General features: G+C 37.5%; 4 protein-coding genes and 1 long non-coding RNA gene across 6 annotated transcripts; 3 read left to right on the top strand and 2 right to left on the bottom strand.

The window, feature by feature from the left end:
* Positions 1 to 4088: 4088 nt before the first annotated feature.
* On the top strand, positions 4089 to 5319 carry LOC108702418 (hemoglobin subunit beta-2). The gene is made up of 3 exons (XM_018237873.2): positions 4089 to 4258; positions 4525 to 4747; positions 5123 to 5319. Exons 1-3 carry the CDS (start codon positions 4167 to 4169, stop codon positions 5249 to 5251), a joined length of 444 nt encoding a protein of 147 aa, XP_018093362.1. The 5' UTR covers positions 4089 to 4166; the 3' UTR covers positions 5252 to 5319.
* Positions 5320 to 8440: 3121 nt separating this feature from the next.
* Positions 8441 to 9771, bottom strand: LOC108702417 (hemoglobin subunit beta-2). The gene is made up of 3 exons (XM_018237871.2): positions 9592 to 9771; positions 9033 to 9255; positions 8441 to 8629 (listed from the first exon to the last, which is right to left on the bottom strand). The coding sequence occupies exons 1-3, from the start codon at positions 9681 to 9683 to the stop codon at positions 8501 to 8503; spliced, it is 444 nt and encodes a 147-aa protein (XP_018093360.1). The 5' UTR covers positions 9684 to 9771; the 3' UTR covers positions 8441 to 8500.
* Positions 9772 to 26583: 16812 nt separating this feature from the next.
* hbd.S (hemoglobin subunit delta S homeolog) lies at positions 26584 to 28711 on the top strand. Its single transcript, NM_001086273.2, has 3 exons — positions 26584 to 26735; positions 27300 to 27522; positions 28478 to 28711. Exons 1-3 carry the CDS (start codon positions 26644 to 26646, stop codon positions 28604 to 28606), a joined length of 444 nt encoding a protein of 147 aa, NP_001079742.1. The 5' UTR covers positions 26584 to 26643; the 3' UTR covers positions 28607 to 28711.
* A 2898-nt stretch (positions 28712 to 31609) lies between these two features.
* On the top strand, positions 31610 to 65661 carry LOC108703092. Its single transcript, XR_001933433.2, has 3 exons — positions 31610 to 31752; positions 45958 to 46074; positions 65540 to 65661. It is a non-coding gene; the product is annotated as an uncharacterized LOC108703092 (long non-coding RNA).
* Positions 34635 to 44405, bottom strand: LOC108703091 (cytoglobin). Of its 2 annotated transcripts, XM_018239058.2 has the most exons (4): positions 44201 to 44289; positions 43268 to 43335; positions 37086 to 37317; positions 34635 to 34900 (listed from the first exon to the last, which is right to left on the bottom strand). In XM_018239058.2, the coding sequence occupies exons 1-4, from the start codon at positions 44252 to 44254 to the stop codon at positions 34757 to 34759; spliced, it is 498 nt and encodes a 165-aa protein (XP_018094547.1). In that variant the 5' UTR covers positions 44255 to 44289; the 3' UTR covers positions 34635 to 34756. The 2 variants fall into 2 exon arrangements, with proteins under 2 accessions (XP_018094547.1, XP_018094548.1); XM_018239059.2 differs by lacking the exon at positions 43268 to 43335 and having other exon boundaries at positions 44201 to 44405.
* Positions 65662 to 69479: the final 3818 nt, after the last annotated feature.

Raw genomic sequence — 69479 nt, 5'->3', positions numbered from 1 at the left:
GCAACGCAGTGACATTATATAGACTATAAATAGTATAGAGAAGCAGTGACAGACTTCTAAGGGATGGTTCTAATTGGGGCTTGTTCAAAATGAACCAATAACTGCAGCCACAGCAGTTTCCAGACAACCTAAGTACTTGGAAGGAAAGCCAACTGTCAGTTTATTAATCTGTGCGTAAACTCCACTCCACTTCTCTGCTATCTAGAGCAGGAACCACCTATCTATTTCATCCCCATGCTAATGAAGCAGAGGTAGGAGTTAGCTTGAGACTACATTTTAGCCTTGTTATATGCCCAGGCTTTTACAAAATATTAAGTTTAAATAAGCATATATTTATATATATCTCTATCTCCTCTATATCCTCTATCTACTTGAACCTAAATGATCTGCAGAGTTGTTGTATATGAAAGGATCCAAAAAGTGGTTGCAAGGTGGTGTTATACCTGATACAATTAGGACTGATGCTTTAAACAGTTGCATTTCCACTTTGATGAGAATCAAATGCAGTCGAACTGACAATTGTAGGTGTTCTGATTTCATTACCTCTAGGGCTCAGCATCAAAATGATGTATGCTAGTGTTTTTTTACACAGGTGCCTCTAGGAAACATGGAAGTACCTCTCAAATTATTACCCAAATGCACCTAATGAGCATATGCCGCAATCAATCATTGGTTACACTAGACCACTTAATCTCAGTCTGGACCTTCCCATTTGAAATGGAAGTTACACACACACAAACACACACACCTACACACACACACACACACCTACACACACACACACACACACACACACCCCTACACACACACCCCCCCTTATCTGGCAACAAAAGTCCAGAACCAGTTACTAAGAATTTATTGAACTGGCTGAATACAGAAAAGTGTAGTGTATGTACCACACTCCATAAATATTTCAGAGCTCACACCCAAAGTGGTAATACCTTCACTCTAGGACTATCTAGGACTAGCCAAGCCCCTTTGAACATTTTCCGAGGAAGGCAGGTTTTCTTTAATTATGCCCCTGTCTCTGCCTCATTAAAATCCACAGGTGGAGAATAGTCTTTGAGTGCCCTTTCCCTAACCTGTTTTTCTAGACTAAGCCTGTATACAGGTGTAACGGTAATGGCAGGTTTTTTAAAAATGTATTTATTGGCAAAGCCCAAAATGTCACTCACAGGTTCCAAAATTGTTTAACTGGGAGGTTTTTAACTTGTGTAACACTACTAATTTATCAAAACAAAATCAATAGAAAAAAACTCAGACTGGGCTTTATAACTGCCGTACTGAATTGTATTACACATAAAAGACATAAGGTATGTTATTACACCCCGTTGGCTAGTAGGGAGATGCAAGTGATGACTATGGGTGATAAATTCTTAAATATAATGTGATTCTTTGTCCTCAAGATAGGTTACCAGGCATTGTGCTATCTCTGAGGCAGACAAAGCAGATGAACAACTCCAAAACACACTCAAGATAAAAAGTATACACTTACACTTCTTGCAAACTCAGTGTGTTCGCTTCAACTTTATTGTCACTCCCCAACAACAAACATCTGTTTCATGACCTCTGACATATATATATATACACACACAACATCTTCAGTGTTAAAGAGATACTGACACCAGAAATTAAACTTTTTTTACATCGATAATAATATTGTCTTGCATGCTATTTATAATTTTGCCATAAAAGTATTTACAGATGCTTTTACATCTGATCCCCCGTGTTCCTCTATAAGGGGGCTGCCATATTTGAGCTTCATTCATTTCTTAGCATTATAAGTTCTAACTGACATGTTCAGAAGGGACAGCCAGGTTGGCAAAGCAGTCAGGTTTAGGAACTTCAAGTGACAATTACTTACAAAAGCAGAACATATCAGTGAAAAACGATCAACATGAGCTGTAGGTAATTTTTGATGTACATTAATATTTTGAAGAATCATTTTTTAGTGTCAGTATCACTTTAAGAAAGATTGTACAGAAAATACATGTTATGTTGTTATACGTACTGCTAATCAATGTCTAAATACTATATTTTTTAAATAGATGTTTTTTTATTTGATTTGAACATAACAAAAAAGTACAAATACACATAAATACATTACAGTTACCAACAACCAATATTAAATTACATTAAATACAAATACATTTTAGTAGGGGATGCACCGAATCCCGGATTCAGTTCGGGATTCAGGCAGGATTCAGCCGTTTTCAGCAGGATTCGGATTCGCCCGAATCCATCTGCCCGGGCAAACCGAATCCTAATCCTAATTTACATATGCAAATTATAAGCATAGAGGGACTCTGTCACAAAAAGTAAAAAACATTTTCCCCTCACCAAATGCAAATTAGGATTCTGTTCGGTATTCGGCCAAATCTTTCACGAAGGATTCAGGGGTTTGGCCGAATCCAAAATAGTGGGTTCGGTGCATCCCTACATTTTAGTTACATTAAATTACAAATCATAAAATGGTGAAATGTTCAGTTTGAGAAACAGAATAGGAAATGATTGCAGCCACAGCTCACAATGGGTTAACATTTTTCTAAGTTTAATTAAGTCATCTTATCATTGACTCTCCAACGAATGGACCTCTAATGGCGTTCACAAAAACATAGTATCTGGCATCAAATGAGCAGAGTCAGTTTAGTTTTCTTTTCTAAAGTCTTTTTCTCTGTATTTTAGACTAGTATCTCCAAACTTTTTTTTCCAACTCTAGCATAAGGTCTCCATTTCATTTAGTAGAAATTTGCTTGCTACTGTGACAAAACTACATGTTTCCTTTAATATTTTGCAGATGCTTATTTTCAATACTAGAGTATATAACATTCCTAGAACATATGCTGCAGGATGTGATGTTACTAGATTCAGTTCAAAACTTATATAATGGTTTATCTTGTAAAAACTGAATTTAGAAAATCTAAAATAAAACCCCAGAATTTTAAAGACACATGTAGACAATCAAATTGAGTCTGATCATTTGTGTCCTTAACCCTCTCTGCTTTGTTTTAATTTCTTTCATTTTATTTATAAAAATAATATTTGTTACTGTGTCACATAACATTGCACTGTTCTTTTTTACATATACATCTTTAGGATGCTCCTATGAATAAAGTATACAACCACATTAGCTAGCCTATCTCGGCTTGTAGGGACCCCTGTTGTGGAAGCCCTGGTGGGCCTCTGATCAGCCATTTATAGCATGTATCACTTCTGCTCCCTCTTAAATTGTAAGCTCTTGCAAGCAAGGCTCTTCTCCTGTCATTTCCTAACAACTTGTAATTGTGCATCTGATCTGGTTAAATGTTTGGGAGGAATGAATAAAAGTAATAAAAACAAAAGTGCACAAAAAGGAACAAAAATTCACATTTTGCAATTTAATGTTTTTTCTTAAACAATTATTGCATTGCAAATTTTAATACTGCAGAGCACACTTTTCAGGTGTGCTTAAAGGTGGGGTTTTTGAGATTTTTTATTACATACACAGTAGTACACTGGTACAAACGATAACATTTGCAGTCTTTTTTTCAGATGCGGTCGCTAAAGAGTTTTTGGGTTTGTAAAAGCAACAATAAATTTGCTTAAAAGAAGAAATTGAGAATATTTTTCTTCTTAGGAATTTTATTGTCCATTGTCTGTATCTATGAACTGTTATGTCTGTTATTTACTCTGTAAAGTGCTGCAGGAGATGATGGCTTTGTATAAATAATAATAAACTACTAACTTTTAAAAGGAATGATTTAGGGAATAAACAATTTAACAAAATAAAACAACATAATCTAATTTAGAAATAGTGTAATAAGCATATAATACATAATTTAGAATTGTTTTATTTATTTAACTATAAAGGCTTTATAATATGTAAACCCTGTGTAATGTCCAAATTCTGGATCTGCGTCTTTTATTTCATATATGTACTGAATAGACATATGGTATATATTTTTTCATTTTTTTTGTATTAAACTAGTGAAAGGTAGTAGTTAATATCTTGGTAGGCATAATAATAGGCTGAAGGGAATTTAATGATTCTGCAAAAATTCAAAATGAGGGTGGAGTGAGAGAGGCTGAAGGATAAATAGGGATGGAGACTTGTAGTGTCCACTGATCACACACTGTGTAAAGCAGCTCAGTCAGTATCTGCAGATTCCCCCAGCACTACAGTCACTATGGTTCACTGGACAGCTGAAGAAAAGGCAGCCATTGCTTCTGTCTGGGCAAAAGTCAATATTGAACAGGATGGCCATGATGCTTTAACCAGGTACTGAAACAAGGACTCTGGTCCATATACTAGGTATTATTAAACTGGGATATAAAAAGCCTTTTCCTTTATTGTATTTATGCATTACATTTAACCCAAGATTTTAAGGCCAAAAATTTCATACCAATGTCACACTTTCTAGATTAAAATATAACAACCCACTTTGGCATTGCAGCAAACATGGGGAGAACATCTGAAATAAATAAATATGTGATGTAAATACTATAATGCTGTAACTAAAATCTCATTTTATGTTTATTCTGTAGGCTGCTGGTTGTTTATCCCTGGACCCAGAGGTACTTCAGCAGTTTTGGAAACCTCTCCAATGTGTCCGCTATCTCTGGAAATGTCAAGGTTAAGGCCCATGGAAATAAGGTCCTGTCAGCTGTCGGTACTTCAATTCAGCATCTGGATGATGTGAAGGGCCACCTGAAAGCTCTCAGCAAGACCCACTCTGAGGAACTTCATGTGGATCCCGAAAACTTTAAGGTAACCCTTTAATAACTGTACAATTACAAAGCCATTTAGTATTAAAAATGTGTTTCTTATTGGCATGAAGAAACATCATATTAATTGCAAATTTTAATCTGCTTTCTAGCCATTGACAAAAGACAGTAGATAGATTTTTTTTGTAGTGCCTGTATGTAGATACCATTGTTAAAGAGAAAATTATGTTAAAGCATATCCTTTTAGTGTTACTGCAGCTTAAGCATTAAATTACTTTAAGGTCATTTGGATATTCTTGCATTGCAAACAATAGTCCAAAAGTAATAATGTAGATATAAAAATATTACATGTGGGCAAATTATTGTTTTAAGGTAATATACATTAAGCCATAAAATAATCATATGTTTATGTTTTCAGCGCCTTGCTGACGTGCTGGTGATCGTTCTGGCTTCCAAACTTGGATCTGCCTTCACCCCCCAAGTCCAAGCTGTCTGGGAGAAGTTCAACGCTGTTCTGGTGGCTGCTCTTAGCCATGGCTACTTCTAAAACACTTGTTAATGTTCTGACAATTTTATTTTGCAATAAATGTAATAAAACAATATTTTGAAACAAAAGCAATGCGGTTATAATGTTGTATAAATAACAGGTTTAGTGAAACAAGCACACATACTTGGTCAAATAGAAAGAGCGACAAATGTGATAATTGTCCTTTATCAGTACATACACAACTAAAGAGCAGTGGGAGAAGGTTTAAAAACAAAATGTATATGCAGTAAAATCCCACTTAAACATATATAAAAGATCTTATTATAGATATGTTATGTCTTATGGATTTATTTATGCTATATGTATGTATATATGGGAAAAGCAGGCCATTCAAAAGTTTTATTTCCCAAAACAAGTTTGGAAAGTAAGAATTTTGAAAACCTTGCTTAAACTAAATACACACAATAGAAAGCACAAAGTATGTACAATATAACACTAACACATGTGCACCTAAATGTGAGAGGGATATTTCAAATCAAGATACAGTATGTGAATCCCTGACTCTGTAAATACCCTATACTATTCACATTATACTATTATCTTTGTAGAGAAACTGGTGGGGGGTGGGGGCTACAAAAACAATTTTTCCTTTTCTCCGGGGGCTCTTCTGCACCTAGTCAGGCAAAGCAAAATCTGAGCCCCAGAGTCACTTACAAACTGCACTGATCACAGAGGGCACAACCGTTCGTGGAAGTAGGAAAACTTTTTTTTGGTCTAATCAGCTCCCTATGATCTTAAGCTGTTGTTACTTTATTAGTTAAAGCACTGTATGTTCAAGTCTCATGCAGGGTAGCAAACACTGGGTTGACAATGGTTGTATAAAGTAATTTTCCAAGTTGTGTCCTGTTTTTCCAACACAATTACCCAAATTTTTATAATCGTGTTCATTCATTTTACTGTCACCGCAAAATCTGCTGCCTGCATTTCCACGGGTTACAGTCAGGAACCTCCCTGGGTAGAGTGTAATATTTCCCTTCTACATTTACTTGTAAGGGTCTCTTGAGATTTTAAAGGAAAACTATACCCACCAAACAATGTAGGTCTCTATTAAAAGATACTGAGTAAAACAGCTCATGTGTAAAACCCTGCTTCATGTAAATGAACCATTATCATAATAATATACTTTTTTAGTAGTATGTGCCATTGGGTAATCATAAATAGTTCTGCCTTTTGCTTCCTCACTTCTTCCTGTTACAGTTTAGTGTTGAAGTATTTCTGGTCAGGTGATCTCTGAGGCAGCACAGATAGAGTCACGAAATGGTGGTTCAAGGCAAGAGATGTAAAAGGGCAATATTTATGTAAATATATATTCCAGTTTGGTAAGATTCTTTAATATGTCACTGAATATGATATAAACTATCTGTTGCTTAAGTATTCATTTTGGGGGTATAGTTTTCCTTTAATATTGCTGCCCAACGCAAAACTACCTGGCCTGGCACCCCACTCGTTCCACAACCTCACCTCACCCTTATTATGTATTTGCATAAGTTGTGTTATGTTTTTAAAGTTAACCCACCCTCCCCCATAGCTAGGGCAAACCCCAATCCCCCAGTTGCTTCTTCCCAACATCACAAACCCACCAATGTTTGGCCAAACACTAATAAGTAGTAATGGACAGGGCCCCCACACAAACAAAAGTTTTGGGCCTGTTGCAAGCAGTTCTTCACACACTCTCCCCTACCCACTCACTCATTTTTTGCCAGCAACAAAAATTAAACTATCAAAGAGGGTTTGGGAGAGTAACTACCATGCAGCAGACACCACAATCCAGGCCCGATGTACCTGAGGTCTGCCTGATACAGAGCCCGCTCCCCGCATGCGTGCGCACACACATGTATGTGCACAGATGAGCGCGAGTCTGCAAGCAAAGAAGCACAAACAGGCACTGGAGAGCTTAATTTAAAATATATATATATTCATTTATATTCACTTTACATAAATTTAACTATAAGGAGCAGATTTATCATGGGTTGAATTTCGAGTTCATGGAAGTTATTTAAAACTCTAAAACTCCCATGAACTCAAAATTTGACCAATTGCAATTTATTAAAAAGAAAAATCTAATCTTTGAAATTCGAGTGAATAGGATCGACCCGCAAACTTTTTCGAAAAAAACTTGAATCTCAGGAAGGCTGCAAACAACTCCTAATTGATCCCAGGACGTCTTTGATAGGTTAAAACAGCAATTCGGCAGGTTTAAGGTGGCGAATAGTCGAATTCGAGTTCTTAAAGGGCCGGTGTATGATAAATCTCGTAAATCGAATTCGAGATTTTAAAAAAACTCAATTCGAATTTTAACATTTCCCTAGTCGAATTTCACAGTTTTGGCCATAAAAAAATCGAAAATTAGAATTTTTACTTCAACCCTTGATAAATCTGCCCCTTAATGTGGAACGATGGTTGGATGGGTTATTGCTGTTGGGTTAATAAACTAATATCATAGTGCTGTAAATGGCCAGCCCTGTGAATGGCAGATTGGAAGAGAGCATACACTGAAAGATATGTAATTAAATTGTATTAGCAATACAAATCTAACATTAGAATGAAGCTGATTTTTGAGGGCTGCAGACACTAACCACCAAACCCAGTGGTGTAACTACAGAGGAAGCAAGGGAGGCCCGGGGAAAAGGGGGACCCAGATCGTGGGGTCAGCTTCCTCTTTAGCCACTCACTGAAGATTCAGTACGAGTGCTCACTTGGGCAGGGAGAGCCTGGGTCATGGAAGTTGCTTTCTGCGCAGACATGCTTGCAGGGAGGTGAGAGCCAAGGAAGTTGCACTCTGTGCTGGCCGGGACCCTGTAAAGATTTTTCGTGGGGGGCCCAACCAGGTGTCAGCAGGAAAAAATAGAGAAAAGGAACCAGTTGTTCTTTTTTACCTTATATGAGCAACAAATTTGTGAATAAAGGGGCACACAATTATTCCCAAATATTGACAATGTTGTTGATTCACTTTACTCTGCTGCAAATTCTACTGTTCTGGAGTATTTATGTTATGTTAATGAAGTATTTTGTTCTGCCAACTCACGTCTGAGGTAAAGTGTTTGTGATATTTTAAAGATAATTGTGTATGTACTGTTGTGCATAGATCGATTTATGGACAATTATCCAATTTGTAGCTTTCTGGTTAAACCAAGTATGTGTGCTTGTTTCACTGAACCGGATATTTATATAACATGATAACCACATTGCTTTAATTTCAAAATTTTGTTTTATTACACTTATAGCAAGACAAAATAATTGGCAAGTGTTTTAGAAGTAGCCATGGCTAAGAGCAGCCACCAAAACGGCATTGAACTTCTCCCAGACAGCTTGGACTTGGGGAGTGAAGGCAGATCCAAGTTTGGAAGCCAGAACGATCACCAGCACATCCGAAAGGCGCTGAAAACAGAAACATAGCAACATTACAAAATGTATGCAATCTTGAAACATATATATACTGTATATAAAATGTTTTTATCAATGCATTATTCCTTGGGGCTACTGTTTGCAATGTAAGAATATCCAAATGACCTTAAATATTTAGTTCTGAATAGTTTTATGATTAAGCTGAACGAACACTAATTAATGGATATGCTTTTTTGCTTTTTTTGGATACCAAACTTTAAAATAATTTTCTCTTTAACCATGGAATTTGCTTATATGAACAGACCACTATTTTCACAAGTGTAGTCCTGCATAAATAAATAGAATGCATTCATCCGTTCTACAGTTGCAATCAGTATCATATTTCTTCATGGCAATAAAACACATTTTTGTAATTATTACGTTAAAGGCGGGTTACCTTAAAGTTTTCAGGATCCACATGAAGTTCCTCAGAGTGGGTCTTGCTGAGAGCTTTCAGGTGGCCCTTCACATCATCCAGATGCTGAATTGAAGTACCGACAGCTGACAGGACCTTATTTCCATGGGCCTTAACCTTGACATTTCCAGAGATAGCGGACACATTGGAGAGGTTTCCAAAACTGCTGAAGTACCTCTGGGTCCAGGGATAAACAACCAGCAGCCTACAGATAAAACACAGAAATGAAAGATTTTAGCTGCCTTTCTGTATACTGTTTTATTTATCATGATTTTTTTTACAGCAGTTGATTATTGACCCAGATTAGAGATCAGTGTGAAACATAAAAATCTACCATTCATGCCAAATTATTAACAGTGCCGGGAAATATTTTTCTAAATAGATCAGAGTGGTTCTCAGTACTTTTTTTAGCACTCCCAGATATTCTATTGACCTTAAAGTCAATAGAATATTATTAAATGGTTTACATGTAATGCATACATACAATTTTATCCCAGCTTAATAATACCTAGTAAATGAATCAGAGTTCTAGTTTCAGTACCTGGTTAAAGCATCATGGCCATCCTGTTCAATGTTGACTTTTGCCCAGACAGAAGCAATGGCTGCCTTTTCTTCAGCTGTCCAGTGAACCATAGTGACTGTAGTGCTGGGGGAATCTGCAGATACTGATGGAGCTGCTTTACACAGTGTCTGATCAGTGGACACTACAAGTCTCCATCCCTATTTATCCTTCAACCTTTCTAACGTCCACCCTCATTTTGAATTTTTGCAGCATCATTACAATTCCCTCCAACCTAGTGACCATAAGTGTAACACGCCCAGGCTGCTTCATGATACACAAACTGTTTAAAAAAATATATAAAAATGAGTAAAACATTTGCTTTAATTTATTTTCTTTTGTTTTACAGCAAAGGCCATTATGAAAAATGTAACTGTTTTACATTTTTCTAAAAGGGGAAGTTTTTCTCATCACTTTTTAGTAGTGAATTATGAATCCTAATAAGTATACTATTTTTGTTTAATTGAAAATCGCAAGCCTTTTGTCTTTATAAAGAGCATGTTTATATACTGTATCTGTGAACGTTTAATCTAGATTGAGAAATGTTTGCCCTTTTCTTATACAGTACCAACACATTTACACAAAGACCCCTTATTCAGAATAACCCAGGTCCCGAGCATTCTGGATAACAGGTTCTATACCTCTATATAAATACATACTGAATATACATTCACCAGATATATGCCTGGAAAAAATGTCATCCTTGTTATTGTGCATTATTTTAGTTATATTCTCTTTATTTTTTCACGGGCCAAAAAATCTGCCGTGAAATTTTGCGCATCAGAATAGTCGCTCGCATAAAAGTGTCGCACTTCAAAATTATTTGGATACCCATTGACTTTAATGCATTTGGACGCATATAAAAAAATGTCACTCTCGTTAAAATTATGTTAACGCCCTTTGCGAAACTGCACAGATTCGCCCATCACTAATCCCTATGTTTTTCTGTGCAAAAAGTTGGGTGTATTTAATCTTTCTCTGTATTTAAGATGCTTGCAATATGCTGTTTTTTTCTCGTAAACTCCCATGAACTGGAAATTCGAATAAAAAGCAACCAATTGAAATTTTTCAAAAATTTTACATTTTTCAAACTGGAATTCAAATCGAATTGCACTGCCTGGCACAGTAGTTACAGAGCCTTATAAGTTTACATTGTCTGCTTTAAGACATCAGTTCTGGGCTTGCTGATTAAGGCTTCCTATCAAAAGCTGGCCATAAACTTGTAGGTATATAAAAACATTGTAATTCAAAGTAGCAGCAAACACAAAATTTGCAGATTAAAGCAAAATAGGGAGGAACGCTCTAAATATGCAATTTTGCATCAATGTTTGTTGTGATAGGAATGGGGCACTATTGTTTTTAAGCACACTTTTTATTCTAATAACTGCATTTATTTATAGGGCTCTGCTGACATTATGAAAACAAAAATAAATATTGCATGATGGAAGAAAATATAATGCTAAACAATGTTCCAATATGTTACAATGATGCCAAAGTCATTTGTAAGTCTTATTAATTCACATCTGAATTTTTTGGGGGGTAGAATCTCCCTTTAACTTATACAGGAGATGAGGACAGCTCCTTGTTGCCAGGTCCATTCCATAGTGGCCTTTTAACCATTCCAAATCTGTCTTCCTCTACCAGAGCTGCAAACTGATATAGTCTACTAAAATTCAGAGTCTGCAAATCTATATATCCATAATGAATGTGTCAATCTGTTGAATTCAGTTGAATGTGTGTATGCAAAGATACAACTGCACATGGGAACTGCACAGAGGGACGTTTGGCAATGGATCCAGATAAAAGCTTGCCTGGTTGTTTTGCTGCCAGTGTATGTATTGTTTCCTTCAGTGGGCTATACTGGTGTAGGAAACATTTGGGTTGATAGTTGGCCTCTAACCTTAGTGAAGCAACTTATACACAAAACTCAAGGCTTTTTTAAAAACAAAAATTCTATCCAAATTCTGAATGTCTACCAATCATGGTCAGTAGAGTCCATAAACACCAAGGATATTTATCAGGAGGCATCATTTTGGGTAGCAGGCCCAGATCTGTGGACAGGCCACAAAGGATCTGGCTTAGGGCAAAAAATATTTGGATGGCCAAATCACCACTGGCGATTGGGTGGAAGATTTTGACAGATGTTTTAATCTCCCACCCACCCAGTCCCGAGTGGAAGCGATTTCGCAAGAGCAGAGGAAGCAGCGATGGAGGGGGAAGCTGTGGGGAGTGGGTGGGTAAAAAAGGGGTAAAAGTGGGGTGTAAGCAGTGAAGGGGTAAAAGCAGTGGTGTAGTGTGAGTAGCGGGGGTGTGAGCAAGTGTGGGCCTAGGGATGCAGAATCTTTAAATTCATCCCTGCAAAGGTTAACAAGGGTTAGCTTTAGTTAGCACAAGTTAGCATTAATGGGCACATATCAAATTCATTTTTGAAGCTTGAGCAGGAAAATAGTTGACGTTCTGTGATAGTAGCATAAATCAATAAATACAAATAAAATAAATAAAAATAAATAAAGGCACAAAGCCACAAGCCAAATTTCAGTTACCAAAGGTTAGGAGAATTCTTCTTCAGTATGTGCCTAAATATCCTTTGATGGCTGAAGAAAAAATTCTATCAATTCAGGGCACTGACTAAAATCTTTGTAATGTTTACTAGTGGATTATTTCAGGGATGCCTGAATAAGATTGAAATCTAAAGGCCAAAATACTTTTTTGGCCTAATTTGCATTGTCTAAAATAAATGTTTAGAGTTGGTGCATCCCTATTATTATTATTATTAATAATAATAATAATATCAAATATAAGTCAACAGCTTTTTGGTCCATGGTCCTTGGGAGGTCTGATTGATATCTGGTCAGATATTGATTGGGCTAGTTTGAAAATTCTCCCAGGTGAGGACCACATGTTGATGCAGTCTTCCCCAATGGGTCTCCATAGGCCCCCCTCCTCCAATCACTTTCCCACAGTGTTGGTGACCAAGGATCAGCAGTATATTATTCATAAACTTCAAAAAGCTGTTCTCTCTAGTTGTGGTATTTTATCACAGAAAAGACTACACACCCATTCCTTATAATACAAGACTAAAGCTAAACTGGTGTTGTTGAGAAGGCACAGAATATGTTGAGCATGCATTCCTACATTTCTACAGTCAGACAGCTGATTTTATCAAAAGATTTTTTTTTACAAAGGCAGTGTCCAAAAAGCTGTAGCCATAAGATTAAGCATTCCACAAAAAGTCAAAGGTTACCTAAAAAATATGTTAGCATTACCTCTAGAGCTACAGCAGTGTGCCCCAATATTACTTTTATGTGCATAAACAGCTTTGAAACATGATAAAACAGCCAACTGATTCATATTTTCTGCGTTTATCTGAACACAGTGATATTAAAACTTTTCAGTAAGCTAAAAAAAAATGCGGAAAAGCAATTGTAACTATGTCTTGCACACACCACTCTATAGGGGAAATTTACTAAAGGGCGAAGTGGCTAAAGCTGGTGAAAATTTGGCAGCGTGACGTCATTTTGGCACTTCGCCGATTTACTAACGGTCGCTGGCGTAATTTACCAAGGAGACAGACTCTGGCGCAACTTCGCACTCTAACGGCAGGCGAATTTTCACTCTGGCGAAAGAGTGTTACTACGCAAATCCAATAAGTTTTTGATTTTACTGACCCTTACCTCTATCTCCAGACTTGCCTTCGCCACCTCAGACCAGGCGAAGTGCAATAGAGTACATAGGAGTTCCTCAAAAAAAAAGTTTAAAATTTTTCTAAGTCCCAAGAAACGCTGGCGTCTTTTCCTTTTTACAGGGTGATAAGCTGAAAAAGATCGAATTTTTTTTGGGGTACCCTCCTTCCCCCCTACATTTGCTAACATATGGCACATAAACTATACACTGGGCACATGAGTAGGGCACTATAACACCTCTAGTTTATTTTATTAAGGTTCCCTGTCCTTGTGTAGTGTAATGTATTTGCTGCAGTATATACGGCCATTGTACTTTAACTGCACGTCATATGCAAATTAGCCAACGCTAGCTTAACTTTAAACTGCTGAGCGTATTTTCGATAGCGTAACTTCGCCAGCATTCGTTACCCTGTGCGCAACTTCGGATCTTCGCAAATAAGCGTTTTCATGGCGCATTTACATCTGGCAAAGTGTTGCGATGTGCGCGAAGCCAGCACTGGCGAATTTTCGCCGGTTAGTGAATTTGCCCCTATGGGTAGCAGGTGAAAAGTTCTTGCTTTTAAAATGTGCCCTACCTGGAAATTCTGGTCTTATGAATGATATGTGTTGAATATACTTACAATGTCAATCACTATTCACTAACTTCGAGTGAAGTATTCGAAGTTAAAAAACTTTTGGGGTACTTCGACCATCGAATGGGCTACTTTTACCTTCAACTACGACTATCGAAGGATTCGAAGTAAAAATCGTTCAACTATTCGACCATTCAATAGTCGAAGTACTGTCTCTTTAAAAAAAACTTCGACCCCCTAGTTCGCCATCTAAAAGCTACAGAAGTCGATGTTAGCCTATGGGGAAGACCCCCATAGGCTTGGCTAACTTTTTTTGATCGAAGGATATTCCTTCGATCGTTGGATTTAAATCCTTCGAATCGTTCGATTCGAAGGATTTAATCGTTTGATCGAAGGAATTATCCTTCGATCAAACTATCTGCGCTAAATCCTTCGACTTCGATATTCGAAGTCGAAAGATTTTAGTTCCTAGTCGAATATCGAGGGTTAATTAACCCTCGATATTCGACCCTTAGTGAATCGGCCCCCAAGATTCACACATATAAAATACAAGTATGGGATCCGTTATCCGGAAACCTTTTATCCAGAAAGTTCCAAATTACTGAATGAACATCTCCAGCAGACCCCATTATAATCAAATAATCCAAATTATTTTAAAGGATTTTCTTTTTTTCTCTGTAATAATAAAAATTACCTTATACTTGATCCAAGCTAAGATATAATTAATACTTATTAGTAGAAGAACCAGCCTATTGGGCTTATTTAATATTTACATGACTTTCTAGTAGACTTAAGGTATGAAGATCCAAATTACAGAAAGATCTGTTATCCAGAAACCCCCATGTCCCGAGCATTCTGCATAACAGGTCCTATACCTGTACTATAACAAGTGAAAAATGGCAAGGACAAATTCACAATGTGGAGGGGGTAATCAAAAGGACAATTTGGGGTCCGTTTACTAAAGTGCGTTAAAAATATTCGCACAATATATAGACAGAATTTTCAGCAAATATGTTATCGCCAGTTTACTAACCTGCGGTAAATATAAATTAGCGAATTTTCTTGCGCAAGAATAATTGTTCGCCAGTTATCGCATTTGCTGAAAATAACGCTATGTACACATTAACGCCTGGTTTAGCGAAATGTGCTAAAGACAAAATTAACGCCAGAATATTCGCAAACTTTTACCGCCACCTATGTAGTGGCGTAAAAGTATTTTTTTCGCCAGAAAATTCTCAAGGGGCAGGAAATAGCCCATAATACTGTTATTTTTTACCCATCATTCTTTGCTGACAGGAGAGAGATCTGTAGCTATTGCTGACAGGATGTTTTGGCTTCTGCTTCTATCTGTGTAACAGCAGCAGTTTTAGCTCAGAGGCGTATTATTGGCAGCGGGTATCACAGTCCAAGGATTCGTCAGCCTCTACGCTTTTTTGGTTTCATTGTGATTGGCTACATTAAACTGTGCATTTCTATGAAGCAAAGAGATTGACTGGAATGATTTCTTGTTCATATGATTCTATTGGTAGAAGGGTTTATATGATGCATAAATGTTTGATTGGTGTTACTATGGTGATGTTCTGTTGGATGGTATAATCATCAGTCAATAAAGTTTATGAGTTTTGAAGATGAATTTCTGGCCATAAATGTCACAGTAAAAATTGCCATAATAACCGCCATAAAACAAGACTATTTTATAGCATAAATATTCGCAAAAACTAAATTTTTCGCCAGAAAATTCGCAACTCGCTAAAATTACCGCTAACGTAAGCTGGTTCATTGATGTAGTTACCGCAAGTGATCGCAATGACTTCTGAGCGTATCGCTGTTTAGTAAACGTAATCGCTGCGAATATTCTGGCGTAAAAATATTCTCAGCGATAACATGCGGAAACTTAAAGTCAGATTTACCGCACTTTAGTAAACGGACCCCAAAGATTGTTACACGTTTCATAACCCATTGCTGCAAATCAACTGATCAGTTGTTTAAAAGCATTTGATTGGCTGCTATGGGTTACTAGACCTGGCTAAATGTTGTACTTTTTTTTAGATTACCCTAAATATATCTTAGTAGTAGCAGTAAAATACCTCAAATGACCCATCGAATGGGGAATCAAAATGAGAATGAAATGTACTTTCTCCAATGGTTTTCTCTTCTCAGAGGATTTAGCTGTGCAATCCCGACTATAACAGATTTCAATGAAATGTTCAGGTTTCTCCTCCATTGCGAAACGGCAAAAAAAGTCTGCCAACGCATTGAAGTCAATGGGCGTTCTTTTGGGTGATAATTTTTCAAACCGTGCAACATTTTTTTTACTATCTATTATAATCTAAGGGGGTTTCTTCTCTGCAAAACAAAGCAAAATATTTTGCTCATCCCTAGTTGCTATGTGTAAATACCCCAGAGCAGATTTCTTACTGTAACATAAAAGAGTACCAGGGTTGCCAGGGGGAACTGTTGTCCCAGGCCCAGTGCAATTTGCATCTGAATGAGGGCCCAAACGCATCTGTATGTGGTCATAGTAGAACCCCCAAGTTTTTCAGGGGAGCAGAAAAAAATTGTGAAATTGTGTTAAAATACAGGAAAATCAGGAAAATGTAATATGCATTAATGCATAAAATATATAGGCATGACCACAAAAAAACAAGGTAAAATGAGGAACAACTTGACGGAGAAGTAAATCCTTGCTACTAAAATCCCCTACTCCCCTAGACCCCCTCCCTGCTCCCCCCCCTTGCCTAGGTGGTACTTTTGCTGAATGCCCCTAAATCTTAACTTACCCCTCATGTAGATCCTGTCCAGTGGAGTTCATGGCAGCCATCTTCTTCTCTTCGGTAATCTTCGGGAAGTAAGTGCCGTATCAGCGCATGCGCAGTTGGAGCAACAACTGCGAATGCGCAGAAAGTCACGGAAATTGCTGAAGCGCTGGAAGAAGACATGAATATTACCAAAGCAGCTGCAGATGGCGCCCATGAACTCCACTGCACAGAATTTACATGAGGGGTAAGTAAAGAATTAATTAGAATTATATTAGAAGTATTAGTAAATACAAGCCCACATTTTCTAATATGGGTCTGTTAAATCTATAATCTGACTTGCTCTACATAATATATTGTATCTACAGTATATGTTTATGGTTTAGAAATGGATGCATTTCACAAGAAATTTATGGTTAATATAGGGTGGAGGGAATTACAATGATTAGAGTGCAAAAACATAAGGAGAGTGGGCCTTCAAACTACCCATATAAATAGGAATAAAGACTTGTAGTGTCCACTAATCACACACTGTGTAAAGTGTCAGTATCTGCAGATTCCCCCAGTAGTGATAGGCTAATAAATTCGCCAGACACAAATTTGTGGCGAATCTCCGCGTTTTGCCACAAGCTAATTCAATTGCGAAACATTTCCACAATTCGCTAGCGAAAAATCCGCCGCATAAAAATTGTCACGCTTCAAAATTATTCGGAAGCCCATTGGCTTTAATGCATTTGTACCAAATAGTTGTGCATATAAAAATTGTCAATCGCATCTTGAATACCTAGCCCAGGGGTAGACAACCTGCACAGCGGCGATACTGACTAAGGAGCCGCCTGATACGGCTCCTGCAATGCCGCCCCCCCTCACCAACTTACGCGTCGGGAGGGGAGGCAGAAACACTATTGTGGAGAGCGCAATTGCGCTCTCTCGCAATAGTACAACCGAATTTCCGGTTCAAAAACTGGAAATTCGGCTCTTAAAGGTGCAGGAGCGGCTTTTTGCCGCCCCTGGAATCCTTTCAGGCGCTGCCGCCTGAGGCGAGCGGCTCAGCTCGCCTCATTGGCGGCGCGCCCCTGAACCTGCAGCTTCCGGAGCCTCTAAGCCAGTGATCCCCAACCAGTAGCTCGTGAGCAACATGTTGCTCTCCAACCCTTTGGATGTTGCTCTCAGTGTCCTCAAAGCAGGGGCTATTTGTTTTAATTTCAGGCTTGAAGGCAAGTTTTAATTGCATAACAACTACGTACATTGCCAAGTAGAGCCTCCTGTAGGCTGCCAGTCCACATAGGGGCTACCAAATAGCCAATCACAGCCCTTATTTGGCACGCAAGGGACTTTTCATGCTTGTGTTGCTCTCCAACTCTTTTTACATTTGAATGTGGCTCATGGGTAAAAAAGGTTGGGGACCCCTACTCTAAGCTATCGTTTAGCTTACCGTGGTCGCACACTCAGGAAACCGCCAGCAGGTGTGAGGGCTGTATAGACGTCCCAGGAGTGACAGGCAAGACCAAGCCGCAGCAAGATGATTCATCATGGTCCTACCACGGTCACACACTCAAGACAAGAGTGAAGCCAGAGAGAGTCCAGCGGCAGCAGGTACTAGGTTTATAGACGTGGATGTGACATATATTTTGATGACGTCTATAGCCCTCGCCTTTAAACAGATGAGAACACCAGCATTTAATAGGGCTATTCAGCGTTTAATTTATTTCAAAGTAGGCTACACATGCACACTGCACTTTTATTTGTTGTATTTTGTTGTTGTAATAGTCGAAATTAAAAAAAGGTTAAAACTTTTAAAAGTTTATAAGTTGTGTTATGTTTGCCCAGAGGGGGGCAAAATGGCTCTTTTGATAGTAAAGTTTGCTGACCCCTGACCTAGCCACTTACTTTCACAGTTCGGAGTAATACAAATACACTATTCTGGTGGCTGCTCTTAGCCATGGCTTCTTCTAAAGCATTGATCAATATCCCTGTGTGTTATGCAATAAATTTTATAAAATAATACTGATGTAAAATACATTGTATAAAATAATACTGATGTAGGGGACTGGTAAACTAACCACTCCTTATTATATTATATTATAAAGCATTGCCCTAGTGTTATAGACTCCTAAGCTGGGTCCTAAAATACAGTAAGGAGGGGGAACCGTTTCCAGATCCTGCATTTAGCTATGCCCCCTGTAGTTCAATAAGTGTCCAGTACTAAAGTGTCCAGTCCTGTGCTAAAGTATTTAATGTGCTCAAGGCCATTTTGTACATCTTCTTACCTGAGCAGGCAGGAAGGAGAAAGTGGTACCTAGACAGATCAGGTCTTGCAAGGATAGGCTACTCATTGTAAAGGTCACTCTAGAAGTGACAGATAGTCAGGCTATTTAGCTGAGTAGCTTGAGGCTCTCATGAGGAGTGGCAACCAGGTACTAATTGCCCAGAGTAGGGATTCCCCTAGGTTCCACTTAGGGTAAAGGCTGAAAGCTGGGTGTACCTTCGTTGCTACTGTGGAGGTTCCCATCCCTGAGGGGACTAATACTGATCTTTGGTGTTCTGTGGTTCTATGTTCCTGCTCATCCTTGTGTGAGTCCTTTGGAGATCATTCTGTTTAATATATGTTCTCTGGTTAAGTTGCCATCTTGTCCTATTCCCTTCAGTAAATTGTGTGTTAAATCTAATTCATTTATGGTACTAGTGGCGAAACGCGCTCTTTGACCAGGCGGTAGCTTCAGGGTTCCCTTCACACAGCACACTTGCTTAAAGAATCAAGCGCAGACGACATCAGAAATTACACCAGGTGAACTGTGCACTTGTGTCTTATTTGTGAAGAAATGTTGAATCAGTTTCATTGTCGGCTTTAACTTTAATGCTGCTGGAATTCTAGGGAAAAATAGCTGCACTGTGGGGGAAAAAAACATGGTGATTGTATTCAAATTTAGCTAACTACACTTGCGGACATAAATGAGCTCTATACACATCTTATATTTCTATAAGGTATAATTGACTGGGCTGACTTGAAATCACTGACAACTTCACAATAGTGGTTAAAAAAATTTGTAAAGAAGCAGATAAATTAACGATTCATCCAGAGATTACATTACCAGTATTTTTGTATCATCATTAAAAAATATATTAAACATAACACTATTTAATTATTGTATGGTATTGTAAAGTAATGGAATAATGCATTGTTTGCTGACTTTCTGTTATCAGCAGTAACTATTTTAGCAGTTTGCTGGCTTTTTTTGATCTGACTGTTTTCAATCTATGACTTTTTTAGGGAGCATTTTAGTGACCCCTAGAGGATAGCAGTTATAATTGTCATAAACTTCTTCATGTACCAAAGCAAAGCAATATATACAATATTTATATATATATTTTTTTTTTATGCAGCAAATAATTATTAAATAAATAATAATTAATATTAATAAATAATTATTAAAGCAAATAATAAAAATATTGCCACAGACTTTCCGTGCAAGAAATGTTAAACATGCGTTTTGGATCCTATTCAGAATATGTAAATATATTACTTCCACTGGACTTTAATGTAATTATTATTATTGTTCTGTCAGATATCCGAGTCATTATTTGCGACGTTGCTGAATTCAAAGCTTTTTTTTTTATTAAACAGTTTTATTGTATTTTCAAACGAAAAACAAGCAGAGGTAAGACAGTCAACAGGTTAACATTAATGCTGCGTGAAGGGTACATTTTGTTTACATTACAACTTGCTGGACATTGATATGTCACTTCTGTGAATTTGAAGCTTTACATTTAACTAAAATTTGTGATGGAATGTCTAACCTGCATCCCAGTCCAAAGAAATTTCAAAGTAGAAGATGACATAATGTAGGTAGAGAATAGTGATGAGCGGATTTTTTTGCCAGGCATGGATTTGTGGCAAAATTCCGCGCTTCATCATCTGCAATTTTTTTTCCCAAAACTGCAGCAAAAATCCACCATAACCAAAAAGTCACAAAGACAAAATTGTCGCAGAGACAAGAAAGTCACAGTAAGACATTGATTGAATGCATGATGCTCCTGATCCACTTGCACTGCATACACCACTGTATTAAAGGGCAGAGAGGGGACTATAATGCAGCAGACCCCATGGTCCAGGCTCCTATGACCATGGGGTCTGCTGTATAGCTAGAAGCTAGTTACACCAGTAAGGCCAAAACAAAATGGACTTGCATGCTGGAATAATATGCAAAACTGCTGCAGTGCCTGTTTTTAATCTGCTGGGTAAAGTGTGCAATTACAAATGTTAGGATAATTGCTTATCGTACTCTGCTGCATACACTTAGGGGCCCATTTACTTAGCTCTAGTGAAGGAATAGAGGAATAAAACTTAGAATTTCGATTGGTTTTTTTTGGCTACTTCGACCATCGAATGGGCTACTTTGACTTCGACCTTCGAATTCGAATCGAACGATTCGAACTAAAAATCGTTCGACTATTCGACCATTCGATAGTCAAAGTACTGTCTCTTTAAGAAAAAACTTTGACACACTAGTTCACCACATAAAAGCTACCGAAGTCAATGTTAGCCTATGGGGAAGGTCCCCATATGCTTTGCTAGCTTTTTTTGGTCAAAAATAAACCATTCGATCGATGGATTAAAATCCTTCGAATCGATCGAACGAATAATGCTAAATCCTTTGACTTCGATATTCGAACTCGAAGGATTTAACTTCGACAGTCGAAAATCGAGGGTTAATTAACCCTCGATATTCGACCTTAAGTAAATTTGCACTTATTATTGCAAATATTTGGGTCCATGACAGAGTCATCTGTATATAATGTGAAATTACAAATACTGGTGCCTCCCCTGTTTTACTTTGCTCTATGTGAGAAAAATAATGGAGTCAGTGCCATACATATCCTTGTGTGTATGGTGGAAATTGTAGATGTCTTGGGGGCAAATTTACTAAAGGGCGAAGTGGCTAACGCTAGGGAAAATTCGCCAGCGTTACGTCAATTTGCCACTTCGACAATTTAGTTTACGGTTACCATGGCGAAAATTCGCTAGCAATGTAAATAGACTAGCGCAACTTCACACCCTAACGCTGGCGAAGTCAGGATGCCCACATTCCCCCTACATTTCCTAACATATGGCACCTGAATTATACTAGGGGCACATGTGTAGGGCTTTTTTTAAGTTTCCCTGGGCCTCTGTAGTGTTATGTATTTGCTGCAGCAATATACATGTATGCAAATTTCCAATCGGTAGCGTAACCTCGAACCGCTGATCGTAACATCACTAGCGCAACTTCGCAAATGATTGGTAACTTGTGTGCAACTTCGGATCTTCGTGAATTTGCGCAGCCACGGCGAAGCTATGCCTGGCAAAGTGCGGCGAATGCAAGTCTCGGGATCTCCGCAGGTAAGTAAATTTGCCCCATGGTCAGAGGCAAGGCCAGATTATGTACTAGGTGACCTAAGAATCCAGACTGTCCCTTCTAAAAGTGCAAGTTCATAAGTGCCCGCAACTACAGAAACAATAGGGGAGAACTAACAATCTGTTGTAAACAACATTACAAGGTTGGCTCCCTCATTGTTTATATTACAGCTGTATAACTGTAATGATGAGTACGATCTAAGATATAATGAATCCTTATTGCAGGCAAAACAATCCTGTTGATTAATTAATGCTTAAATTATCAGAAATTACAAAAACCTCAGGTCCTGTGCATTCTGGATAACAGGTCCCATACCTGTACTAAAACATGGGACCAGGGTGTCTGCATTGATCAATCACCTCTTTTATGATTGTTTTGGGCCCATCACTCTACTTCAAGAGCTGATGATATATTACCAATAAATGTTATATTATATACTTAAAAATCTTAATTGAATTAATATAGTCAAATACTTGATGGAGACAGACCTAGTAGTATCATGGATAATAAAACTAGCAACAGCAAGCATTGGCCCGACTTGCCATCTTGGAGTCTTGAAGGAATCTTCCACCTTTGAGGAAAATTGGAGACAGCTTGTCTATTTTTCAACCTCTTCTAATATCTAATTGAAGAAAATCCTTACATACTGTATGTGGTGGAAAATGCATGTTTCTTTAAAGATATTCTGATTGTTGCACCAATCTTTGCTCAAAGATCTTATAATAAATCTATAAGCATTGTCTGCAACTATGACTATTATAAAATCCTTTCCATGTAGAGCCCCAAAAGACACCTTTTTAGGTAAAGAAATAAATGGGGATTTCATTCTATAAGTAATTGAATTTGCACTAAATATTAGTAAGTCGGTTTCTTGCCCTACTCCAACCAAACTCAAGAACTTTCATTTATTAAAGCACAAGAAACTCTAACTCACATATTAACAAATAGTTATAGTTGGTCAAATTGTAGCTCAGTTAAGGGTATATTATATATTTCTGTTTGTTCGGGTGTGGTGGCCAGTTTTTGAAACACTCAACTGTTTTACTTACAGCAGATGTCCAGGTTGGCTTGCCATATCTTTGTCAAAAACAAATATATTGTCAGTATTGTTTTTTCAACATCTGCCTTAGTTAGATAAGAATTGACAATATAGAACCAAGGGTATCTAAAAATGCTGCTCTGCATTGCAATCTAATGGTGGGTGGGTCCAATGATTTGTGTATTTGCCTGAAAAAAAGGGAATATTGTTCTCTCCCTTACCTTTTTTCCCAAAGAAATTGTTTCTTTTAATGTGTCCAAAATACAACAACTTCAGTCTTGTGATTTGAGCTTCAAGTGAGATCAGAGACATGATTTGCTCAGGGATCCATTTGTTTCTTCTCCTTTCTTCCACAGTATTCTCAAAAGTCTTTACTAAAACCAAAATTTATTAGTACATTTCCTTGTACTGCCACATTTACATCTATTAATAGTGACATCAAATACTATAACTGGACAATTCCCAAAGTAACCTCAGTACATGTTAAAATATCGTTGACGTCTTCCATGTCTCATTCTAAGTGTCAATCTGCAACTTGATTATAAGATTTTTGTTGTTTATAAGTGACCCAGTAAGGCAAAAGCTTTACATAACTAGCTGCCCACAAACTGGCCAATATAAAGGGAGAAGGAAAATTGTTGTTACCACTGGAGTTGTTCCCCTGGTTGGGGGAAAAAATACTATTTTGTGAACAAAAATGCTGTTCTGGGTCACCAGGAGAGAGCTTCTGATGTTCAGGCCAGGTAGTGACATAAGCCTGAGAATAAGACTTAGGGGCACATTCAAACTCGGGTGAATGAATAGAGGGAAAAAAACTCGAATTTTGAGTAGTTTTTTGTGCTCCTCGACTATCGAATTGGCATAAATTCGCCTGAGTAGAATGATTCGAATAGATTGAGCGAAAAAACGCTGCGACTATTCGCCCATTCGATAGTCGAAGTACTGTCTCTTTTAAAAATCATTCGACTGCCTACTTCGCCAGATTAAACCTACCGAATTGCTTTAAAAGCCTATGGGAAAGTCCCATAGGCTTCTTTTCTACGTTTTTGATCGAATAAAAAGGCATTCGATCAATCATTCGATCGAATGAAAATCCTTCGATCGAATATTCGATCGTGCCCATTCGATTATTCGCCAGCGCGTAAATTCGCCCGAATTCCCTATTCGATTCCATTCTCCAGTCGAATTTCGAGGGATTTAACTCCTCGAAATTCGACCCTTGATACATCTGCCCCTTAGTGTGCCAACTTGCTCATTGTGTGCATGTGTGTGACATGCCATAAGGCTCTCTTATTAAGCGCATGTATGTGATGAAACATAACCATCCCCACTGGGAGCTCCTTCATGGTTTAGCAGGATAGCGCTCACTACCAGCTTTTTATTCAAAAACTGATATTGTTTCCCTCAACCAGAGTATAAGCTCTATTAGCTTGCACCATCAGTGGATTTTTTTTCCCCTATTAGGTTTCCTTTAAGCTGCAAACTTGACCTCTCCTTACCATCTGCAGTATATTAACCCATATAAGAGACCAACCCCACAGTAAGATATCTATTGTGTATGTTTCAAAATCCCATTAGGTAAGGACAGTACATTTATGTGGTCCCTATAGGCCCTCATTATGATCTAATTCTTGGTCAATCCGTGGTTTTTGGTACAGTGGTGCCAGCCTTGAACTAGAGTGGTAAAAAGAGGGCTTTGTTGGCTCTTTGAGCATATCATAGAGCCTTCAGCAAAAGTTCACTTTTTAAATGTACACCAATGAATGGAGATTTTTGAGGCCCCCAAAATGGTATTGCTGTAGATCCTGCAACAGCCAATGATCCCTTTATTTGCTCTGAAATCTTTTTTGTCGCTGCTGCTGCTACTGGTTAAATACAGTATAGTTGAAAAAATATAGGCTTTGAGAATAAAACCTGATGTTCATTTGCTTTTTAATTATTACTCTACATCTCCTTTAAAAATATATACACATCACTATTCCATGCATTACACTCATTTTTAATTAGACAAATCTATAAGAAATTCTGCGAGATGACACTTTTCATGATAAGCATTTTGTAAAATTGTAATATGTTCAGTTTTTTTTTTTAAAAGTTCAATGCCACACTTTATTTCAAAATGTATTAAGGTGCAGTAATTATATTAAATAAATGTATTGTAGGGTACATGAATATATGTAACATTTAAAATGTGTGTTTATGCACTTCTTTCAAGTACAGTACATTTGCACTGTGATCAAATATTAATTTGAACTTTAACAGTCCTATCTCTACACCTTTATCTTGTCCTGGGGATCAGTCTGTTTTTTAGTGATATCTTGTAACACAGAACTTTAAACAAAAGGGCTCCGTTTTGCACGTAGACCTGTTTGTGAATCCATGGCAATTCTGCCACCTAAAGCATACATAACATTTAGCATCTTTTTTTGGTGTTTTTTAGACAGATGATGGTATAGCCATTTGTGCAAATAAAATCAGATATTTTATCCCAAATTATTTGTGCTGTTAGTTGTATAGGGTTTCAACAAAATATCTTATTTATCATTTAGAGCAAATACTTATGTGTTACAGTATCTGCAAGTAGTCAAGTTTGAGCTTAAAATTCCCATAATTCATAATTAAGGGGATGGCTTAGTATAAAAAAACGTGGAAAAAAAAACGTGTACAGTTATGCTTTTATATTGCCTTGTAAGTTCTTTTTTATACTATTATTATTTTAATGACCACGTTTTGAATTATTGCATGGATTTATGAAAACCAGTTTAATTGCAAAGAGGCTCCTAAAAATATTAAGAAAATTATTTATTATAAGTTAAAATTTAGTATATGCGTGCATGTATATGTAACAATGCACTCTCATATCTAGTAAAAATCAAAGTTGAAGTAAAGTGTATAACTAAGTTTGACCTTTCTCAGGCATTAATGATCCCAGAGGAAGGCCACACTATGTGACCAAAACATTGGACTACATTTATTAAATACATTTACCTTGATTTCTTCAACACAATTTGAAAGTTCCTCCATGAGCTAATATAAATTTATAAAGAGAGAGAGTGAGTAAAACATTTTTATCAGAAAACAGTGGCAGAGTAAATTCTTTCATACTTACAAAAGAGTGCTACTATGCGCAACATTAACTTGACATTTTTGAATTGTACCTAATGCAATTCATGATATTTAAATTGAATACATTAATTTTAATTATTTAATTGTCCTGAAATCTCTACAGGTTCAAAAAAAATAATTCCATTTATTACATTTATTTTGTACACTTAATTATCTACTGTTAAGTGTCACAATTGCCCTCATTTGATGTGGGTTTAAGTTTCATGTTGTTATAAAGAATCAACTTTACAATTTAAGAACTATATGGCATTCCACATATACAAAAGATATATTAGCTTAAGGTTAAAAATTTATTTTGAAGGCAATAGGGTGGGGTGGAGGAAAAAAAATATGACACAGCAGAAATGCACAATGGGTGTGACTCAGCATGGCCATATAAAGCAAGGCCAACAACTCAAAGGAACAGCAGCCTCTTACTTCTGCCATTTGAAGTCTTAGCAGCTACTCCCATCTACAGCCACCATGGTGCACCTGTCAGCTGATGAGAAATCCGCCATTAACGCCGTATGGTCAAAGGTCAACATTGAAAATGATGGCCATGATGCCCTGACCAGGTAACTTGAAGCACATTGCTAATTACTTACAAATAGTTTTATTTTAGGGGTTTTGAGACTGTTTGTATATGTGTTTGTTTGTATATGTGTTGGTTACAAAAGCAGCAACATTAAACATAATCTCCTTATATGCTTGAAGTTAATTTGGCCACATCCGTTGCGCTTCCTCTGTACTTGTAAATTTAACTTTTTCCATATTGTGAATTTCAACATTAAATGTAGCATGGTAATATAATGAAGGATAATTTAAAACAAAATATTTACATTCTGGGACAATGATGCCCAGCCAGAGGACCTTTAGATGGTGCTGGACTATGAGAAGCACCATTTATATGTTGTAGAAACTAGTAGTTGCAGTCCAACAACACTCCTGTTGCCCCATGAGTGATGAAATACATTAAAGCCTATTTTCTATACACTGATATAAAGGGTTTTGCATGATATAGTAAATATTGAGAAAATATTAAGAATAAATACATTTATTTTTTGTTAGTGTAAATATTTCAGTACTCTTTAACATTGATAAGCTATTTATAACTCATCAAATTTAAATTATTTCTACAGGCTGCTGGTTGTGTTTCCCTGGACCCAGAGGTATTTCAGCAGCTTTGGAAACCTATCCAATGTGGCTGCCATCTCTGGAAATGCCAAGGTTCGTGCCCATGGCAAGAAGGTTTTGTCTGCCGTCGATGAATCCATCCACCATTTAGATGATATCAAGAACTTCCTCTCTGTACTGAGCACGAAGCACGCTGAGGAACTCCACGTGGACCCTGAAAACTTCAAGGTACGTGTTATCACCTTATAATGTTCTTAGGCACACTTTTTCTGTTCAGGGTTTTTATATTATTTGAATTACAATATATATAATTCAACACAATTCTGTATGAGAATAATAAAGAATCCCCCCAGTATTTATTTCATGATTACAGAATCTTTAATTAACAAAGTGCACCAGCAGAGCTAACCATATCAACCAATGAGCAATTTGTTTTGATCAGTGTACTTCAAATTAAAATATAAAGTCAAAGATCTGATTGGTTGCTATGGGTACCTTGTTGTGCTAGTAGATCAGTCTTTTAGTTTTTCATACTAATTTATTAAAATGGAATCATTAATATCGACTAAAATGTAATGGAGGATAATTTGTTTTTGACAAATAGGTTTGTTATTATTATTTTTTCTTTTAATTGTTGACACATTATGGTTTATTTATAGGGTTTGTCAAACAGATTCAGTTTACTATAGTTTCGATTACATTTATAATAACGGCCTCCCTTTAATGCACACATAGACACAGCTGTGCTTGAGAACTATAGTGAGATTTTGGTTTGCTTGCATCTAAAATGTACTCATGAGTTTTAAATTCATTTTAAGGTTTCGTTAATATAAATTTGTAATAAATATAAATTACTTTCTGTTTGTATAATACACTTCCTAATTTGCATAAGTGAGTAGAGTGTCTCATTTATAAACAGTGGGCACATTTGTACCTGGGCAGTAAACCATAGAAACTATTCACTGGCTGGCTTTTTTTTTTTGTCAGTTGCATTCAGTTGGTTTCATGGGTTACTGCCCAGGTGCACATTTGCCCAGTGTTTATAAATGAGCCCAATGCATTTTAAAATTAGCAGGCTAATAAGAAGAAAGGCGTTATTCTTTTATTATCAAAGGAAGGCTTTTCATATCTTAATGTTCTTTACCACTGCAATAAGTCTAACTCATGTTTGTCACTTTCACAGCGTCTTGCTGATGTGCTGGTGATTGTCTTGGCTGGCAAACTGGGAGCTGCCTTCACTCCTCAAGTCCAGGCTGCTTGGGAGAAATTCAGCGCTGGGCTGGTGGCTGCTCTTAGCCATGGCTACTTCTAAAGAATTTTTTTCCATGCAAAGCCCAACATCTGCTCGCCTGCAACAAAGACAACTCTCACAATAAGTGCATTGCTTGTTGTCAATAAAGATTTCTTGTCAAACTGCTAAAAAAAATTGTTTTTCAATTATTTCAAGAAGAATTAGAACATGTGTTTACCTAATACTGACAAGGTAAATTATTTCATACCAAAATACAATCTATTTTTATGATATTGGTAATAAGATATTAAATTGTTATCAGATATTTAAACTTTAAGGAACCGTATATTAATGTGAATGTGAATGATAAAAAAAACATCCCATCCCTAATGTCATCATTACTGAAATATTATATAACACAGTGTAGATTTAATTACATTTTATTCAGTATGTCACAAAATACCAACATTACTCTAACTTTAGCATTCCACAGCAATCTTGATATTATTGTTGCAATACCAGTTAAATACATACACAAATTATTTTTGCTATTCTAGTTAGATATATCTATGGTTTACGGCTAAATTCTATACTATATATTCCCTTAGCACCTAACTATCTTTCTTTGGTATTTAGTTGCATTGTTTGCATCCCTTGTATCCCTTCAGAGTGAAACACAAGTAGCACCTTTTGGGGGACACGGATCAAACCTACCATGTGGTGCAGCATATAAATGTTTCTCCATTTACCAATTCTAACAAAAACTGATTTGCATGGAATTCAAATCAACCAATGAGGCACATTTAGTTTAATATATTCAGATTTAATGGAACAGATCCACATTTCACCTTCTTTAAACCTTTCATCACCTTTAAACCTGTCCCTACTGTCCCTATGTCTTGAAACCCTCCTACTCTGGGGGAGATATTATTCCCATTGGATTAGAGAGCCTATGCCCACTTCCTGTTAACCTTTAATATAGTGATTGTTAAACCCTAGTTGGGGCATCCATATTTTGACCTAGGTAGATGTCTTACTGGTGTCAACAAAGCCCATTAAAGCGTCAATGTGATAAAAGGACAACCTTTTTAGTTGTAAACAGGGAACCCGTGAACAAGGATTAGACAGATACAGGATTGGCTTTGTCATAGTATGTTCTATCCACTGGCCTTATATTGAGAGACTTATCTGAAGTACATCTATCCAATGCTTTACGCTCCTTTAAAAATGTAACTAATAAGTTGTTAGCATTCTAGACACTCTTAATAAATCTTCCACAGCAGAATATTAGGTAGGTGGACAAAAGGTGCACTTGACATGCAAAGTAAAGTGCAAAACTAACAGGTCAGGTCCATATTTATATATAGGCACCAAGGGCCTGTGCCTAGGGCAGCAGCTTTTGGGAGCTTATATAACTGAATACATTTTTCAAAATAAAATAACACCCCCCCCCCAACTCTAAAGAGAATGATGTTTAACTGTGTAAAGTAGACAAACTGATGCATTCATCTATGGCAGGGTATTTTTTTTTTTTGGCATTTTGTAGCCAAAACAAGCAGCTGCTACTAGTATCTCCTGCGTCTTTAACATAAGAGTGGCTTGGATGATTTCTTAAAATGGAATGAAAGTTATTTTCCTCTAGTCTAAAGGGGTGCCATATGGGACATAAAAAACCTAGGGGCTACCTCTTGCTACAGTAAGTGGCTACAATAAATAAAGCATGCCTAAAGTGGCAAAAGATCCTTATAGAAACAAAGGTGCTTTTTTATCTGACTGGCACTGGATTACTATGGAACTAAAGTTCTATTCACTCTCAGGTCCAGTGGTCCCATTCTATTCCAGATTCTGTCTGTAGTAGTAGACAAGCTGCAAGGACGCACACAAAAGAATATTATAGTGCAGTATATTCGTGTGTTAGTGGAATAATTAAAGTGACAGTGCCAAAAGTGCCTTGTGCAATTTAATCTGCCTCCACCAGTAAAACGGTAAACCAACCTACTCACAGGACTGAAAGGGATATCATGGCTAAATCAATGATTTCCAATAGGCAGGGACATACTCAAATTTGTTAATGATATGCCAAATCCATCATATAAGAGAAAAATAGAGTAATAAATTCATTTAAAGCTTATAAGAATCATACAATCCAGGCTACTTATGAACATCCATTTGATACAGTGCATAAAATTTGTAGTTCTATACATTTTGTCAGGGGCGATCCTGGCCCCTCCACCACCTGAGGGAGCAGCAGTTGCTGCTGCCCCCCCAACCCCCCGGAAATTCGCTCTTAAAGTACCAGGAGCAGCATTTTTGCTGCCTCTGGTACCTAGTGGGGTGCTGCCGCCTGAGGCGACAGCCTCAACTTGCCTCATTGGCGAAGCACCCCTGCATTTTGTGTGGTAAATGCCAGGCTTCCCAAGGAACAAATGCATCCTACATGTGGATGTTTGTAAGTAGCCTGGATGCTATATTTCTTATACCTTTTAAAAATGTATCACACTATTTTTATTGGCACGGTCACTTTAAATATTTTAATGCATCACTAGCACACTCAGTGCCACTAACACACTAATATACGGCGCTATAATTTTCTTTTGTGTTCTAACTTGCTAGTACAGTCAGAATCTGGAATAGAACGGGACCTGAGAGTGAATTGAACCTCAGTTTATAGTGACCCAGTGCCAGTCAGCCTAAAAAGCACCTTATTCATTGTTTGGATTCTGAACAGAGGGGAAAACAAAAAGAAGCTGCAGATACTCAATGTACATAAAATTGTACATAAAATTGTACATAACAGAGGACTACTTTAATGGCTGAGTTCACTTTTTCATTTATGCCAGATTCTGCCTTGGCCTATGGAGGTCATTCCTGAATGAGCTTTTTGATGGTTTACTGGTTCAGTATCTCTTGCTTTAAAGAGCCATCAGTATGATCTACTAATTTCATATATTTCCAGTTGGGAAGCCATGAAATGATATGTTCCCTTAGCTCTAATTTGTATCCTGTATGCCCTTCCAGAATGTTGGGCTGGTATTAACATTGATTACTATTGACCCGTGGTGGGGCTGTCTGTGTGTTGCTTTATTGGATTCACCTGCAGCCTGGAGGGCTTGAACTCCCAAATACCTCTGCTGCGTGCAAGCTACTGACTGTCATTCACCTTTTGCCTTATGGCCAAAGCTCTGTTTGCTGTATTTCCATAAGTGTATCTGCTATGTAGTGGGAAGGTGAGTTGCTTTCAGTTATTATTATACTATACTATTATATATTACTGTGATTTAATTACAATATATAGTTACTGCCTTTTAGAATATAAATGCTCTTGGCATCTCTGAAGTTCACCATCATTACTATGTTGCAGTTACTCAGTATATAAATACTGTGTGCATCTCTGCACTTCATCAATGTTATTTTGTTACAGTTACTCAGTATAGTAATACTGTGAGCATTTCTGCAGTTTATTATCATTACAATGTTAAAGGGCAACTCCGGCTTCCAAACCAAAATTTGATAAAGAGGCCCACATAACAAAGAAACCCCTAATATACCCATCACCATTACCTGTATGAATAAATGCCATTTTCTATGCTGAAATCCAGCTGGTTAACCGTGCTCTTTCTGCATCATTTGAAATCCTGGCAGGGAAGGAGGGACTAAACAAGACAAAAAGCTTAAGTTATGTTCCCCTTTAAGCTATTCAGTGTATTTATCTCTACATTGCTATGTGAGATATAAAACTATATGTAACTCTGCCTTTCTTGGTGTGATTTTGCTGTTATGTAGTATATTAATACTGTGTATACCTGCAGTATGTTTACTGTAAGGCTACCTTGCTGCTATTCAGTATAATAAAGGGGTGGGTCACATTAAAGTTAACTTTTAGTATGTTATCGAATGGTCAATTCTAAGCAACTTTTCAACTGGTCTTCTTCATTTATTTTTTATAGCTTTTTAAATAGATTCCTTCTTCTAACTCTTTCCAGCTTTCAAATATGGGTCACTGGCCCCATCTAAAAAACTAATACTCTTCAAGGCTACACATTTATTGTGATTTCTTCTTTTTATTACTCCTCTTTCTATTCAGGCCTCTCCTATTCCAGTCTCTTATTCAAATCAGTGCATGGTTGCTAGGGTTGAATCTTAGCAACCAGATTGCTGAAAATGCAAACTGGAGAACTGTTGAATAAAAAAGCTAAATCACTCAAAAACCACAAATACTAAAAAATGAAAACCGATTGCAAATTGTTTTGTAACTGTGGCCCTTGTTATGGCATATTGTGGGTGTGGCATACAGTAGCTCCTGTTGCAATGAATTACTGTTGCAGTATGGCTTTTGTTGCAGTGTACTGCTGTTGCGATATTGCTCCCATTGCACCATACAGCTGTTGCAGTATGGATCTTGCTTTGGTCAACTTTTAAGGCATTTTCTGTAAACCTGCATTAGCTGTTTATGATTTGCCCATATCTTTGCACTAACATGTATAGCAGCTTGTGGTGGTCTTGGAATTATTACATTCTACTCTGGCTTTTGCAGTCAGTATTGTTTATACTTTGTGCATCTTGGCTATGGTCTGGCTCTCTAAATGCAGATATGTTCTTGTGTTGAGTATGAGGCTGTGTTCTGAAGTTGGATATAGCTCATGAGTGAATGCTGAAATGGGATAGCCAGGGAAAAGGGAAGATGTAATTCCTCAGGGGCATAACTACAGAGTAAGCAGACCCTGGTTGCATGGGGGCAGTAGGTATAGGGGACCCCATGATGCTCTAATTAATGAGTCATTTCAATATATATAGGTAAAACAGGACAGCCTTTGGATATATATTGGGGGCTCTAAAATTTGCTGTGGGGCCAAGTAACATCTAGTTAAACCACTGAAATTCCTAAATACTGTACTTAGTTTTTCCTGGCTATCAATGCTAGCTTTCATGCCTTTCTCTGCCTTTAGATTTATGAACTAAATACAATAACAGTCCTCTGGGAAGGATAGAAAGTAGTAATCGCATTATCCCTTGAAATTTTTATGATCTAGCATAGAGTCCTGCAACGGGTCGGGTACCCGCGGGTGACCCGCAAAAAAAATGGGCACCCTGCGGAATGAGGGGAGGATTTTCAGGTGCGGGTATAGCTGTGGGTTAGGGTCTCATCTAAATTTCTTATCTGATGTAATATTGTCTATATACTCCTTTTAAAGTTTTACAAAACGTGTTTCTGTCCCTGCGCACTTTTGATGACATCACTTCCAGTTTGCAGCACCATCACTTTCTGTTTGATGGTGGTCGGTGGGTTGCGGATAAGGCAGTTGCGGGTCCGGTAGTGGATCAAAGTGGCTAAATATGCGGGTTGCGGTTCGGGTCGCGGGTTCTGGTCTGGTCCAGGTCTTAGAAATTGGTTCCGTGAAGGACTCTAGTGTAGCACACCTCTGTTTGGAAATTGTCCCTGCCCAAATTATTTTCTTAAAGACTGATCATCTTCCATTGTAGTTTATAGATCTATGTAACACATGACATTATCTCCTGTCAGTGGGGTGGATTGCAGCCTAAAAATGAACGTTTTAGGGCTGAAATCCACCCTGTGTGTTGGATTGTAATTTGTAACTCTAATGCCTTTTTGCGATATTACAATTGAGCACTGTCAATCGGTCACTAGCCTCTTTTTCTCCTGCCCAGCTCCCAGTAAGCCGCCTATTAAATACAGTCTTCATTTATGCATGTCACCTACTCTGTGATGTGAAATTAGCAACTGAGACTATTGCTCTCCTAACACCCTGAACCCCATTAATGACAAATTCGTGGGTACAACTGGTGGATCTAGAATAGCGAAACATCATGAATGTATGTTGTAGACCGAAAAACAAAGTAAAGGTTTTTATCCTCACTACAAAGGGATTAATTCACTTATGTGACCAAATGCAATTATTTTCTCCATTAGGCTTCATTGTTATTCTAATAGCAAAAAATAGCATCTCACAAGAGCCTAAAAGAAAGAGGTTTTTAAAAATGGAGGCTTTCAGGTTAAACTGTGCCTGGAACAGAGAAGCTAATAAAGCTGTCCGAATGCTGAAGAGTTTAAACTATGTTTTCATATTCACCAGGAATGAACAAAAAGCCATTTATTTTATGTTGTTTTTAATAAGTCAATGGAAAAAAAATAAGATCATGCATTTAGCATTGCTGTGTAAAATATGTGTTTTTGTTACATGTTCATGTTAAAGATATTTTTTTCCGCAAAGTTTATTTGGAATCTGATTTTGTGTATTGGCTGTCTAAGAAGTTGTAGGTTATAGAGAAAAGTTTCTCCCAGGATTTACGGTGCCCTGGAGTAAATTGGGCTCCAAGGGCTTCTTTGAAGACGCTCAATATGACCAGAAACAGCAACTGTTGAAAAATTGAAAAAGACGTATAGTAACATTACAGAGATACAAAGAATGTGTTTTTAACAAATATACTTTTAACCATAAATCATGCAAATGTGTAGAGTGATACTGACATGTTACTGAAACTACAATAGACTTATCAGTGTTTCTTATGAGGCAACACTATGAGGTTGTGTTCAAAAGTTGCTTGAAGCCACTCCAAGCCTACCTACAATTACCCTTCTCCAATGCGTGTCAGCTATGTGGAGAGTGAGGGACTTTGTGAAGTAAATGTACTCCAGACTGAAATGCTTTATGTTCTGAGGCAACAAAATTCTGGTCTGAGTGTGGGAAGGGGGTCAGGGCAGCTGGGTGGCTTAATCGAACTTTTAAACAAAACAAATGGTGCAAAGCTGCATTATTAGTAATACTGACACACTTCTCTTAGTTATAGGAATGTGTCACTAACAGTTTAATCCTAAAGGGGAACTCCGGCTTCCAAACCAAAATTCAATAAAGAGGCCCACATAACACAAACCACTAATATACCCATCATGATAACCTGTTTATTCAAAAAGTATGAATAAATGCAGCTGAAATCCAGCTGTTTAACAGTTCTTCTCTTTCTGCATCATTTGAAATCCTGGCAGGGAAGGAGGGACTAAACACTGATGTTACAAATTGTAACAACTTCTCCACAGTTTACAGACAGCATGCAGGAATTACATAACCCACAATGCATTGCACTGTGATGTTCTGTTTCTTATTGAAATCACATGTGCAGGGAATTGTGGGGTTTGGAGGATGCAGGTTGAGGACAGATGGCTGTTGATACAAAGTAACAGTAGTCAGCCAGCTCAGCAAAGTAGTCAGACAGATCAGCAGGAGAGCAGGGGGCTAGGCTTAAGGAACTGTCAGAAACCATTTAAAATCATAAAAAGTCAGCATATTTTTTAATTGATGTATATTGCAAAGTTGCTTGAAATTATGTTTACTTTTCAAAAAGCTTAAGTTATGTTTGTGTGGAATTCGCCTTTAAGAAAGATATATGTACAAAGAAAGTAAAAGAAAACAGGGCTAATAATTATTTGGCATAAGTGACATTAAATAACAACTGAAATAAAGCAACATATGAAGGCAAGTAACAATAAGACAATGGTATGTGTGGTTATAGATGCTTCTCTTCCGTTCTATACTTTTCAAATAAACCTGTATCAGGTTTATGGATGAACAAAGGCTATAAATGTCTTGAGGTACGTTCCTCCATTGGGTTTTACTGTATACTGTATTCACAAAATGGAATTGGATCAGGTCATTTATAATTTCTATAACTGTAATCCTATAAAACCTGTTGGTGTTTCCAGAAAAGTTATTAACCTATTGCCTTCCATTCGTTCTTTTGGCTGGTCTGTAATAACAAATTATTTGGGCTCAAACAATACATAGGAAAACACAACCAAATGACCCCTTAGCCTTCAGCCCTTGGCCCTCAGCCTTCAGCCCAGAAGGCTGAGGGCTGAAGGCCAAGGGCGGAGTTAGCATGAGTGACGGCTGAGAAGGGAAGGTAGAGGATGGTGGTGTGACTGCAGGTTTGGACGATGAGTGACAATAAAAGGACCCGTTGCACCATTCAGAAGGCATAGGACATCGCAAGAAGGCAGAGTATTTCGCTGCAGGATGTCCTAAAATGTGTTCCGCACAATCATTCCTAAAATACCTGCAGGATTCTAAGACTGCACAATTGTGTCAGCTGTGTGATTTAAAAAGGATCAAATGTATTGATGTGCTCATACAGAGAATGTGAGCACTATTTATAAAAAGTTTTACTATTTACTTTCATAACTGGGGAGCTGCAGAATAAAAAAACGAAATAACGCAAAAAATTAAAAGCAATCGCAAATTATCTCAGAATATTACTCTCTAAATCATACTAATAGTTAATTCAAAGGTGAACAACCTGTTTAATTATCCCTGATCTTTTCTTTGCATTGTATAAAGGGGAAAATGCCTGGTGTCTGGGTGCACTTTTTTTTTTTTTACAGTAACTCTTTCAGAATACATTGGGCTCTATGGAGATTTTGTCACCGCACTAACATACAGTAAGTACACATTAGGAACTCCTAATGACTGAAACTTTAACTGTAAAGAATAAAATACTATAATATGTAATTTAATGTATACAAAAGCTAAATTTACAAATCATATACCTGAAAGTTGTTGACTTCCACCTCGTGCACATCTTGGTGCCTTTTTGCTAAATCAGTTAAAGCACTGCTCACGACATCCCAGTTATTCAAATTCTCAATGACATGGTTTAAGGCTCCCATAACTCTCTTTCCATGCATCTGAATTCCGGGATGCACCTGCATCTCTTCCAGTGTGTCCATGTTTTTGAAATTCTTGAAATAGACTTTTGTCTGGGGATACGTCGTAAATAGGCTAAAATAGTGACAAATGCAAAATCATTAATTATAATTATCTCAAAAAATGTAATTCCTAAAGGATAGTTTTAATTTGGAAAATAACTCACTGTAACATGCTTTTATAGGAAAGGTCACAAAAATCTATTTTAATAAATAATGGAATCGACCGCCCAACAGCCACATGTAATGTTATCCATTTACACAATACAATTAGTTAGGTGATCTCAGAGACTTTAATAACTTACGTCAAAGTTATGCCTGGGTAAAAGACTAGTGAATATAGAGTCGGACTAGGCCAATGGGTCACCGGGAAAAAAACCCGGTGAGCCCCCGGCTCTTGTGGGCCCCGCTGGCCGAGATCCGCACCCAGATCTACAGTTCGGAGGTTTCTTAATGCTGCAACCTCCCTTTGTTGGGCGTCACAGTAAAAACTTTGTGTGTGTGTGCCTGTACACATCATACTGAGCATGCGCCACAGCAGGGGGGTTTAGAGGGGGGCCCTGGGGCAGTAGTCTGATGTGTCCCGGGCCCCCCAGTCCGACCTTGGGTGAATATTCAAATCTAATTGTTGATTGGTTGCTATGGGCAACATCACTGGTGAGGTTTGTCTCCAATGTTTACAAATATGCCCCAAAGTGACAGAGGCCATCACTGATCTGACCTCAAGAGCAATTAAAAAAAAATATTATTCCTTATTTATATAGAGTAGATATAATCATTTTAATGTAGAGAATGTTGTACAATGCATTTGAAAGAATACAATGGCAGCATACAAATGATTAAAAGCTGTGCAAGTTGAAGAATTGCCCGAAATGTCTAAAGTAAAAGTTATTGGTGCTTTTTGTTAAAAAAAGAAAAAAAAAAGGAAAAAGTGTATAGTACTATATTGGTAAAAGGGGTAGGTGCAGGCTTCCCTGTGTCAATGGAGAGCAAAAGAAGAAAAATTGTCATATAGTAATGAAAAATCGACAGTCAGGGTGAAAAGAGGAACATGGGGAAAAAAGAAATACTGTAAACATGGGAGATGAAAAGAAAAACATGGCATTACAATTTCCATACTCTGCTTTTTTTAAATTTTGTAATCACAAAAAAATGTGGATATGAACTGATGGTAGTAAACAAAACTTGAGTAGTGACCTAAGCTGATCTGACATCAAAGCCTTTATCCAACACATAGGAGTCTGTCTGCTCCCGGTGCTTATCCTGTATCATATTACAAAAAAAACATGAAAAAAGATAATTTGATGAAGACGCCATATGCGCCACATTACAATCATTTTTTCCATTGGCCTGTGAGGAAATTCTTGTGTCTTCAAAATTTTTAAGAGGAGTCATCACAGCTTATTAAAAGTCAGTGGCATACACGCTGCTCCCAATGGAGAAGGACCAAGAAAAATATTACATTTTGCCACAACAATTTTGCCCATTCAGATGTTTCCAATATTCAGAGCCAGCAGTTACAAATAACAAACCAATAAACTATCCTAACATATTAAATTATTTATGTGCTAGATTTTCAAACACGAACATGTTATGTTCCTTCTCAATTCAAAATGATGTCAAATCCCAATGATTTTTTTTGCTTCTAACAATCTAAACATGTATAACATGTTTTTCATTTCCAACTACATTCCTATGATGCCAGAATTCACAGCTAAAGATGTATGGAATTATTGCTCTCCTATGAAAATATGTTTGTAAGGGGAATAAAGAAGGGGGGGAGAGTTGTCATTCTCAGCAGTAGGGGGAAGACCTACAAGGGGTTAGAAGTTTTGGCTTAGTGATGAATCCTGGGGGAGGGGGTTTTTGAACTTGTGTCAGAAGCAATAAAAACAGATTCCCATCCTCCATTTGCCATTGTGTTGGTTGTCATAATTGTGACCAGGGCTAATTGGGATACAGGTTAATTTTTCAGGTAAGTATTGGGTCTGTGCTTTGGTCCTTAAAGGGTTACTGTCATGGGAAAAAATGTTTTTTTCAAAAATGCATCAGTTAATAGTGCTGCTCCAGCAGAATTCTGCAATGAAATCCGTTTCTCAAAAGAGCAAACAGATTTTTTTAATATTTAATTTTGAAATCTGACATGGGGCTAGACATTTGTCCGTTTCCCAGCTGCCCCCAGTCATGTGACTTGTGCTCTGATAAACTTCAATCGCTCTTTACTGCTGTATTGCAAGTTGGAGTGAAATCATCCCCCCCAGCCTAACAACAGAACAATGGGAAGGTAACCAGATAGCAGCTACCTAACACAAGATAACCGCTGCCTGGTAGAGCTAAGAACAGCACTCAAAAGTAAAATCCAGGTCCCACTGTGACACATTGTTACATTGAGTAGGAGAAACAACAGCCTGCCAGAAAGCAGTTCCATCCTAAAGTGCTGGCTCTTTCTGAAAGCACATGACCAGGCAAAATGACCAAGATGGCTGCCTACACACCAATATTGCAAATTGCAGTGTAAACCGTGTAATTTAAAAATAAAAAATACATCATAAAAATCATCAGAATCAATTTAAAGTGGGCTTGTCACACTTTAAAGGTGGTTCCCTGGCAATGGAAATACCATTTTGAAATACTAAGTTAACAAGTTTAGGCCCTCTATGTTAATCACCCATAGATTACCATGTGAGTCGTTTATTTTCTTAATTGTGGTGGTGGGGAAAATGCCCTGTCTTACATTAGCATATAGCTAGTGACAGACACATAGACTGTAAACCCTACAGTGTAGGGTCCTCCATCTTTTTGTCTCCTTGACACTGAGCAATTAGAGGCAAAATTGGACGAATTTAAATGACTGGGAAACGATTCGAATTCAATCAAACTTGATTCAAGTTTTCTCTCCGAAAAAAACTCGAATGTCAGGAAGGCTGTTAACATCTCCAAATTGATCCCTGGACCTCTCCTATTGACTTAAACATTAATTCTGCAATTTTTTGGTGGCAATTCGAATTCTTAAAGGGCCAGAGTACCCTTACCAAGTAGCATATCCTATGTCAGCCATCTTTGCCCCTACAGAGTGGATCTTGAACCATTGACTCCTGTATTGGGTTCACTGAAGAAAATAAGTGATTAAGCACAATTGCTTTTTGCAGTCCTTTATAACTAAAATATTTCCATTTTTTTAAAGGAGCCACATTCTCAACCTGTATCTTTTTACTATTGATATGCTAGTTATTAGTCTTTGCATGGGATGCAATCAGTTCCTCATTTTCTATCATCTTCTTCTTCTTCATGATTTTTAAGTGTTTTACAACACTTGCTGTAGTATTTAAACTCTTAGCAAAGAAGCATCTGTCCCTTGTAATTTTAAAGTGTTTTCCCTTCCTTACTTTGGAGTCAAGTCACACAGGGAACCCTTTTACCTGTCCTTTGTAAGGGAATACATTGAGAACAGCAATGATTTCATTTCATTTTAAATGATAACCATTTCTGTCTTAGCAGAAAATCGAATGTCCCAATCTATGCACTGAAGTACTGATCATACAATTCACTTTCCTGAAATGTAATGATGTTGTTGTTGACCAAGTGTATTTGCTATTTGTAATAAACATTAAATGTACTTGCACTTTGTCTATGTTCTGGTGGTATGCATCTGATGGTTCTTTGAGTACATATATAGTATAGTATAGTATAGGTGCAACAGTGAGAAAATAGTCATCAAGCCATAAATTACTCAATAACCACATTATGCTGGACTTTTAGTCTGTTGTCATATGGTCAGTTGTGGTCACCTAATGTGAACATTTTTGATGTAGCTTTCTACAGTAATAGTCATACTATATACAGGGCAGTTTGGGGGATGTCAAATGATCATAAATGGAGAAAGGCCAGGTTTGGGAGATCAGGCGATAAATTCCATTTTATGTTTGATGTGGCATTGAATCATTCAGTAGGAGATAGTTCGTTAGAAGACAATTCGAGGTTTGGGTCTGAATAAAGTGTTGTAATGAAGGGGTATAAATGTAACATGAACACTACTTCCTGCCCAATAAAATGGTTATATATGTAGTGATGGTAATTGACTTGGAACTCACAGCAATGAAAATGTGATTTATACACAAAGTTCATCCAAATATGCCCTTTCTGCTTGTAGAATAATAACTTGCTGAAGGAATGCTAAAAGCTCACAGAAATCACTTTATGCAATAATACATAGTAAAAAGCCAACATTCATTTAAAAATAATCATTCATGAAACTTGGGCTCTGTAGAAGCCAGATGATTTTGTTCAGGGGAAGCAATGTTAATTTGAACGCCAAAGTCAACATGAGATTAATATTATACTGTATCCCCAAGAAGAGAACAATATATGTGTTAAAAGTTCAATAAAATGGTAGTGAATAATATTGCAATACTAAATAACATACTAAATAACATATGAAGAATAATATATATTTTATTTAAGGCACTCATTTTTCCTACTGCTTTCCTACTTACTACAATGTAATTTATCCTTGTTTGATAAATAGGATATAAAATCCATAATAGCTAAAGCTAAAGTCTTAAAGGAGAATTAAAGCCTAAAAATGAAGATGCTAGAAATTCCATAACACACTGGCTAGGAATTTTCAGCCAGCTGCTAAAAGAATAATGAAAGCATATATTTGATTTGGCTGCAGTCTGCAAATTTGCTCACTATTTATTCTTTTTGAATTGCATTGGTTACTTCCAACAGACCAAAAACCTACTCATTAACAAGTTGGTCCTGATTAAAGGGGTAGTTCACCTTTTTTAATTATTTGCTTTCCTTTTGTGAATCTTTGCAGCTTTCAAATGAGGGTCACTGACCCCAGCAGCCAAAAAAATATTGCTCTGTGAGGCTACAACAATGTTATTGTTACTGTTGCTTTTTAATACTTATGTTTCACTTCAGACCTCTCCTATTTATCTTCGAGAACCTTCATCTTCAAACCTTAGCCTGGTTGCTAGGGTAATCTAGACCCTAACAACCAGATAGTCACTGAAATTCCAAATGGGGAAGCTGCTGGGGAAAAAAGCCAAATCATTTTTAAAAACTGCAAATATTACAAACTGAAGACCAATTGTAAATTGTCTCAGAATAGCCATCTCAATAAAAGTTAATGTAAAGGTGAATAACCCCTTTAACTATAATTAACTATATTATGTGCGTTTGTGTGAAAGGGAAATTACATTAAAAGTGGGTGAATGATGAACAATCGCTGTAACTCACTTTGTAATAATGTTGATGCTGTATTAATGAAGGGTTGTAATGTGAATGACTGAATATTCTATTTAAAGCACTGTGCAACATACAAGCATACCTCCCAACTGTCCCGTTTTGAGCGGGACATTCCCGCTTTTTACAGCTCAACCCACAGTCCCGCATTTGTACTGAAATGTCCCGACTTTCTCTGCACTGAACAGCCAGAAAAAAAATACAAAGTTTCTAACTTAATTGGCTTTTGGCAGAGAGCCCAGAACAGCCACCAGATGCACAAAGATACTTTTGTAACAATTTTGAGATAAGCAAATAAGTAATTGTAATAATTTAGATAAACAGGTCTCTTGGGAGAATTTAGACTCACAGCTTGAAGGGCAATTCACCTTCATTAGCAAAATAATGTAATAACTGAAAACAAAACACAGAAATGTGTTCAAACTTTCATAAACTGCCAAATTTTGTAAAACAAACATGGTGATTAGGGGGTGTGGCCACAAAAATTGGCGTGGCTGCTCTTTTAGTCCCTCTTTTTTTTTCCAAAATGTTGGGAAGTATATACTAGGAACAGTGATGTTCTTTATTGTGGCAACAAAAACAATTTAAACAGAATACCCCTTGTCTAGAATGACGATTTCTGTCAGCAATGTATGGGCAGGGTGGTAAGTGGAGAAAATTGAGATGAGAAGAAAAACGGAAGATCAGAAATAACCCAGAAAAAGTGAAAGATAATATGAATGGTATTGTCCTGTCCTTACAGTACACAGCGATGTTGTGCAATGTTGACTTACTGAAACCTGAGCCCACTAGCGATGCAAGGCGTCTGTTCTTCTAAACAACATGCACACAAGGGATATTGCTGTAAAAATAACACTGTATTACTGAGTGTGTTATGTTGTACAGTTATAAAAAAAAATAATGTATATATTATGGGTTTTATGCCCTTTCATGACTTCCACAAGAAATGAAAATAATTAAAATACAGTCAATGATGTTTTATCTGCATCTAGCATTTCATGTAAGCATTCCATATATTTGTATAAAGGAGTATTATACATGATTCCTGGCAAAAACTTTTAATTTCCGCACATCTATATATTTTATTTGCATTGGTTGCTGCTGGCACAGTGCATTATCTCTTGAGATGTATGTGTGGATTATACAAAAATAAAATTCAGCCAGAAACAAGTTATGGGAAATAATGTTTTAGTGCAACATATCTGCATTATAAATTCTAAACAAACATGTATGAATAACTTTAGCAGTGGCTGTATAAAATAAGCTTTTACTCCATGACCTGCTTGCATTTCTATGGTTTACTGGATCCATTTACAGATGGAAAATGCAGGCTTTGAAGTGACAAGGACTTTGTCATACGATAACACAATCCGTCCTTTTATGATGGACCTGCTACTGGCAGCTTTTCCTCTAGGGAATTCTTCTCTATGGTCATGCAAATGAACTGCTGATATTGCTGCAGAGTCCTGTAATTTAGTGCACACAAATTGCTGCTTCCAAGGCTTGTTACTGACTATTGTTGCTCAGCATTATACATTGAGATCTATGATATACCTACTATCTTTTAGGTCTAGCAGTGTGTATGACATAGACAGCAGTGGACAGACTTATTTCTCACAGACACATCTAAAAACGCTCATGCTGACAGTGTACAATGATCTCTGCCTCAGCAAACACTAGTTGAAATTTGATCTTAAATCAGTTACCTGATAACAACTGTTTTTCCCGATTCCTCCGGATTTGCGTATATTTTGCACCATACCTCATTAATGTTCTCTTTGTCAGCTGCTGTTAAATCAGCCATGGTTGTCAGGAATACTTATTCTCTTCTACTTTCAGAGCAGAATTTTTCCCTTGGAAGAAGCCACAAATTACTGTTGAGTTGTTCAAAGAACAGCTGTAAATACTTATAAATCCCTCCTTCCACAGGAGTGGCCTGTTTTTATTCAAGAGTGCAACACCAATCAGTGTCTGTGCTGGCAGCAATACTGTATTTAAAGTAGCATTCAGGTGAGCAAAACCTCTGAAACATGCCTAGAAGGGAAAATGTTTTTTCAAGCACCCTGTGATTAAGAAACATTTTAATTAGTGGGTAATAAAACATTGAGAGATGCAATCAATGACACGTTTAGAAACGATCTGTGGATCTTTTGTAACATGCAGTTAAATACTGTACGACCAAATCCAGCAGAAGTCTCTCACTTGAGCTTAATCAAATCCTTTTTAAGATGTTTATGTAAGCAAGTCCCACAGCCTCCCAATTTGACAATATTAGCCTGATAATTTGCCTTCCATTTAGTCTAAAGCCACATGTGATAAAAATCCTATAAGTGGCATAATTATGGCAATGCATAAACACAAACAGATTCAAGCTGATTTTAGTCTTTTAACTTGTCAATAATCAGTAACTTTTCTCTGACGTGATTCACTGGTGTAATTACATAATCATAATAAAAAAGGGCACCACTAGTGATGAGGTGCCATGCTCCACGCAATGATTGTGACACGTTCTCGTGAGAATTGCTGGTGCCATCTTTCAAAGAACAGCATATTTCAGCCACATGTGTATTTAATTGTGTTTTTGAGCCAACAACAAAAAAATGCCCAGTCCTGCATTGGTTTTTATACCCATCGAAAATGCCTCGATTTGCCTGATCAAATTAATTTCAGCGTGAAAGTAGCATTAGGGCAGGCGTTGGCCTATGTGGAGGAAAGCGGATAAACCACTTTGTGTGCCCCTGACCTTAGCCTTAAAGTAGCACAGAGTTATGTGAAGCTAGAGTCTAGAAGTCTCTGATTTCCCATCTGCTTTTCTCTTTTTCTGTCATTCTAATGTTCTTAATCCTGTTAAAGGAGAATAAATATCAAAAGAAATGGGGGTGCAGTGAATATAATCACTTACCTGATGCCTCAGATCCAGGCCCAGGGTACATTGACACTCCCAGTGATTGTACCTAAACTTTTAATTTTATTATATTGCTAAAGAAAACTTCAGTCTAGTCTCTTGCCTCCTTTCTTCAGTTTCTTGCTTCTATTAGCCTGTTTATTTTATGCCCTTTGTAAATCAAAACATTTTTTATTTTTCTTTATTACATTTTCTCTAATTAATCTTTCATCTAGTCAGTTGATAAAGATCTCTGGGAAACAGGAATATAATCCTATCTCTTCTGGTAACCTATTTAATCTTGTTTTCCTGATAAAGCTCACTCCTTAAAAAAACATCCCAGAACCTTCAAAAATGTATACAGTAGATGAAACCTTGTTTTTTTGTATTTGATCAAGTATCACATTTATTGCAGATGTCTTTCTTATACAGCTTATTAGTTAATATCCATACCTGCATATAAAAAGGCGCACCTATGGGAGCTTGTAACGTTTCAACCCATTTCATGCATTAGCTTATTCTGTAAATAACAATATTCTAAAATGATCAACAATCTTCTTTCTTTTCTTCTTGATCTAGATTACTAGAATACACAGTGTCAAGCCCATGCAGCAGTCAGTCAAAGTACAATCAATCGAGGTTGTTGAAAGTTGGTGTTTCGTCGACATTCTCAGTGGTGAATTTCCAAGCCTTAAAGTAAAAGTAACATCAATTTTTTTTTTTTTTTTAAAGTAATGAAAATAAAATGTACTACTACCATGCACTGTTATTGTGTATATAAACAAGTTTCTGTGTAACCATGGGGTAGCACAGGAGACGTAATAGATGACAGATAAGGTCTGTAGAATCCCATTGTATATTACAGAACGTATCTGTTATCTACTATTTAATCTTATCCTTTTCCCCGTGGCTACACAGCACCTTGTTTATATAAACTTTAGTAGCGTTTCTGAAGTAAACACATCACCAGTGCAGGGCAACAGTACCAGGCCCGGACTGGCCATCGGTGAATTCGGGCAAATGCCTGTTGGGCCGCTGTCTGTGCAATGTAAATGGGCCGCACAGGCCTCTCTGCACAGCCTGCTGTCCCAATACTGTAGGTTTAATGAGTGTGATATTGCTGACAATTACCACTAGATGTTGCCTATTTCTCTAGTGACTGCACATCCTCTGCAGTTATTCAAAATAACCACTAGATGTCGCCTATTTCTCTCATGACTGCAGCTCCTTTGCAGTTCTTCATAGTAACCACTAGGTGTCAGCACTTCTGGAACCTGTATGCCAAATTTTTAAAAGTTTCCATTGAACACCAATGATCTTTTTTTTTTTCTTTGAAAGCCCTGACCACCAATATTTTTTAAATTTTAATGGAGAACCCAATGTTTTTATGGGTTTTTTTTTACTAGGGGGTGGGCTGGCCACCAATATTTGTTTTAACTTGGAGGGAGCAGGCCACCAATGTTTTTTTAACTTTTTATCAGAGGACCTGACTACCTTTTTCCCTCCTCATTTTTGGGGGGGGGGGGCCTGACCACCAATGTTTTATTTTACGCTTGTGTGGGTGGGGGAGCTTGGTCGCCAATGTCACACTTGTATACAGGTATAGGACCTGTTATTCAGAATGCTCGAGACCTTGGGGTTTTTCAAAATAACAGATCTTTTCAAAATTTGGACCTTCTGCTAAAAAATCATGTAAACATTAAATAAACCCAATAATCTGATTTTGTTCCCAATAAAGACTAATTATATCTTAGATTGGCTCAAGTACAAGGTTCTGTTTTATTATTGCAGAGAAAATGAAATCAATTTTAAACAACAGCTCTAGACACTCTGTAAGGATACCTGTGCGGCGGGGTCGCCTGCCGCGCCATCGGCGGGGACGCCTGCCCGCTTTTGGCGCGAGATTTGAATCCTATTTAAGGGCAATTCAGTGTACAGACATTGCCCGTGATAGAACTAAGTTCTGGTGGTTTCCTGAGCCTTGTGCATCTGTTTGTATTCTGATTTGATCTGATTATCTGTGTTTTGACCCTGCCTGCTTGCTGACTACTCTCCAATCTGTATCCTAACCTTTGCCTGCCTACGACAACTCTTCTGCTTAACCCTTTGTTTGATCACCCGGTTTGACCCTTTGCCTGTTTGACGATTCTGATATCCGCCTGTCTGACCATCCTTCTGCCTAATCCATTTGTACCGTGACCTTCGGCCCAAAAGACTTTGCTAACAGCCGTGCCCCTTTGCCAGCCAGAACATCTCGCCTTGTACCCCTCGTTAAGTCCAGGTGGCACCCAAGTAAGCTGAGGGCTCCTCCCGAAGCCTAACGGTGGTCACTACTGGTGAAGCCGAGCCGAGACCAGGATGCTTGGCACTTGTTCTGGTATTGGGTGCTGGTTGTGACACACTCTCTCTCTTTGTTTAGGATAGCAGCTGCCATATTCTGACATCACTTCCTGCCTGAGTTTCCCTGCTCAGTCATAGCTCTGGCCTCAGATAACTGCAGAGAGGGGAGGAAGGAGGTGGAGAGGAGCAAACTGAGCATGCTCAAGCCCTGCCCTGGAGGTTTATGCTGAAAACAGGAAGTCTGATACAGAAGCCCATGAGTACACAATAGAAGGAAAGAAATGCTGTGTTTCTTTTGACAGAGGACTCAGAGCAGCATAACTTTGAGGGTTTACTGGTGTATTTATATAGACCTTTCTGATAAAGCTCACTTAATTTTAGCCTTTCCTTCTCCTTTAAGACAAAGAGGCAGATAATTTTGACAATCCACAGTCATGCTGGAACAAAGTACTTTGGACTGATTAGACAAACATTTAGTTATTTGGTCATAACAAAAAGCACTTTGCATGGAGGAAGAAGAAAACTGTATTCCAAGAAAAACACCTGCTACCTACTGTCAAATTTGGTGGAGGTTCCATCATGCTGTGGGGCTGTGTGGCTAGTTCAGGGACTGGGGCCCTTGTTAAAGTCAAGGGTCGGATGAATTCAACCCACTGTCAACAAATTCTTCAGGATAATGTTCAAGCATCAGTCACAAAGTTGAAGTTACGCCGGGGTTGGATATTCCTACAAGACAATAACCCTAAACACACTTGGAAATCTACAAAGGCATTTATGCAGAGGGAGAAGTACAAAATTCTGGAATGGTCGTCACAGTTCCCCGACTTGAATATAATCAAAAATCTGTAGGAAGATTTGAAGCAGGCTGTCCATGCTCGGCAGCCATCAAATTTAACTGAACTGGAGAGATTTTGTATGGACAAATGGTCAAAAATTCCACCATCCAGAATCCAGACACTCATCAAAGGCTATAGGATACGTCTAGAGGCTGTTACATTTGCAAAAGGAGGCTCAACTAAGTATTGATATAATATCTCTGTTGGGGTGCCTAATTTTGTTATTATGCATATTGTATATTTTCTGTTACAGTATACTGTATTTTGTTAAGTATAACTTTCACCTGCAGGATTGGAGGAAACCTGTAACCTGAACCTGAAACCTCTAATTACAGTATTTGAAAAAAATTTATGATCTCAGCCTGGTTGTTATAGGCCTGTAAATTTGAAATCTGTAGTGTTATTTGGATGTATTTTAGGGAAGATTATGTTCTGGAGAATGGCATTATGAGCAGTAATCAGCATGGCTTAATGAACGGATAGGTCATGTCAGACAAAATGATAGCTTTTTATGATAAAGTAAGTAAAAAGTTGCACAGTGGGGTTGCAGTAGATATGATATATTTGGATTCTGGCACAGCAATTGATAAATTGCCATATCAATTAACGATGTTTGAACATATGGATAGGAAACCAGAGGGTTCTGCATTGCTTAATTTGTATATTAATGACTTAAGATAGGGTATTGTAATACAGATGACACAAAACTATGGAGACAAATTAATTCGATCCAGTGTGTAGAGAGCAACACTTCTTAACTCTCGTATAAATTTGTTTTAAATTGTTACACGTGTGACATAAGTTAAATTTCAATTGTAAAGTGTTCCCAAAGCATATGTGCTGGTTTTTCATATGTATTTGGTGGCTCACGTAGCCATCTCTGCTTCTGCTTCTGCTTTAGGGAAATACTGGAAAGCAGTGGATCCTGTGTACTACTTTACTTTAAAAATTACAATTCACAACCTTTGCGAATACAAAAGTAATCATGGAGCTAAACAGATTCTAATAATTATGTGTAAGCACGCCTGCGTTATTTACAAATGAAGTCAGAAAAACACAGGAAAATGTTTAATCACTGCTTCTTGCTTCCCTTCATGCTTGTGGGTATATTTACACAAGGGTAAGAATTTTGGAAGTGTGGTTGCAAACATATAATTAGAAAGCCGTCTTGTTATTTGTAAAACACAAGGCATGAGTGGGAGCAAATCCAGATTATCTGCTTGTCTATTTTGTTTGCTACATGCCAGACTACCAGCAAAAATATAACAAATGCTCATCATTGCAGCTGCAGTAGAGTTTTATCATCATGTTTAACATTTTCATCTTCTGTTTTTACTGTTAGATTTCCAGTTGATCACTCTGTTTTTCAAGTTTATTTAGTTAAAGGCGCAGTTCCCCCTTGATTGAACTAGAATATTATAGTACACCTTATTTTAGCAACTAGCTTATAAATTATTCTGCCCCTTTCCAAATTTCAAATGGGCCGAGGGAGTCCCAGACTTTGGCAGACGAAAAAAATGTTGCTTATTGAGACTAATCAAGTCCTTGTAGTGTCTGGTTTTCTGGGCTTACCTCTGTGCTATAAAGGCAAACTGCATGCTCCTGTGGCAAACCGACACATAGGGGCAGATTTAACAAGGGTCGAATTGAAAATTCAAATTGTAAAATTCTAATTTTGAGTTTATTTTAGTGTAATTAGACTAGGGAATAGTCCAGATTCGAGTTTAAAAAAAAATCAAAATTAGAATTTTGAAATTTATCATGTACTGTCCTTTTAAGAATTCGAATTTGACTATTTGCGATCTAAAACCTGCTGAATTGGTGTTTTAGCTTATGGGGGACCTCCTGCAATCAATTAAGAGTTGTTTAGTGGACTTTTTTTCAAGATTGCGGGTCAATCCTATTCACCCAAATCTTAAAAAAAAATAGATTTTTTTTTTTTAATAAATTTTGATTGGTCGCTTTTTTTCGAATTTCGAGTTTATGGGAGTTTTTATAAACAGTTTCATACATTATGCAAATCTTTGGTTGAGTGATGGTATTGCTTGAGCCAGTATTTTTAATTCCATTGTGGTCAGAAGTGAACTGGGGCCCATTATCACTGACAACATCTGCTTTTCGTCATTCTTGAAAACAAAGTTCTTTTGGTGTTGTTGAAGGTACTAGTAAACTATGCAGAAAACCTTTGGACATTTATAAAGAGAATCCACAATGTCCAAGAACTTCATTCCCAGAAGGACTAAGGCGTACAGAGCTATTCCCTATTGTAAACTGGAGGTGTCACTTGAACCTGTTGACTTCTATAACACAAATAACTAATAACTTCCATGATATGAATCCATTCCTTTCCACCAAACAAAACTCAAAGCCAGTGACTTCATTTTTACTGTTCTCAGATGCTTCATTGAGCAGTTTTTTTTATAGTATTCTTAATTGTTATTTTAAAGGAATATCAACTCCCTTCATTATGCATAATTTGTGTAAGATCAGTTCATGTGTGCTTGAGTAATATGGCCCAATGCGTTTTTGTCCTTCCAACCTTGGAGAATTGGCTGATAAATTTGTGCTAAGAGTTTACTCTCACTCAACCATTAACCTGTTTCTGCTGAGGTATTATCACTTTATAATGGAAGATGTGACCGTCCTTGTGCAGCTGTCTGCTCATAGTTATAATTATAGCAAGTAAGAAATATAACACAGTTTTGCATCCTGCATTGGTGCTTGGAACACTTCATGGGTTTCCTCTGCAGACTTGCATAAGCCACTTCCATCTATAACACGTGTATCGTATTTTATAGAGTTCTTAAAAAAGGCATATTTTTCTAGGTCTTTCAAAAATGTTCTTGACTATTTGTGCTTGATATAATATAACATGTGGAGGGCCTTCTAGAACCTGATCATTTACATTTTGCTTTATGGCACGCAATCTATCCCATTAGTACGGTCCTTTTTGGATTGCAAGTCCATGCATCCCAGTTTGTCCTCCAACTGTAGGTAAGCTTGCACAAGGATATTTTGCGGAATTTGGTTCACCTGCAAGAGAAGAAAGGCACCTCTGCTGCTGTATAAAGACACATTTGAGTTACCAACCAGAAATGCAATATATAGAAAACACAGTCCGGACTCTGCACTTGTGCACTGACTACCCTGCACACAACCTCTCTGAAAGTAGCACTGGGCTGTTTGTGATATGAAACAATGTTTAACTGGTGTTATGGCTTGACTTCACAATTATATACTGTATTTGAATTTGTAGTGAATGTCATCATTATACACAGTATACCATTCTTAAATATGGACCTTTTGGTTTCTTGAAATCCAGGGAGTTACAACTGTAAAATCTTTGGTATACATTTGGACATTTTATTTTGGTCAGTACTAAAGCAAGGCTTGATTACCTCAATATTTTTATGTCAGGACTTAAATTACATTGAAGAACGGTTTCCCAAAGAAATCATCCCAAGCTGTACTGATCTTGCATAGGATTCTGTATGAAACTGATTCAAAAGGCAACATTTAGACAGCAAAGTCATACATCAAATGGACAGGGAAAAAGGAAAAATGTAGTTTCTGATGGATTTCATTATTCTAAGATGGTTACATTTTCACTGAAGCATGACGGCACTGCAGATCCAGAACTAACTGAGAAAAATGAATTGGGGAGGCCGTAGACAAGAAAGAGAATACATTACAATTTAATAACAGCACTCAAAACAACAACATAAGTAGAAAATAGTTAACATGCCTTCATGTTATTCATTTGTTTAGTCATATTGACTGTAAAGGAACATCTCAAAACATAACATAGCTTGAATGTTGAAAACACAACTCCTCAACAGATTTTTTTTACAATTGATACATCTTGAGAATTCAATTCGACTTTAAAAAAAAAAGTTAAATTCCAATTTTTTTTTTTTTTTTTTTTTTTACTTAATTTTATAGAAGAGTGCTAAATGATCCCACAATTCTTGTTCTGTCTCTTGAAATAATATGGCAGATGTCAGCCTTGCATTCTTCTTCACAGGTCTGTCACTCATCCGGCTTCTAATTTCAATAGTCAGAGCCCCTATGGCAGAGAATAGAAAGGGAAAGCTAGATACTGCAGTAATCGTTACAAATAACAGTTATTGAACATTTGGATTTAATCTATATGAGATGTTTGAAATCATTTGAATAATATAATTACAATTTCTATCATTAGGCCTAATGTGGGTTTATATCATGGTTAAAGGACACGTAAAGTCTAATTTACTGGGGGTAAATTTTAGGTTCCCCCCCAGTGAAATAGTTTGCTAAGTTTTTCATTGGGTTGCTGCATCTGTTCTGCTTTTGTTTCTTTACACATAACAGTAAGTCTTGCCAGGTTTACTCTATTGTGTACATGCAAACAGGAATTTGCACAAGGGGTGCATGGGATGTTGGTAAAAAGGTAAGTAAATTGTCAGAACATCTCTTAGTTTATTCCATGGGTCATTGCAGTTCTCTCCTAACAGAAACACCAGCCTGGTAAAAATATTTAGTGATCTATTTCACTGGGGAGTGCCTGACATTTTGGCTCCCTCCTGTGAAATAGACTTTACATGTCCTTAAATATAGTATATTGGGCAAGTTCATCAAGTTCAACCTATTTGTGAAAGCTGGCTAGTTAATCTAGACCAGTGATCCCCAACCAGTGGCTCATGAGCTACATGTTGCGCTCCAACCACTTGGATGTTGCTCTCAGAGTCCTCAAGGCAGGTGCTTATTTTTGAATTCCAAGCTTGAAAGCAAGTTTAATTGCATAAGTATATTGCCAAGTAGAGCCTCTTGCAGGCTGCCAGTCCACATAGGGGCTACCAAATAGCCAATCACAGTCCTTATTTGGCAGCCCAAGGGAGTTTTTCATGCTTGTGTTGCTGGATGACTTTGAGCTACAGCATATTCCTTTTTGCAGTTTGATGTGCTCTTTGGCTCTGATTCTGTATCCTGTAAAAGGGAGTCTGATATGACAACACTTGTGTGCACTTTACCATTGACAAAGAGGGAGTGAGGCCCTTGAAATATCTGGTGGCTTTGCTTGCAGTCTACAATAAACAGTTTGATTATATTTTTACAACAATTACGTTGTAAGTGTGTATCCTTTCTACTTCAACTTTGATTCTCTGCAGTTTGTCATGTGCTGGGACTACTATGGAGGGGGCTTACATTATTTTTGGAGCTGTGAGTGGCAGGGCATGTGTCAAGGAGCTGCCCCATCAAGGGGGAAAGTATTAGCCCCAAGGACCATAGCTAAAAAAGAAGGACCTCCAGTTACGGGGCTCAGCATAAGGAATTGTGAGCTAAGCCCTCTAGATGCAACAAAGGAAACATGAGAGTCCTGTAGTACTGGTGGAACTTGGGTGGGTGAAAGCCTGGTGTTTGGATGCCAGTTCAGAGGTAACTAATAAGTCTTTCTTTGAGCAAGAAAGTTAAGGGTTGTAGCAGCAAGCCTCTAACCTGACCCTTTGAGCAGCTAGCAAAACCCCTATAAAGGTGATGGGGATTCTTTGGTGGACATTGTACTCTATGGATAATGTTTACCATGTAAGGAGGATGGTGGCAGGGTCGCATTTCCTCTTTTGGCACCCCTAGGCCGTCTGGGTATTCGAGTTTGCCCATTAACGCTCGCACCCCCTGAAAGCACTTGCTCTGTCCTCTAGACCGACAGGTCCTAGCTCCCACCCGTGAACGCGTGCACATCCCCCCACCCCAACGTAAGCTCCCCATTGCTCCTCTAGATGCCGCCCTAGGCCCGGGCCTTTATGGCCTTGCCACAAATCCGGGCCTGGATGGTGGTTATCAAACCGGCTGCCACCCAGGGATAACCTTAGGAATGAATACCATACAATAATTAGATGGCCTATTGATGACCAACATTGTATATGTGTACTGACAGCTATTGCAACAGATAGACCAGCAGTGTAAGTGGCAACAAGTTCTCATGGGGGAGGGTCAGACACCGGCACAACAAACTTTCTAGCATATCCAGTGGTCATGATACCAATAAGTAGGCACCCAATTGGCCATTCAGAATGCAACTTTATTAATTAAACTTTGCATCACAGATGACTGACTGGAAGATTGGCTGGTGTCTTAGTCTGTGAGTCAAGTTCAGAAAGGGTGGGTGCTGATTTAATAATTAAGAGCAAGAGTCTATTGTCTGGGGGATAAACAACTGTCACTGTGTAGTGTAAACAAATTTAGCTTCACACTTTGCTGATGATAGTACTAGCTAAACAAAGAAAAGTTCTACTTTCTAGGAGTACTATTAATTTCTATTAAAGGGGTGGTTCACCTTTAAGTTCATTTTTAGTATGTTATAGAATGGCCAGTTCTAAGCAATTTTTCAATTGGTCTGCATAATTTATTTTTTACGTTTTTTTTATTTTTATTATTTTCTTCTGAATCTTTCCAGCTTTCAAATGAGGGTCACCGACCCCATCTAAAAACACATGCCCTGTAAGGCTACACATTTTTTATTATTGCTACTTTTTTATTACTCATCTTCCAATTCAGACACTCTCCTATTTATATTCCATTTTCTTTTTCAAATCAGTGCATGGTTGCTTGGGTAATTTGGATCTTTGCAATCAGATTGCTGAAATTCCAAATTGGAGATCTTCTAAATATATAGCTAAATATCTCAAAACCCACAAATAATAAAAAATGAAAGCCAATTTCTAATTGTCTCAGAATATCACTCTGTCCAACAACCGCCGGTCCTCAGCCCAAAAGAGGGCAGCGGACACTCCCGCGTGCGCAAAACGAGGCGTGCCGAATTGGATGCTGGCGCGCCCCGAACTGGACGCTGGTGCGCCAAAATTGGCTGCATCCAAATTTGCTGCCGTCCCCCGCCACAACCCCTGACCCTTGACCCCACCCCCCGGTCTTTGCTAAAAAAAAAATTTTTTTCACCAGTCCCCGGTCCAAAAAAAGGTTGGGGACCCCTGTCAAAGGCTGTCATACTCAAAGGTGAACCACTCCTTTAAAATGTCTGTTGTTTTCATATTGAAATACTGAAATATTGAAATACTGTATGTATGAAGCCCTCTATATAATGAACTGCTCCTTATCTCATAGGCTAACATGCTGCAGCTGGACTGCTGATTTGTTCTGTGTTGATACGAACAGGAAAGTAGAATGTATATTCACTTTCAGTTTCAGACTTTATCCTGGTAGTGCAGAAAATTTAAATAATAGGCAAAAGTATGTTCAGCACAAGCCCTATTCATTGCACTTATGTTGAAAAAGGTAGTATGTGTGTTCCTCCAGCAGCTACAAACTTCTTTTTTTGGTCAAACTTGCTTAAAAATGTCTTGAAAATATAAGTTAATTTCAATCATTCACCCTATTTAAGTGTTTCAGAATTCAGGTTTAAAACCAAGCAAATAGAAAAATAAATCCTTTTGAGAACAATGTCAGATCAAATATTGTGCAACCCTTTTCCCACAGTCTTTTCAGTGGTCAGCACATTTAAGGGCAGATATTTCACAGTTCACTTTTGCAATCAGATTCAGAATGATTTATATTTGCTGGATGCAACTCACTTTCATTTCTAACCTCACATTATTTAGTAAGTTACAGAAAGATTATCCACTTTTACAGCCATATTTATCCTCCAATACTTCATTAAACTACTATGTTGGGAGGTCTGCGATCTTGATCAGTCCCAGATATTCCACTTCATCATGCAAAACAAATGGTTTCTATGTGCTATTAAGGACATATAACTCAAGTCAAAGTTTGTGAAAATACCTTATCATAAAATTAATTTAAGTAATCTGTTACGAAAATGAAACCAACAGCTGAAAGGGTTGAGTCTAATATTAATGCAGGATTATGAAGATAAAATATCAACTTGCTTCCATCAGAAAATATGCGAAAAAAATGAGATCACAAACTGCAGCATATTGTGGGTTTAATAAAGTTTTGATGCAACACAGCAGCTATCGTTTACAACTAATGCAATTCTGAGCGCAAATTATATCAATTTTACCCACAAGGCAATGGGGCAGATGTACTAAAGGGCAAAGTGACTAACGTTAGGAAAATTCGCCAGTGTGACGTCATTTCGTTACTTCACCGCTTTAGTAAGTGGCGCACGTGTAACTTCACTAGTGAAGGAGACTCTAGCGGTAATTCACTCCTTTGCGCCTGGCGAAGTTGCGCTCTGGTGAATGGACGTAACTGCGGAAATTTACTAAGATGCGGATTTTACTTAACGTTACCTCTTGCGCCAGACTTGCCTTCGCCACCTCAGACCAGGCGAAGTGCAATAGAGTAGATAGGAGTTCCTCAAAAAATAGTTGAAAATGTTTCTAAGTCCCAAAAAACGCTGGCGACTTTTTATTTTTCAGGGTGATAGGCTGCAAAAGATCATGAATTTTTTCTTCAGTACCCGGCTTCCCCCCTACATATGGCACATAAACTATACACCGGTTTCAACTTTATTTTATTTTATTAAGGTTGTGTAGTGTAATATATTGGCTGCAACATATATGTACATTCAACTTTAACTTCCCACCGTATGCAAATTAGCCAATGCTAGCGCAACTTAGTTTTTCTTGCCACAGTAGCGCTAGCGATACTTTGCCAACGTTCAGCGCCCTGGACGCAACTTCAGATTTTAGTGAATTAGTGTTGTCCTGGCGAATCTATGCCTGGCGAAGTGTTGCGATGTGAGCGAAGCGGACTCTAGCGCAAATTCGGCGTATGGCGAATCTACCACAATGTTTTCCCTATGGTTCCAGTGTAATTGTGGCACCAGATGAAGATTCACCTGACACATCGAGATTTTACAGATGCATCAAGATTCGCACGTATGCCTGTACTTTTATGTACGTGGAGTCAGATTGCATTACACGTGATGGCATTTCGGGTGGCATGTGACCTTATAATTTTTGGTTATGTTTATGAAGATGAACCTATATAAGCTCGGGGTAGACAGAAAAAAAAGTAATAATATATAGTATAGTATTTCTTGGTTTACTGTTACACCCTTCTGTGGGGTTCGATTTATTTATTAAGCAAAGTGTCTATTTCCCTTCACCTGCGGAGTTAACTTGCCCTTCAACCAATCTTTTAAAAATCAATGGCACCTTTTGTGTGTTCAAATTGAATACTGTCAAACGTTAAGCAATATTGCTAGCGTTGATAATGCTCATTCCACCATTGTAGGCATCAGTTGGTTCTAAAGAGATGTGCTCAACATTGTGTGAAAACCTTTTAAATAAATCATTTTATAAATAAAAATTGCACTCACATATGTATACTTGGAAATAGCATATAGACAGTTAGTCCACAGGTATTCTCAGCTCCAACTTTTCGCTGTGCTGAAGTTGATGGTAGTAGCCGGCGTTGTATGCGTGCGATGTTGGTTTCCACTGGATGACGTCACAGCTGACGCGTTTCGTCTGGCAAGACTTTCTCAAGGCTTCCTTTTCTTTTGATGCAACTGTGCTGCAGCAATTGAAACACGCCACGGACTAAACCCTGCAGCAACTGTCTGCTTTGGAGGTGGCAGTAGCACCAGGATTTTCTCTACCGCCAAATGATCAGATTACAATGCTGCAAGTGGGCGCCGACGGGTCGCAGGACCGCATCAACTAGCCTATGCGGTCCTGGATCTCCGAAAAAATCAAACTTGCCCAATCGGTACCTGCCCGATTTTCAGCCTGATATTAATCGGGAGGACCCGTCCGAAGCCCCCACATACAATCAGATAAGTTGCCGAATTCGTCTAAAGGACCGATATCTGCAGCTTTAATCTGCCCGTGTATGGCCACCTCAAGGACATTACAATGAGGATTTATAGAGACATACAAATCTCATTTAGAATCAACACCGGACTGTTTCCTCCTGTGGGCTGAAAACTGCAAAGTAAATATCATATGTGACATAATCTCTGTATGTCACAAGGGCACAAATATCTACCCATATTATATACACACATATTGCTTTTATGTAAGAGCTCAGTTTGTCTAAGCTCAACCATAGTGAGCAACAGTCTTTACAACTCTGGATGATTTATAAAGTTTGCGCAGTGCATATTTATTTGCAAATTGCCCATGCTGTTTTCCTAAACGCTAAAATATTGCACTGCTGCCCATGTTTCTGTTTTTTGCAAATTTACATTGTGAACAAATTTTTGCAAATGGCTGGCAAATGAAATGGGTGTTTGTGTGAGTGCGGCCACTGTGTAAGATTGTTGTGGCGGAAGATACCATCGACCGCAATTGCTGAAACTGGTTTGTGAATATTTTCTTCTCCACCAGAGTATTGGCGTATGTGGCATAAATATTGACAATTTGTGGTTTTTGCCATATTTAAAAATCTCTTATGGACATGTGCTGCATGAAAAGATTCACAATTCTGTTTGGACATTAAGGGGCCCATTTACTAAGGGTTGAAGTGAATTTTCGAATTCAAAAACTTCGAATTTCGAAGTATTTTTTGGGTACTTCGACCATCGAATAGGCTAAAATTCAATTTGAATTGAAAATACTTCACAAATTCGACCATTCGAAAATCTAAGTACTGTTTAGCCTATGGGAACCTCCTAGAACCTCTCTGAGTCTTTGGCTAAGTTTTTAGAAGTCAAAGTTTTTTTTGTACGATCCTTCATCGTTCGATTCGAAGGATTAAATAGTTTGATCGAACGATTTTGACTTTGCTCGTTAACGTCTGTTTTTGATGGAAAAAATACTTCGACTATCGAAGTATCAAATTCAATGGTTGCATTTCGAAGTTTTTTAACTTTGAGATTCGACCCTTAGTAAATGTGCCCCTAAATACTTTTGTTTAGCGTTGTAAATATAACCACGTGCAGGGCAAATATATAGTATTCACTGTGCATATCATTCTACGCTGCATGAATTTTATAATTCCCCACTGTCTTTTTTTTAGTTTTTCAGAGTACAGCTGACTAGTGGGGACACAGGGAGGCACATTTATCAAATTCCTTTGAGTTTTTAAAAACTCCCTAAACTCACATAAATTCGAAATTTATATAAAAAATCTAATTTTTCAAACTCGGATGAATTATATTGACGCAAATTGAATTTGATTCGAATTTAAAAAAACTTGATTCGAGTTTTTTCTCCAAAAAAAAACCTCAAATGTAGGGAAGGCTGCAAACAACTCCAAATTGATCCCTGGATGTCTCCCATTGACTTAAACAGCAATTCGGCAGGTTTTAGGTGGTGAATAGTCTAATTTGAGTTCTTAATGGGCCAGAGTATGATAAATCTCGAATTTTTGAATTTTAATTTTTTTAAAAACTCGAATCGAATTTGAATAACTCCCTAGTTTTGACAATAAATTTTTTTTAAAAATTTGAATTTTCAATTTGACCCTTGATAAATCTGCCCCATAGTGTATGTATGTATATATTGAATAAAGTACCCCCTCTTGTAAAATATAAGGATATTATAAGTTACCGAGGAGTTTCATGACCATATAAAAACACGAGGCCGAAGGCCAAGTGTTTTTATACAGGTCATGGAACTCCGAGGTAACTTATAATATCCTCATATTTTACAACTGGGGGTACTTTATTTATTATAATACACAAATTTTAGTGAGTCATGTGACAGAAATTAAATCACTACTCACCGTTTATAACTGATGACATCACTACTCACCGTTTATAAGGATATAATTTACAAGATATTCACGGCTTTTGTGTATTATATAGCTGTATGTAAGTATAATGACTTTGAGGACTTTGAGGATGTCAAGACTGCATTTTGTATAACTGTATTTACCATGAAGTACCAAATGTCTTGAATAAAAATCATGAGGAAGGTGGTCTACTGACATCATTTCTGTGTAGGTCAAAAAATGTTAGGATTCAAGATTAACTAATCCCAGATGTTGTTTTAGTGTGAGAGAAAAGAAAATCGCATATTTCAAATCATGAAACAAATGGGAAACAGATACAATTCTAAATAGTTCATGGATGTGTATCAAAATGAATTTATTTGAAATGCCTGGTAACAGTGAAAATGTGAGTAAATTGTTATTGGCTTGAGTGAGATAGTTCAAATCAATAATCTAAACGATTGAAGACTGGGCATTCTTTACCCATTCACAGAATCAATTAGAGCTGTTGATTCATAGTCAAGGGACACGTGATCATATGTTGTACACAATAGGCTTGAATTGGAAATATCTTGCCAGAGCAGTTAGATATGCAATCTATGTATAATCATATGTTATTATTCATTTTAACAACAGTAAAGGCACATTTTGCATAATTTACAGTTAACATTCTACATTATGCAAACATTTCCTTGTTCTGGCACAAATACCTATAATTTACAAATGTTACAAATAAATGCTGCTCAGTTTGACTTATTATCAGAGTATTATAAACTTAATAAGACTTACAGAAACCTGCATTAGATATATTTATTAGGGGTTCACCTTTTAAGTGAACTTTTAGTATGGAGTAGAGAGTGATATTCTGAGACCATTTGCAACTGGTTTTCATTTTTATTATTTGTGGGTTTTGAGTTATTTATCCTTTAATGCAGCTGCTCTCCAGCAATTTCAGCAATCTTTTTGCTAGGGTCCATATTACCTTATCAACCTTGAATGAGAGACTGGAACATTAATATGAAAGGACTGATTAGAAATATGAGTAATAAAGTAGCAACAACAATACATTTGTAGCCTTACAGAACATTTGTTTTTAAGATGGAGCCAGTGACCATTGTGTGAAAGCTGGAAAAAACTCAGAATTACAGGAAGGCCATGAATCCATCAAAAAATACAAATTTTTAAAAAAACAATTTCCCTTTTCTCTGTAACAATAAAACATTGCCTTGTATTTAAGGGTAACTTAGCCCATGCTGGTTGCAAAACCATTTTATTTGGTTTATTTAAATTATTTTTAGAAACTTAAGGTATGGTGATCCAAATTATGGAATGAAAGAAAAAAAAACATATCTTACTGTTTATTATACGAAAACACAACTGAAGGGAAAATCTAGAATTTTACAAACCATTAAATGGCATATTCTATTGAGAGGACCGCTCACTTGTCACGTAAATACTGAAAGTTGCATGAATGTATGGAGTTATAATAATAATGATAATAATAATAAAAAATCAGAACCAATTGCAAATTATCTCAGAATATCACTCTCTAAATCAGGGCTCCCCAACATTTTGAACCCGTGAGCAACATTCAGAAGTAAAAGGAGTTGGGGAGCAACACAAGCATGAAAAATGTTCTTGGGTTGCCAAATAAGAGCTGTGATTGGCCATTTAGTAGCCCCTATGTGGATTGTCAACCTACATTGAGGCTCTGGTTGGCAGTACATCTGGTTTTTATGCAACCAAAACTTGCCTGGAATTCAAAAATAAGCCCCTGCTTTGAGGCCACTGGGAGCAACATCCAAGGAGTTGGAGAGAAACATGTTGCTCACGAGCTACTGGTTGGGGATCACTGCTCTAAATCATACTAAAACTTAACTCAAAGGTGTACAACCCCTTAAAGTGTTTTACGTATAGTGTACTGGTGTTCTGCACTGGTAAAGCTGGTATGTTTGCTTCAGCAACACTACTTTATCAAATAAGCTGTGATGGAGCAATGAGGGTAGCTATTCTAGATGAAATAGAGCTAAATTGCACAGGTTACAGATAGATATGTGGAATGGTTTTAGTTCCACAGAAATCTAAACCCATTCTATTCTACAAAGCTTATCTGCTATATCATTTGTGCATTTTATATGGATAGCCCCATGGCAACAGAGCAATGTATTTAAATAAACTATAGAATTATTTCTGAAGCAAACACACCCGTTTAAGAGTGTTGCAGGGCAACGCTACATGTTACATGGTGGTGCTACACAAATATTTGTTAGCTTGCATTTTATTGTTGAAGTTCAGGTTTATATCAACAGGATAACTTACCAGTGAAGCAAGGAGAGCAGCCAAGCATTCCAGGCTCAGTAATGTGCTCAGGTCTTCCACTCAACTCATGCATCAACTATGATGGGAAAACTGGCTGGCTAAACAATGAATATGTCAAACAATGACATCACAAAACTGCTTATATTTAGTTACACGATAAATCTAGGGCGAAAAAAGACCAAAGCCCATACAATTTAACCCCTCCAAATGTTTCCCAGTTTAATTCTACCTTTTGTTCTGCAAAACCTACTTGTTAGTTGATCATTTGTGTAGGATACCCAAGGGGTGTGGCCAAACATTTTGGTCCTGTGCATTTGTGTTCATGGGGGCCCCATATACCGTAAATAACTTGTGCAGGGCATCAAAGATTGTGATGGAGGCCTTGTATACGGCACATGTTCAGGAGCAGATGGGATAGCCAGCACTGGGTTAGGATCATGAAGAAGCCCATCTTTTGGGGGAAATAAGAAGTATTTGCTCAAAATGTACTTTATGGCAGATTGCCTTCCTGTAATCTGTAGCTTTCTGGATAACAGCTTTTTGGATAAGGCTGCATTTGGATATCTGCATTCATTTTTCATAGATGAGCATTATCAATAAAGCCCAGGGAAACACAGCAAGCTGTTTCATGCTATAGTAAATGGAATGTGCTACAATCTTATATAATAAAAGGTATATGGGGCAGCAGCTCTGTTTATTTACTCTGCATTAAAAAATACAAAACTTCTTGGCCAAGGACATGTTTCAGGGGTTGTTAACCTTCCAGCCACTTTTTTTTTTAAGTACTGTTGTTTAAGATTGTTCACCAGGAATAAATACTTTTCCATTTTTTATTTTATCAGTTTTTTTTTAAATTGAAATGTAATGTTCCTGTCTCTTGTGTTTCAGTCTGGCAGCTCAGTGATTCAGGTGCAGATTCTGAACTGTTACAATTTGCTACATAAGTTCATACATTTCTCAGCAGTATTTTTGGAATAATAGCACTACTATCAATTATAGCAGCTGCCTTTAATAAAACTCAGGATTTCTGCTCAGCAGGGACAATGATAAGAACTGTATAAGTGCAGAACAACATAGTTGGTGACTCCCCACATGATTAATTACTAGATTTTTACCATTGTGTTGATGTGTACTTTTGAATTGTTTTTGTAGAAATTAGATTGCAGCAAAATGGGTTCTCATTTCTGGTAAAAAGGTGATTTATTGCATGATACATAGGTGGTCCTGCCATGAGGCAAGGTATGAACTGGCAGGTTTAAGAGGCAATTCCATTTTTCAAACCTGAAAGTAGCCCCTTCTCTTCTGGCACTTGACATCGGGTGCTTATATATATTTCAGAGGGTAATTTCGGTCTAAGGTAGGTGACAAGGAGTTTGGGCAGTGTCGGACTGACCAACCGGGATACAGGGAAAACTCATGGTGGGCTGTGGTGTCAGTGGGCCCTCATGCTGCTAAATATTTGGCCTATTTCATGGCCATTCCCTATTTCTATGAGAACAAAGAGGATAAATAGATGGAATAATCAAAAAGAAAAGAAACTAGGAGAATAGTGGTTGAGGAAGGAGAGGAAGAATAATAGTACTGAGAGTGGGCCAATGGTCTACAGGGTTTTTGGTGGGCCACTCGTCTAAGGTTTTTTGGTGGGCCCCTGGTGTCCCAGCCTGACACGGAGCTTGGGTGAAGGAGTAAAGTAAAGAGGGGGCAAGGTAGGAGAAGAAACAGTACGGACTCTTGATGCCAGACAAAGGAAGTGTGTTTTTGTGCATCATGCTGACTACTACTGAAATTAGAAGAAAGAATGTTCTATCTTAATATTAAAAAAGGAGATCTTTACAGTGAGAGTTGTGATGTTGTGGATTTCTCTTCCAAAGGCTAGGGCCATCTGGTACTAGCCTAATGTGGTTGAACTGGCAAATACATTTAGATAGCTGCAAAAAGGGGTTGAATGGCTTTGTATCAAGTGAGAAAATACAGAGTTGGCAAAAATAATATAAATGCAATTCACTAAATGGCAGTGTGTTGGGAGTTTCCTTAACTGAGAACGATCTAGAGGAGAGGTGTGCATCTAAACTGGTTAGAGAGGGACGGAAGACTTAAATTATGAGGGTAGACCATCAAGATTGGGGTTATTTTCTAAGGAAAAAAGGCGCTTGCGAGGGGACATGATTCCACTTTACAAGTATATTAGAAGACATTATAGACAAAAAGAGGATCAGAGCACCAGAGACCAAACCTAGAGGAAAAGAACTTTCATTTGAAGCAGCGTAGGTTTGTTCTTCACAGTGAGGTCCGTGAGGTTGTGGAATGCACTGCCGGGTGATGTTGTGATGGCTGACTCTTTTAATGCTTTTAAGAGGGGCTTGGATTATTTCTTGGACAAGCATGATATCCAAAACTTTAGTGATCCTAAAATCTGCAATTAAGAGAGCTATTGGTATGTAATGTTTATGTGTGTATGGCGGGGTAAGTGTATGGAGGAGTCAGTATGTATATTTGTTTGTATGTGATTGGATGATATGTTTCATTTGGAGCAAATGAACTTGAGGACTTTGGTCTTTTTCAACTCAATTTAACTATCTACCTATGAGTTACTGAAAATAGCTATTAGTACAAAGCTGATCCAGAGATTGGTCCAATTGCTCTCCGATTGGAGTTAGAAATGGATTTTTTACTTGGAGAGGCTGCAGATGGGTCTGTCTTCCTATAGATCAACTAGTAGTTAGGTAGGTTTGATTTAGAAATAAAAGTTTGAACTTGATAGACATGTCTTTTTTTAAGATAAATATCTGATCTCACAATATCTGCTCCTTGGAGGACTTGTCAGAATTGGCACTGTCTTTTTCAGCAGCTCCCAAGACACTCTACAATATATAAAACCAGGTATTTCTGCTTAAAAGGATACTGTCATGGGAAAACATGTTTTTTTCAAAATACATAAGGAAATACTCATACTGTTTCCCTCTGACTCATCTCTGTTTCTCTCTGTATTTAGCTATGGCTTAAACCATGACTTGTTCTTAAGTACAGTTGTCTTCGTTAACTACCAGGTTCAGAAGAGTGGTGGCACACGATAAGATTCCGGGGAGAGTCTCGTCGCTCTCATTCTCAGATTACCAAAGACCTGGAAGATGGCTCCCGTGAACTCCGATCCCTGAATCTGCATTGAGGGGTAAGTAAAAAGTTATGGGCATTTGCCCAGGGTAGCAGCTAGTCTGGGGGGGAGGGTCTATGTGGGGTTTTTTTAATAAGGGGTTTGTTTCTCCTTTAAGAAGAGGATGGTGCCAAGCTTGAATACCGCATTACCGAACTGCAAAAGAATGGGCAGAAATAGGAGCAAATTAAAGTGTTGTATGGTTAGTTAATCAGTTAACAGGGTTTGCCAAAAGTTTGTAAGTGGGTGGGTGGGGGTTATTGAAACCCAGATCAGCACAGTGAAAGATAACACCAGACCTCCATATAGAAGGTCTCACAAACAATGATTTCATTGAAAGTTTTTTTTAGAGAAATACCTCTTAAAAAAACTCTTGTACAAACTCCAAACAGCTGCTAGTCAAGAGACCACAGATACATCTTCCACCACTGGTTGCACCCTGCCCACACCCTCTTCTGACTAGGATACTAAATTTCACTGCAGTATTAGCAGTGAGCAGACTACGATCCCTCAACTCTTTAACACTCTATTAAAGGCAAAGAAAATAGGTGCCTGCCCACAGTGTGTACAGAAGACCATCATACAAGATAGTAGTGATGCCCAAAGTTGGAGGGGACTACTTTCAATGTGGAGCATATAGAACAAGTCACCCAAAGTTTCCTCGTGAAACTAGCAGGCAGGAAGGCTTTTCTGGGAGATTAGTTGTCCAAAGAAGAGGAGATTTGTACAAGTTTAGATGAAGTACAGGACACAACAACACAGTTGGTTGCATCTGGGTTTTTACAACCTACATATATATTTTCCACTTCAACTTTTTAACAACAGACTCTGGAGGGTCACTTCCATTCACTTTTTTATGGGGTTTAAAATGTGCTTTAAGTGGTCTTGTGGATATGAATAAAGCAAAATTATTTTATGGATATGTTATGTGATAAATTATATAATTGCAGCTTTAGCTGAAGAACATTAAATACTAGTTTGGGATATCCCTTACTAGTCTCATTTTCCCTCTATTTCCTAAGTCCCCGCACAAGTAACGTAGATACCTGGGTGAGATACTTTTCCCCTTTAGCGAGGTCATGGGACAGGGTCCCCCGTGAAGAAGGTATTTAGATACATCTAGTGATGGCATCTATTATAGTACACTCTCAGAGTGTAAGCTAGATCAATTTAGATAAAAAAAAAGCAACACTGAGCTCCAACATAGGATTGATAGATTGGGGCTCGGCATTCCATTGGGTATTTGATGCCTATCACCAGTAGAATCTTGTCCAAACTAACAAGGTTAAATAATTACAGGTTTCAGATTTCCTATCTTCTTTAAAATATCAAATTTAAATATCAGTTTTCTTTTGCTCACACATGCCTATAAACAAAATATTTTGTTGGAATAAAATTACCTGGTATTCAAAAGTTGATATAGAGATCCATTTCTTTTTCAGCCAAGTTTTTCCAACAAAGTGAACATTATTTTTTTTTATTGTCAGTCTCTTTATCTTCTAGCTATTGCACGAAGGATCTGAAATGGCAAGGGTTTGAATGGGTTGTAGTCTTTATTAGCACACCACTTGAAAACCCTTTTTAATTTTTAAGGAAAACCTGCCTAAATGCTCCTTGATCCAATGTGTCGCTCTATTAATGTTACTATCAAATAAAGGATCAGAAAGTAGATTCAAAGCATTTGCATATACCGCTTGTACCAAAAATACTGAAAAATGTGAGACAGGGTCATTTGGAATTTGCTGCAGGTCTGTAGCAGTAAAGACAGGGGCTGCTTGCTTCCATTCCACTAGGTGCAGAGCATAGGCCAAAATTAGCAATTTTGAGCACCTTAGTTCTCTTGCATTTGCATCTAAAGTCTCTGCCCTATGATTCTGCAGTTACAACATTCCCTCACTGTTATAAAACAAGTTCTAAGTTGAAAATTATAACAATGCAGTAATTTCTGATCAAACATTTTACTCGAATGCCAAAATTCATATTAACAGCACTTTTGTGAATCTGCACAAATTTTTTCCCCTTATTTATCAATACATTTTCACGAAAATTTCTTGTTCGGGGAAAAAATCAGAATACCTTGACTTTTTTCGATTTGACTCCCAAATACCGCAACTTTTTCAAATTTGACGCCCTAATACCGCAACTTTTTCAGAAACCCAGCGCAAATCAGTACATCTTTAGGACACTGACTTCTACAAACTCGGCAGGTATGAGTACTTTTTTTATTCTGACTTTTAACACCCTCTGGGTTTTAATAAATCACAAAAAAGAGGGTTTTTTACACTAAAAAATGTTTTCCCCTTTAAAGTGGACATGTCACCCAGACATAAAACGTTGTATAATTAAAGAGCTTTTCAAATTAAACATGAAATCAAAAAAAATTTTTTTATTAATGTGTTCATAATTGTAAACTCACTTAAAAATCTCAGCTTTCAATCAAATATTGGCTGCCCCTCCTCTATGCCTTAGGTTTTTCAAATGACTTTCCATTCAGCACTTACTAGATGTCACTGCTCTCCCCATATTCCCCCAGTTTTCTCAAACATTTAATTGTGTAGCCAGGGCATAGTGATGGACATTGGGTCCCCCATTCTGGTGCACAAACAAGATTCTGAGATGATACAAGGCTTGTCTTAATAACAGTGTCCACAAAATGGCTCCAGCCTGCTTGTTATAATTATGAATTCCCAGACTGAAGGAAACAAGATTCAAATAATTTATATAGTGTAAATAAAGTTCATTTTGCTTGACTAACATGATAAAATAGGATTTGGAATAATTTTTTTGGGTGACGGGTCCCCTTTAAAAGGCCAATGAGAAAAATCTGACTTTAATAAAGAACCCCCTTAATGTCTATGGCCTCCTTAAGTTAATAAATCGAATTACTGTAGTTAATACTGAATGAGAATCTAGGTGCACACTTTTAACAAATAAATGATTATTCAAACAATTTTCAACTCCACAGGAAATAAAACAGGGTTTATTCAATGACTATAATTATTCCTTTGCATATTATTTTACACTCTGGCACTGGTCTGCCATTAAATCCTTTCAGACATGCGTAAGCTCCAGGCTTGGTATTTTTACAACTTCAGATGTTTTAAAATACATTGTTTATTGATGGAAATATGTCAGACCGCCAAACCCACATTTTGTACTTAGGAAAGGACTCAAGAGAGTGAAAATGATGTAAACTTTGGGAAAGTTATAGAAAAATATACAATTTAAAGCCTTATGAAAATAGAATGTATTCACCTCATACTACATTATAGCACTTAGCAATACATAGCACTTAAAACTAGAAATGAGAGGCCTTAACCCTCACTGTGGGGATTATGGAGGAAGATATACAAATGACTCATTTATATCCCTGTGGCCGACTATGCAATGAGAACTGCTGGTTTAATAGCCGTGTGAAAAAGGCCTTAGAGCAGAACAAAAAGAAATTCCGGCATTGGGAATGTGCATTTACTTTTAGTATTATTATTATTAACAAATGTTTATAAAGCACCCTTATATAACTACAGCACTAAAAGGCCATATTTTCAAAATGACAAAGCAGCACTATGTATGGGATTGTCTATGAAATAGAGATATCCTCTAATCATCTAATTGCTTTCGCTACAAGCTGATTAATTGTCTTTTCTTGGGAAGGCAATTCATCAGTTGTAGCCAAGGTGTATTTTATATATATTTTGGAATAACCCCGGGCCGGTGCAGTTTTCTGCTGATAGGAGCACCGGCCTGGGGGTTTCAGGTAAGTAAATACAATCACTTGGGCAACCCCAAGTGCAAAAAGATTTTCCTTCTCCTTTAAGAGATCATTTACAAACTCA

Source organism: Xenopus laevis, chromosome 9_10S, assembly GCF_017654675.1.
Source record: "Xenopus laevis strain J_2021 chromosome 9_10S, Xenopus_laevis_v10.1, whole genome shotgun sequence".
In the NCBI taxonomy this organism is placed as follows: Eukaryota; Metazoa; Chordata; class Amphibia; order Anura; family Pipidae; genus Xenopus; species Xenopus laevis.
The sequence above is the reverse complement of the archived record's forward strand: the minus strand, read 5'-3'. Positions and strand labels throughout refer to the sequence as shown.

Excerpts from the sequence above, each read along its gene's own strand:
- LOC108702418 (XM_018237873.2), top strand. The coding sequence starts at position 4,167 with ATGGTTCACTGGACAGCTGAAGAAAAGGCAGCCATTGCTTCTGTCTGG. Across the intron at positions 4,259-4,524 it reads GGCCATGATGCTTTAACCAG|GCTGCTGGTTGTTTATCCCT; the intron begins GTACTGAAACAA and ends TTTATTCTGTAG. Across the intron at positions 4,748-5,122 it reads TGGATCCCGAAAACTTTAAG|CGCCTTGCTGACGTGCTGGT; the intron begins GTAACCCTTTAA and ends TTATGTTTTCAG.
- LOC108702417 (XM_018237871.2), bottom strand. The coding sequence starts at position 9,683 with ATGGTTCACTGGACAGCTGAAGAAAAGGCAGCCATTGCTTCTGTCTGG. Across the intron at positions 9,256-9,591 it reads GGCCATGATGCTTTAACCAG|GCTGCTGGTTGTTTATCCCT; the intron begins GTACTGAAACTA and ends TTTTATCTGTAG. Across the intron at positions 8,630-9,032 it reads TGGATCCTGAAAACTTTAAG|CGCCTTTCGGATGTGCTGGT; the intron begins GTAACCCGCCTT and ends TTCTGTTTTCAG.
- hbd.S (NM_001086273.2), top strand. The coding sequence starts at position 26,644 with ATGGTGCACCTGTCAGCTGATGAGAAATCCGCCATTAACGCCGTATGG. Across the intron at positions 26,736-27,299 it reads GGCCATGATGCCCTGACCAG|GCTGCTGGTTGTGTTTCCCT; the intron begins GTAACTTGAAGC and ends TTATTTCTACAG. Across the intron at positions 27,523-28,477 it reads TGGACCCTGAAAACTTCAAG|CGTCTTGCTGATGTGCTGGT; the intron begins GTACGTGTTATC and ends TCACTTTCACAG.
- LOC108703091 (XM_018239058.2), bottom strand. The coding sequence starts at position 44,254 with ATGGTGCAAAATATACGCAAATCCGGAGGAATCGGGAAAAACAGTTGT. Across the intron at positions 43,336-44,200 it reads GGAAAAACAGTTGTTATCAG|CAATATCCCTTGTGTGCATG; the intron begins GTAACTGATTTA and ends TTATTTTTACAG. Across the intron at positions 34,901-37,085 it reads TGGAAGTCAACAACTTTCAG|TTGCTGTTTCTGGTCATATT; the intron begins GTATATGATTTG and ends ATTTTTCAACAG.